The following is a 52,911-nucleotide window of genomic DNA, read 5'->3' as shown; positions in this document are numbered from 1 at the left end:
GTACACTCTACCGAATAAGTAAAAGTTTTATTATCACCTTCATCGAAAAACTTATACTCCGGTAGTCTCCAATCTCGGGACATACACAACTCTTGCAGTGCACATATCGGGTCAGATTTTAAGCGTGCATCTAATTTATTGTCTATTAGTTTTTTTCTGAAAAGACCATACATTTTTAAAAAAAATTATAATAAATTGGTTTCTTATATATATATATATATATATATACTTTTTATCGTTAACAGTATTCTTAAACGTTGTGATTTGGTCCAGTTGTATGATGTTTGTTATGTCGCTATGACCGGTGGATTTGGCGGATATTTTGCAGCAATTTTCTTCTGTAGAAATCGTATCGTTCTTCGTCGCATCTAGACGATTCGATTCTATTTCGAGGTTATTTGAGATAGTCCTTTTAAATGATATTTCATTGATACTAGAATCAAAGATTTTCATTGGGTTTTCGATTGTCGGAGTTTGTTGGACTTCGATAACATCAGATGCTTTTTGGACAACGTTATCAACAACGCCGACGAAATCCAGATTTTCATTGAGTTCAGTTACACATAAATCGGAGAACTTATCACAGCATCTCGTATCCACATTTTCAGCCTTCTCAGATTTAGTTAATTTGCTGATAATATTGTAGCTTTTGTTTCCATAGTCAAACGATGCCATTGGACATTGTTCAAACTCTTCTGCTAATTTTGATACCAAAGAATTTTTTTCATTCAAAAACTCTTTGTTTTTCTTTTTCAATGACTCAACTTCATTGGTCAACTTGTCCAATGTATTTTGATAATGGTGATAAAAATTTGGTTGAACAATTTTCGATGAATTATCTAAAAGAACACGTTTGTGTGTTATTGTTTTACATTACAATGTACATTGACTTACAGATTTCGATATATAATTAACTGAATCTATAATTTTGTTACATACCTCCAAATTCTTTTACTCTATTTTGTAATTGCTCATATTTTCCCCTCAAATTTGACAATTCGTTGTCCTTCAACTGACTTTGCATTTGAAAATTAGCTGCGAAAAAATATTACGCTGTTATAGTATATTAGAAATAGATATTACTTCTGTAGTGTTCAAAGCTTGTAACAATCAGATACTTTTCATTTCGCTAATTGTTGATAATAATTGGTTAATAGTCTTCTTCTGAACCTCGATTTGCAATATAAGCTGAGCCATAATTTTATTATCATTTGGAATCATTGCATCCGGTTTCATCAATTGCAATTCTTCTACGTTGTTCATACATATATTATCTTCTTCTACACAGGTAACAGACCGAACGCTATTATTACTCATCATGAAAAACAATAATCTGTAAATTATAAAGTATATTAATTATTTATATAAGTACAGTTGCTTTACGATTATTATAATAATAAGAAATCGAACTGGTTATGTATTATATTATGGTATGAAATTGTAAAGCAAGACACTGGGTTTTAAATGCTAAACGAAATTCAATATAGATAATAAAAAACTAATATTGTTTACTAAACAACATTTATAAATTTATAAATTAGGCATTGTTATATCCAAATTGAACGTATTTCATTTGAACCAGCTAAAAATTAATTTTAATTTTATATTTGCCAAGTCACTTCCCTTGTTGGTGATTTTGCCGATGATAAGGCAATAATAACCAGCAATATTGACCCAATCACTGCCTCCCTCAACATCCAAGAACATCTCTCCCTCCTCGAACAATGGTATAAGGAATGGAGAGTAAAAATGAATGAATCTAAATCCATACATTGCACCTTCACTCTTAGGAAAAAAAAATGTCCACCTATCATCCTTAATGAACAAATTCTACCTGTCGCACCATGCATTCGCTACCTAGGCATCACCATCGATCAACGTTTCACCTGGGCTCCACATATACGTAACAAGCTCTTAACCCTAAACGATCGTTTTCGTCTTCTCCGTTCTCTTCTTACTTCTCATCATATAAAATTATCCACTAAATTATTAATATATAAACTCTACTTAAAACCAATTTGGACGTACGGAATCCAATTATGGGGCTCCGCAAAACCTACAAATGTCAACCGTATCCAGCGTTTCCAGTCCAAAGTCCTCCGCGCTATAACCAAAGCACCCTTCTACGTATCAAATCATACATTACATAACGACCTAACCATCTCTCCTGTCAACGATGTAGATAAGACCTTCTACAGACGTTTTAATTTCAACCTACAAAACCATAAAAATCCTTTAATCAAAGAATTTGCGTCTATAAATATACCCGGCAACCCACAAAAAAGGTTGAAAAGGCGGTGGTGTAGGGACCTATTAGTCTAGATCAATCTAACTTCTTTTGTTCTTCTCTCTATATCTACCTTTGCTATTTCCACTTATCTTTCCTTATGATATTTTCTAACATTGTTAAACACTTTTTTTTTTTTTTTTTTCCTCATATTTAACTGTAAAAGTGCCTTCACTGGAAGGTATCTTTAATCCGTCCTTCACGCCATAGTTATGTATTTCATCAATTTCACTTATTGTTCAAATTTATGTAACAGATTGTGGAAATATAAATAAAGTAATAAAAAAAAAATATTTGCCAAGTACAAAACTCCACGAAATATTCCGACACTACCTACTTCTTATATTTTACAATTAGTAATTATTAAAAAGTGAAATTTTTTCAACCGACTTTTTGACCACAAATAAAGATACTCATTTTTTCATATTTTAATAGTTTTCATATTATCATTATTCATTAAATATTATAAAAATGCTTTTTCATATCGAAACTATTCATTTTGCTTAACTTTTAATCGAAAATCAAATGTTTTTATAATTACCATAACTTTTTTTAAAATTGTGAAATGTTTATAAAATATAAATGCTGTTATTCATATTCTTTTTAATCTAATAGAAATTTTCGTGAAAAGGTACTTACTTGATGTCACCAATTTCGCAACATGATTTCGATTGAATTTTTTCGTAATTATTTCATAGCTCTCTCAGTTACTTGGGAAACGGTTGAAAATTTAATAAAATAAATATCTTCCCATAAAAATATTAGATACATACCAGTTATCATATGCCTCCCATGATTGTGATGATTGGAGCAAATTTCTACACGAGATGTGTCGAGGTGAAATTATGCAGTGTTAGTTGAAACGATGTAATTTTCTAATAATTATTACTTGCTTATGAAGTCTATGTGTAAAGAAAATAAAAAAGTACACAATCGATGGGGATGGTCGACGCTTTAAAAGATTCTGACTAATGCAGACTTGGTGTTATAAATAATTATAGTCAAGTCATCGATTACGGGAAAAATACATGACAGTATGTATAATAATAATATGATGGGTAGAGAAAAAAAATGATGTCGGCATTCGTATTGTATATAAAAACTGATGCCGAGTGTGATCAGTTCTCATGAAATAAGAGGCACCGCATAAAATAAAATAAAACTATTTATAATAATATGAAAATGAATATAATTATTGAATTACAATTATTCTATGAAATTGTCAGTAGAATAACTATAGCACGTGGCATATATAGCACGATTTTAAGTAAAGCTAGGTTTACACGCTACGATGGATCGTAATTATATGATTGACAGTTTATTACCATTTTTATTCAAATTGATTCTAATTCGTTCAAATCGATCGAAAAGCGAGTACTGTTTACAAGCTATGAAGTCTTCTCCTATATTCCCTGTTGATTGCGGTTCACTCAGACTACTGATGTGCCGTGGGTAAATACCCGACTGGTAAGTAAATATATTTTTTTTTATTGTCAAACATAGTTATTTTTATTAAATAAATTTAATTTTAAAATTTGAAGTGTTTTAGTTAGTTTTTAAATTCTTAGATTTATTTGTTTTACCATTAAAAGTGTTATCGGTTTCAAAGTGAATAAAATTAACAAAAACTTCATAAATATAATTTACATATGTACTCTAATCATCAGTCTTGGAAAAACATGAAAAAGTCAAAAAACAATCATTAAAAAGTATTGTGATATCTATGGATTGGTTTTAGTATTAGAAATAAATTTATCCAATTTATTGGGTAAATACCCAGTAAATACCGAGTAATTCATGGGTGGCATGACTATTTTTATTCAATAGTCTGAAAACGGTTGAATTCTTTTCCCGAGAACGGTGGGACCCCTATCAAAAGTTAATACCGAGATAAATATTAAGGTCTCATCTAAAAATTCTTTGAAATTTTTTTTTTTTTTTAAATTCCTTGAACTGATTATTGAATGCGATGTTTTACAAAAATATTTTTCTGGTCTTGAAAATCAAAATTAACTTAATTGGGATAAACGAAAAAGTAATACGTTAATTTCAAGTTAATTTGCAAGGAAATAAGTTAAATTAATTAGTAAATTTAACTTAAATTTTAACTTATTAACTCCTAGGCTTGAAAACAAGATATACCTACAAAGTACTACAGGCTGGTATCTTAATTACTTACAAACGTGAGTCGGTAATTACCGTCGATTATTACGGATTGTCTCTATTGAGCATACATTATTGTATGCAACTGCATGCATATGCATTTTGCAATCAATATCAATTTTAAAATAATATCAAAATACACAAAACTGTGTACAATATTTATATTATTGAAAATATTTTACTTACCACGTGCATGGCTCACCTCTATACAACTACCCAACATATCAATATTCATGAAGAATTAAAATTTTAAAATATTGTATTATTATTGTAAATAGTCTTAAATTTTTAATTTACCTATGGCTTATGTTACTTAATCATTAGCCGATAACGGTTGGATAATGTTGGTTTTATTGGCTAGTGTTAAGATTATCCATTTGTTTTTGGAGGCTGAAGTCCGTAATTTTGACATTAGCCAAAAGCATTGTCTAAGCTTAAGATTAACCGGCTAATTTTAATATTAGCCGTCCTTCGGACCTTTTCCGTAACATATATATGTAGTACGAACTCATGTGCAAGACTTCTAACGAAATCGATATTAAATACGAATAGTTTACCAATATACAGTACTATTTATAATCAACGATATTCGATATAATAGGTATATTAGGTAAATACATTAATCGAAAAATCGAACATAGTCATGCAGTAACGTGTGTACATTGCAACGATCTTTTGTTATTAATGTTACAGTCACTGTGTATCAATTATTTTTATTTAAATTATTGTAAGTCGTTAGTATTATTACTTTTATTGTTCTTTTTAAAATGCCTAAAAGGAAATATACGTTCACTGTACCTTTGCAGATTAACTAAGGCAGTAATAGAAAGAAATTTTCAATCGCACATATTTTATGGACGGACGAAAAAAATCGGTTTCTCGTACCAACTGTCAAAGCAATAATAATTCTTAAAAATAATTTTAAAAAATATTCCTATAATGATTTTTATGATTTTTTGTTAACACAACCAAAACTATTAAATGCAATCAGTTCATCAAAAAAATATAATGTCAAAGGATGTAATGAAGAAAATTATGAACAATCGACTTTAATTCAATAAAAATAAAGAATATTTTAAGTAGTTTTTTCAATCTCACAAAAAAAAAGAATGCAAATCAATGTCTTATTAAAATATTAAAAATTATTTTTATTGCATATAATATAGAAGTTAAAAAAATGTGGTTTTTTTTTTCTAGAGAACATATTTGTCCCGTTTTTTTTTCATAAATATGGTCACCCTACTCTAACCCATTATGAATACAAATGATTTACATAATAGTTATTGGTTTTTAGTTATTTGCAAGAGCATCCATTGGTGGGGAAGGGAGGGACATATCCCCTGGATTTTATATTTATACATAAAATATCATAATTATTAATTTATATTAAATGTATTTTGTTAACTTATCTTATCCTTCATGAATAAAACTTTACCATAAGAAGATAAATTCTGGGAATCAGATACCAATTATAAACATATTGATAATGAAATTTACCAATCAGTCGTGTACCTATGTCCATAATTTTTTTTAGATTAAAAAAAAACGCCATTCGTTATTTAAAATAATTAATAATTATCATTGATGTATAAATGTTGTTTTATTATCATCTAATATAATTTTCTTTTTTTTTTAATAAGAAAAAAAATGGGTTTTATCTAAATTTTTTGAAGTGTTTATAATTTAAATATAATAAGATTTTTTTTTCAGTTCAGGTTAAACATTTTTTTTTTTAATTAAATAATAAATACATTTTTCTGAAATAACAAATATTTTATTCATTTTCAGTTTCTCCCCTAATCAAATTTTTTTTAAAAATAAAAATTTACAGAATATTAAATTTTATAAATGTACCTACTTAATTTCTTTTTTTTAATAATTTGTGGTTTTATTTGATATATGCTATGGCGTATAATCATTGAAGTCAAGTATTTATAAAACCACAAAAATAACCGCATTAACCTTGAAACAAATATAATATTTTTAAATAATAGGTGATTAATTTAATAAAGTACCGAGGTACTTAAATTTTTAACAGAATTTTTGTTATAAATAAATATTTGTTTTCCATTTTACTTGCTCATTTTATTATATAGTTTATTAATTATTATCATTATGTATTCATGTACTAGAATAAAATCATCAATATTAAAATTTAAAGTATGAAGGAATAATCTGGAATTCATATATTTTTTTCACTAATGTAAGTTTTAATCAAACTTCAAGCATACTATGAACACAAAATATTGAAAAGTTCTATGACTATGAGCGAATATTTTCAGTATTTTTATATAGGGCTGTTGGGTAACTAGTATGATAGATTATAGGAAAATATATTGGAAACATAATCTGTAGTTTCAGATTAATAATAAAGTATATTCAAAATGTAATAATTAATTTTTTTACATAATTTTATACAAAATGTTATATTACGTTGATCTTTAATGCTTAACACAGCAATAAAGATCCGCGTATTCCTTTTGGACGGATAACTGATAAAAATTTGCACGCTTTATTATAACCCGAAATGGGAAAACGTTGACAAAAATATAAATATATGCATACTTATATAATAAATAAAAAACCAAAAGCAATTTTAAACAGCAATAATAATTTTAGTGTGGTCAAAACATAATTGTCTTATTAGGTAAAAGTTGGTTATTACTTACACTTACCCTATGATTCGTAACAATATATAAAAAATGCGGTTAAACATATGTATTATTATAATCTTAAAATTAATAATCATAACCAAAACCTAATCAGAAGGAAATAGTCCATGCTGTTATCAAACAAAAAATTGAATTAAGAATAGGTCCTTAGATAGTATACTATAATTATTCTTATATAATTCTTAATAGTAAAATTATTTATTTATTAAGAGTATTTTTTTATTTTTTTTTTTTTTTTTACTACTTAATATAGGTACTTACACAATATTACGTAAAGCGTTATATTTAAGAATAGAAAAATTATAATAATAATGGATTTACTTTTGTTCCTATAAAACACGAAATTTATACTTACGGTATTATTTTTTATAAAATTATAAGTTATTCATAAAAATAATCGTATAGGCACACCGACGTACCGCAATAAAAATTAGGTGGTATTCAATACAAACAAATCACATGTTGGTACATCGATTAACAATACAAACATTTAAGCTACAAGTGTAGTGTGTGTCGTTACGTATGCTAGTTTATAACGTATCCAATACATGAATCAATTAAAATGTACACACGTACCTCGTGTACACAAAGAAAATAAAAAGGATAACGATAGTTTTAACAATAATAATAATAATAAATAAGAATGTGTGTTTTGCTCGTACAACCGTTAGAGTGAAGCGTAAACTTTAACCGTAACATAATCATAAATGTTATAAAGTAAAATCAAATCAATAATACATAATTCGAGATTATAGACGTGTTGAATATTTATAGGTGGTAGGCGATTCGGAATTGTTAGAGGTACGACGCGCACGGGTAACGGACAGTGGACCGCGGGTAATGTGGTATCGCGGTGCACGCGACGCGATGCCGTCTAGTTCCGGAACGCGTTGGAAGCGAGTTTGGCCACGGTCGCCAGGATCGCGGTCCGGAACAACGTGCTCCCGACGTGCGAAGTAGCGCCGTTGCACAAGTCTTGGTCGCACGTGCTGCAGTGCTCGATGCGTATGTTGGCCGGGGTGTTTATGGCGCACGGGCCGTCGTCGCTGCGGCTGTCCGACGCCCACGCACACGATCGGATTATCATCAGCTCTCCGTTCACTGTGTACACAAACAAAACAATACATTATAGAGGTGACAGTAACAATGCCCAGTTGGCCGGATCAAGTCCTTCGCGCGGGCCTATGTAAGTCGAACGGGTCCAGTTGACCTCGAGGAGTAACAAAAAAGTACACACAGTACTCTATCCATAAACCGCAAATTAGAAAGCAAAAAGAAAAAAAAAAAATGTAATTTTTCATTATTTTATTTACGAATACAAATCATATTTAACGCGTAACCGTGCCAAATACTATTCCAGGGGTTAGGGGTTCAAATTTATCTCCACCGGAATTCTAAGAAAATTTATATTTTTATACCAGCACGTCTTAATAATCGGTGGTTTTGTCTACCACACAAAAAAAAAAAAAGGTTACCTAGTCACCATTGGGCGTGGAGACTTAAACCCAATTAAAATGTGGCTGATCTCAATAATATAAGTACAATTGTATAGGCAATCACGAGTAAATATTTATTAAAAAATAAGAAGAAGAAACAGTATAATTACATCACTACACGAAAATAATGCTGTCTTGTTTCAAGAGCGGTGCATGAAATCGTTGCCAATTGAATATATTGTCGATAAAAATTCGAATTCATCTCCCAGCAGCCAGGTATAAATTCCTAGTTAAAAGAATTTTTAGTGCGCCAGACACCGCTCGTTTACGTAATTAAATACATTTAGATACTCAATTATTATTGAAAACTATGAATTTAATCGCGTCTGTCTGCCGAATATTTATTTTAAAAATACTTTTTCTAATTGTTCATTGTTTACAATATATATAATATATATACATATATAATGAATTTCAAACAGTTCTTCTGAAGTATTCACGTAACAACAAACATATAAAAATATTGAATTTCATATGTTCTACAGAACCCGACCCGTTAAAATCATTTAGCGTATCTTAAAAAAACAAATCATTACTACCCATTACTAGCATTGAAGATACGTATAATATTAAACCGGTTTTCACTTCTATTTATAATTATTTCGGCAGATTTTAAAATTAAAATAAATAAAGAACATAAGAAATATTTAATTGATAATATTTTTTTGCTGAGGAAATAAAAAATTGAAAATTGTATGATTAGGATTAATTGGATAATTTTTGTATCAATTTCTCGTCCCTCGATAGTTGATAATTTAATATATTCATGAGGCACCTTCCAAAAGGTAAAAATGTTTTAATTATTTGAGCGAATGTTCCATATATCAATAGTTGAATTAGAACTAGGGTGGTTTCATTGAATTACGAATAATATAATGCGTACATCGCAATTCATTAGTTTAGAATTAAACCCACATAAAATGTTATCCACTGTGAGTGACTATCCACCGTAAGTGGTATATGCAATTAGTGTTAAAAGTGTGTGTTGATCCTTGTATTGGATTTGATTATATCACATATAACATTATTTATTGATATATTTTAGCTGACGTTTGGTTTGCGAGATTTAGGTATATATGCTGAAAATAACGGAATTATATGACGAACGGGATGTATTAACCCTCGTAGAACATAGTATATACGAGGCACTGGATTGACATGCAATATAAATTATCATATAGTAGTGTATCGATAAAATTAATTATTATAGAATCAATATACACGTATTCGATAAAATCGTACACGTTCATAATCGTTTTGTAATGATATTTCGCATGTTGTTTTCAATAAAATGATATAATTTTATTTTAATAATATAGTGGTAGATATTTTTTATTTCTTTTTTAATGTATTCGTAACACGAAGTACTGTTCCATATTATATTATACATTACAAATCAGACAAGGATATAGTCAAATTATAAAACATGAGTATTTTTCATTGTAAATTGATCGTACAGTAAAATCAATATTATAAGTTTAGGGTTTGAAATTTATCAATTATGGTATTATATTGTATGAATTATTAGGAATTAATATTTTAACACCATTTAATATATTTTATTTTAATTGTAAAATCTATATTTGAGACAGGGATAGAAAAGTAAATCGACTGCATTATTTTACGACCTTTTAATAATTCTGGAAACATGCAACTTTTGGCAGCTATTATTTGTGATTCTTTAGCTATTTTTTTAGCTGATGTAATCATCTTCAGTGTTTTTAACTCAGTACTTACTGTTCGCAAATACTCGGGAAACAATTTTAGTACATTATTTAATTTAAATATAGTATAAAAGAAACCATAATAATATTGATTAATATTAGTGTTACATTGGAGCTATCATGTTTCTCGTGAAAAATATTTTATTTTACATTATTCAAGTTTACTGAAATATATGGTTGTATACAAATCTTGGTTTATTAAATAGATATTTGACTAAAGAATTTAGCGTAGTTTATAATTTATTAATACGTATTTGATAAGCAAAACCCAAGAAAGCAAAGACATATGAAATAGTAAATTGTATTAAAGCATAATATACCCTATGTTTATATTCAAAACATTTTTAATAGTTTTATATATATATAAAAAATTACTCCTATTTTAATTGTTAATTTTTCGATATGTATATTTCTCTTTATATGATCATCAATGTGCAAACCTAAATATTTCATTGTATTAGTTTTCAAAATAGTAGGACAATTAAATTAAGAATTTATTATATTTTGTTTACAAGAGTCAGCAGGTAGAAAATATTTTTTAATATATAAATAATTATTAATATTTTTAATTTTAAATTGCAAAAATTTTGATTTATCGTTATTAATTTTAAGTGAATTATTATCAAACCAATTTTTAATTTTACTAAGATCAGTGATTATGATGTTTTGAGTATTATTTTTACAGTCACTATTAAATAAAATGACAGTGTCATCACCAAAATAAAATATTTTCCTCGATCAATAGTTTAATTTAAAAATCCATCTAAATAAAAAATAAAAATTAAGGGACCTTAAATTATTCCCTGAGGTATAGAATAATTGATAGATAATTCATTATTAAGTATATTATTGACTTTTACTCGTTGATACTACTAATGTATGATTTAAATAAGTTTACTTTAGTAACTCTTACACCAAAATATTCTAGTTTTTTAATAATATTTTTTGATTAACTGAATCATATGCTGTTTTTAAGTCCAAAAAACACTTATTAATTGATTTTAGAATAATAAAGTGAATAATATATAATTTTGATGGTTACTGTCAATATTTAAATATTATTTACGCGTTAAGGATATTGTAAATGTTTTTAATTTAAATAGAGTACCTACACTGAGCAGAGGCATATACAAGGGGTCGATGTGTGGGTCAGATCCTCTCATAGGCCTTTTTAAAATTGTATAAAATAGTGTTCTTAATGTAAGGAAATTATAAGAAAACAAAAAAAATATTGCAAGGATTCATTGTAAATTATTATTTTGACACATTCAATATATATATATATATATTATTATTTATTATTTAAATGTGCAAGTACTTAGGTTTAGGAATTTTCCTTCCATAATAATTTGTTTGCAACTGATCCCCCCTCAACATACAAAAGTTATGTATACGCCATTGTCACTGAGAAATACAATTATTACGTAGGTAAATATATTAATCATTTTCTTCGAGATTAATTTATCACAACACTGCGTATTACAACTGTTTTAATTTTATTGTTAACAACGAAACAATGAATTATGGCAATGAGATTTTTTTTTTTTTGAAACAACAACTTCAACAAGCAGCGGCATGGAACGATAAACTATTGGTAATACACGCGTGTTCAAATTTGGTCGTGTCACACTAGTCTTTACGTAGTAAAAAACAGTACTTTATGTCCATCTAATTCAAACGAGAAAATTGAAACCGCAAACACAAGGACATCAATATAAAAGACATAGTTGATTGATTACTAATGTACATGGCACAAAGTCTTCTGGTGATATTATGAACTATAATAAATAATACTAGTTTTATAAATAATTTCGTTGAAAACTGTATCCCTAACTATTTAGATTTAATTAATTAATATTTTATAATATTTAGCAAATAGTATAAATATTAATCAATTAAATATTTTATTTATTTGATGGGGTTAGGTTAGGTTAGGTAAACACTATATGTACTTCTGAAAATAACAGATAACGATCACAGAAACATTAAATACAGCTGTAATAGTTCAGTAAGAGACACCTTGTAATAGTTTAATATTTAAATGTTAATGTTAATACTATGTTTAGTATATTCGATAATTATTAATTTGCGGTTTACAATTAACAGTTAATAAAGTTTCATATAAAAAAAATCTTTTTGATTAGAGTTTGGAACATTTTTGATTAATTACAATTGATAAGATTTATTGTTTACTTTTACATGTACAACCGACAATTTTTTATCCCAATATGATAAAAATATGGTTCTATATAATCTATATAATTGGATACATGCGTTAAATTTCGAGATTATAACAGATAATAAAAATAAGATCAATGTGTTATTAAATATATGGACTAATTTTGGAGAAAGCCAAGCAATAATAAACCTTGAAGGAAATAATTTCTAAATTATAATTTCTTTTTATATATAAAATGTAGAAACCAAGAATTTAAGTAAATATCATTTAGACAATTTTAATTTATGATTGTAAAGTAAATTCTTTGTAAGAATAATTTTAATATTAATAACATTAATAACTATGTAACTATTAATTATGAATATTTACACGTATAAATGTAATTAATATATATGTATTATTATTTAATTAAGTCATATGAGTATTATTATTGCTCAATTCTCTTAAATAGGTTTTATACAATTATAACACTACGAAGTTACCATAATATTAGCATTTGATTGTTCGAAATCTATCTAGCAAATATTTATTGAACTACCTACAACAAAATAAAGCGTTACGTTGTATTGTACACAATCCCAGGCAACTCCAAGAGCAGTCACCCCCTTCATAACCTCTTTTCCTTCGAATTGTTGTTATTAATTATTTATATCATATTAGGAAAATACGTATATGTGAATACATGTATGAAGTTTGCCCTTTCCTATAAAAGGGTCTAGGGAGGCCACTGCCCAGGAGGCACCTAAAACGAATATAATTTCGTGACATATTAGTTGATTAACTTGCACCGGGGTATGATGAAAGCGCGGAGTATGTCACGAAGTTCAATAATTGAATGGTTCCTATTTTCAAGCCTCCAGTCTTTATGCGAAATAGAAAACAATAATGACTTTTATCTTTTTTTTATTTATCTATATCTCGTATCACTAACTTATTCGTCATTATCATCACTTATAATTATTGTACACATATTTGTACAGTAATTGAGATTAAAAATATAAGTAATATAATTTTTTACTAATCGTACTTTCGATATGATACAACTGCAAACTTATATAAATATAACATCAAAATAATTAACGCTTACATAACTCTACCACAGTTATAGGATGCTTCCGATGCAATAATGGGTACCATTTCATTTGCGAGAAGGTTGATAAATTATCATCGTGAACAACTTACGTAGGGTATACTAAGAATATCTTATTTCATATTGCCAGATTATAGTTCAAGGATTCAGACAAGATACCCGTGAGTCCTTAAAAGTCTTCTTCCGAGTTCTAGAAATACATATATAATTGACTTCTTTATAGGTTTCAAAAATAAACAAACTCTAAGATTAGACATTGGTTTTCGACTAACTTACCAACGTAGCGTACAGAAGTTAATAGTTTTTAACGTAATCGGTTATCATAACCGATAGCGTGTATAACTCGGAACTCATTATACAACATACAAGTGGTCTTTTAAACGGGTTTCAACTAAACCGCGTTAAAATCAAAAAGCGTACGCATAATATTTTAGCGTGCAAGTGACCGCAAAACACAAGCGATAATTGTTTTGTGGTGTGTACACATAACTTGTGGTTAAAAATTGTCATCTACACACACACACTGTGTGTGATATACGTGTTGATAAATCGTATCAACACGAAGCGCAACGTCCCGTCACTGATAGCGTCGGTCGTGAATGCTGTTACGCGTTACATTTGTGTAAATATTGTATTTATAACCAATGCCAATAGGACAAGATATGGTTTTTGCGATTGTCGATTCGTCCATACGGCAGCAGCGCGTTATGCGCGTTTGTACGGCGAACGAAAATGCACGTTGCCCACGACGCGAATGGTGGTGGTGGCGGTGGGGCAGTGGCGTATTTGATGGGGGGGATGGGGAGATCCCCCCCCCCCCGAGAATTTTTAGACCAGGACAATTTTATATAACTAATGGGTATAGGGTATTTAAGTATTTCATTAAAAAACAAAAATTCCGAAAAATTATGTTGATGATAACAAATAATTGGTAAAAATCACGGTTATCTAGATAACCGTGGTAAAAATGTACATACATTTTTACATTTTTACCATGACGACATATTATGTACCACAAACTTTGTGGTACATATGTTGTCATGTAGATCACTGGCAAACTAGATCCCCGTGGGTCATTAGTCCCCGGTAACCAAGTTGACAGGGTATCAAACATACATCATACTATAACTATATCAATAGATGATGTTATAAATAGATTTGCTAATAGAAAAAATAGAAATATAGATTTTGTTTTATAAATATGTTGCTTTTTTTTATAATATTTGTTTAACTTATTACTTTATAGGTTATACAGGTGCAATGTAAAATTTATTATGTCTTATGGTAAGTTTGTGTGAGTAGCTGGGTAAACTCTTTTTAAATTCGTCCCCCCCCCCCGACATGAACTCTCAAATACGTCACTGTGGTGGTGGTGGGGGGGTTGGGTTGTGAACTCACGTTTCGAGGTGGGGGAGGGGGTGACGAGAGGAGAGAAGACATAAAACGATCGGTTTTCGAGATCATCGTCTGGAAGCGGACGGGAACGGTTTACCGGGTAGGTACAACGTTCGGAAAAAAAAAAAAACGGAACGATGACGACGGTTGCACGCGCGACCAATGCTAACCCGAAGTGGTCTCGCGTGAATTACCGGGTCCGGCGGAGCCCAGTGAACGATGGCGGTCGTGTGAATCGCCCGCGTGCGCGTACAAGGTATAAACAATAACAACGGCAATAGCGCACGCCGAACAGACTTTGCCGTTGAACTGTGTTTACGTTACGCGTTGTACGGTACGGCGACTAACCGCCTCGGTCGTAGGCGCGAAATCGCTCCGGTTTGACGTGGCGGCGGCGGCGGCGGCGGCTAACCGTGAAATCGCGACAAACTCGATGCCCCCGTAAATCCCGAGACAAATCGATTTTCCGTCGGCTGCAGCAACACCGGTAATAATAATAATAATAATAATAATAATAATAGTAAAAATAATAACAACAAACGGTATAACAACGATTTACACAGAGTGAGAAGCGCGCGAGAGAGAAAAAGAGAGCGAACTACTTGGACGACAAACCAGCCGATATTACAGTGAAACGGTCGGCGTGAAAATTACATTTAAGTATGATATGACTGACTGATGTTCGGGGAAAATCGCGACGGTTTTTGTGCCGGGTGGTGGGATCGAAGGAATTAATAAAAATTCGGTCTCGGAGAAAGCTGCGTAATCGTACTCTCGGAAAACGGATGCTGTCACCACCGCATAGACTCCGCCAAATGGACCGAAATGATTTTCGCGAACCGCGTAACGTATAGCAGTTACATAATTCTTACTTATGAATCGATTGTTGGTGAAATTCGACAACATTTCAGGGGATACAATCGTTATTTGTACAATTTTATTTGATAAGATAATAAGATCACTTGTATTATAGTTATGTATGTACTTGTGCTCTTTCGGAATAAAACGCACAATATTTATACTATATTGAATTGTTCTAAAATATCAAGTTAAAATTTTATGTCATGTTTAATAGTCGCGTTTTGTTAATATCATTTATTTTCGTCGTTAAAAATCACATACATTGTACATAATATGTATATTATTACGAACGAACATGTTTATTAACGCGAACCACTTGTTCTGAAATCGTTCATTTTAGAAAAAAGAAAGACCCTCGTGGAATACATGCTTTCGAATAAGATGTAAAATACATCACTTGTAATGTCACGTGTTTACCATTGACTTGTTTTCCTTCGAAATCAGTTAAGGGGATCGCAAGCCATGATCTTCTTTCTCTTTCTATCACACGCGGAGTATAGGGATTCAGACGTTTTCTATTTCCAACGTACCGATTGATCTATTGATGCGATAAGGATTTTGAAAACTGATTTAAATTCGTCATAGTCTTCTTGAGATCGACTCCCTTACTTTTTTGATTTTGTCTCCCAAAATTTCACAAAATAGGATTAAACAAATCGGAAACATAAAAATTAATTTTTTGGTACCTGTTAAGAACAAAATTAAAAAAATGAGAGAAAGTCGGTCTACAGAAGACTTTACGACAAATTCGAATCAGTTTTAAAATCATAGATCGATCGGTAGGTTGGAAATAGAAAACCGTCTAAATCTTTATATTGCGCGTGTGATTGAAAAAGAAAGAAAATCATGGCTTGCAATCCCCTTAAGTGTGTGTGTGTGTGTGTATGTAGAATGACTACAGGACGAAACGATTTCTTATAAGTAATACCAACCATGCGGTAATTACAACCGGTAAGTGCTCTTCAGTGGTGTATCTATTATGTGGGAGGAATTCATACATCCTTCCTTGTTATCATTACACATTACACTTAATTTTACGTATAAATCACCTTGGTAAATCCTCCTTTTAAATATCTAAATATTCTCTTTAGATTTTAGAAAAACGATTTCGAGCGAAAAAATCCCTCGAGTATACATCACAGATCACGGATATGTAATGTAATACGTGTAATACGTACGCATATATTATATTACTAACTTATATTCTATCGAGAAACGATTTCCACGAAAACAGTTCTACATCCATTCGAAAAGAAAAATTATAACAGTCACAATATTATTACACCGAATATACAGAACAGCACAGTTTTTTTGACGAAAACGCTATATAGAATCATATAGATCGTGTGACATGATTTATGAATAAAATAAAGCAAAATATTGTCCCCGAAATAAGAGCATAGTCGTATTACACAAATATATTGTCTAACTGTCGAGTGAATATTTTCTGTAGATTTTTCTGTGAGATGGTAATATTTTTATTTCTGATATTGGGAAAAAATCCCCCACCCACCACTCCCCTGCTCCGTTTGTACGTATGATCATTAATGTATACACATTATGTTTGTAGTTATATGGAATATTATTTACAATATATTTAGACAGTCATTGCCGATGATTTATTATTTTTATTATTCAAATTAAATATGTTAAACCGGCGGAAACGTCCGATTTTACGCACAACGATTGTGGACTGGTTCGCCTGGTTCGGAAAAAAATATTTGATATCTAACAAAAGTATATATTTGTGCTATATAGTTTGAATCTAGTCCGTTTTGAAATTATGCTGCAACGAATCGAGTTGTTTCATTTATTGTTTTCAGCTATAGATGAATTATTCTATAATATTCGCATTAATTACTCTGTAAAATATGCATTATAATACTTTTGTGCTATCCGTTGGTAATAACTAGGGCTCGGAAATTATTGTACTAATAAGCATTAAAATTGATTGCATCATTACAGTAAAAAATATCCAAAATTGCGTTTGAAAATTGCAATAACCTTATTATTTACCAAAATAACTGTTAAAAAAAATTGAACAAATATTTTTTTATTAAGACTATCATATTAAAAATGTGAGTTATTTTATAAAATATTTCAAAATAAATATTCTTGTTAATACTGGAATAATGGTTTCAGTCTGGTCTTACAATAGCCTACAAACAAAATTATCAACATTTAAAAACGTTTTATATTATTTTTTAATACACATTTGTGTACCTATCTTAAAAATTATTGCACTGCGCAATAAATGATTTCTTTAAGTTCTCAAACTCGAAAGATCTCTGATTTGAGGACAACAAGTTGTGCATTTCGTGCATCGTCCAATCAAATTAAATTTCCACTGTTGCCATCACAATCGACAAAGCTTGAAATAACCATAAATTATTATTTATTATTATTATATTATTCTGATATATATATATTAATATCTGACATGGCTCCAATCGTTATATTATTTCTTATGTAAAAAAAAAATTAAATCATGTGAATAATATTTAAATGTACCTAAAATTTTATTATTATCAAGGAAAATCAAAAAAATTACCTATATGCATTGCGTTTAATATGTCTTATTTTTTATATTTATAAAATTTAATATAATTTACAGTTTATTTTTGTATATTATACTGAAAAAAAGATTCAATAACATGAAGAATTAAAAATGTGAACATTAGAAATGTAGTCAAATAGTTTCGCAGTGGCGTGGTGTAGGTATTATTTTGGAGCGATTGCGTCTTCAACATTTGGTGGTTGGTCGGTGGGCACTACCATACTGGGTTTAATAATAATATATTTAATATTGTAACTTGTAAGACTATATCATCTTAGTACAAACAACTAACTAATAAAGTACAAAAAATATAGGCATTTTTTGATGATATAAAATGTTATGTTTTGGTTAATTATATAAACCTATCAATGGTGGTACCTTATATACATTTTTGTTCTCACCAAAAATTTGTTCATAACATAAGATGATTTTATTATTTCATTGATCTCTTCTGATTAAATGTACGGTATTATGATTTAATGCATGGACCGAAATAACAGTTTTAAAAATCAGTTAATAGTGTCATCAATATAGCAAGACGTAATCATACCTTTCTGCCGTAAGTATTGATATACATTGTACATTAATAATAATAAAGGTTGAAACAGTATATTTGTATTATTATTAATAATAATATTTATTTCATTTGGTTGCAATTATACAGTATAAATTGTTAAATATGTAAATGAAATAGGTAGATAATCAGATTATAAACTATGTACGTTTTCATTGTGAACCTACAAATCTGTAGTTCTACGGTTATATCAATATTGGAAAATGGATGATAATATTTATTTTGTTATGTTAAATCTCAATAATTGATATCGTTAAACAGCCAACTACTAACTAACTTTATTAGTACGATTGAATATGGATGGATACTTCTGAGGATGTTCATTCGGTTCAAATGTGATCTCTGATTTTAAAATAAAATACTACTACACACCTACCAATTGATTTTTTTTTGTTCTCCTAATTGCACCATTACCAACATCATTAATATAAAGTATATATAGATAATTTACAATTTCCTGTAAACGCACCCACAGTTTTTGTTCATTCAGTTGATTTCTAAAATTTGACATTTTCATCTAATAAAATAATTAAGTTACACAACTTTTCATAATCTATTGGTAAAAATTAATTAAAATGTAAATATCAATTAAAAAATTCCGGGCGGGCTAACAAATTTGAATTTCCGGCGTTTCGTTGTTCCTTACAAGACCCTTAAAGACTGTCTAAAAGGTTAATAACAATTAAGCAGGCAATTAAATGCAGTCTATTGTGTCTTAATTCAATCATCAAAAAACATGAGGTTCCATAATGAAGATAAAATAACACCCCAATAATGTATACAGCTCTCTCAGTATGTATCTATTAATTTAAAATAATACAAATGTCGGTGTCATTAAGAGGATAACACCCGAGAAATAAAATTTAAAAAAAATTAATTAATTAAATATATTTGTAAATAGGACTTGGAAATATTATGAATTATATTTATTTATTATCATATAAATAACTAGAATTATCTTCAAAAACTAAAAGAAAATTCTTTAAAAATTACATGATACAATTTTGAAAATATTATTTTCTACATATGTTAAGCTATTCAAGTATACTAAAATATTCTTAATAATGTTTCTCAATCAGACTTATACTGAAATATTCTTAATTAATATTACATGCAAAATAATTGTATTAATAGAGTATACAGGCTGTGAAACGCAAAGCTTGTTTTTACCCCTATTGAGCAGTATACAATATAACAGATAGAAATATTTTTTTTTGAAATCTGGGCTCTTATAGTAATTGTAAATTATAAAAATGTTTATTTATAATTATTTGTACACCATATTACTGGATGTTTTAAAAATAATAAACATTTGTTAGACTACGATTTTCACCATATTAAATGTATTATATCAACTGAAAAAGTTATGGAATGATTTTTCAGATTCATATAGCATATAAGTTATAGCAAATATATATATATATATATATATATTAGGATGACACGAAAAAAGGGATTAATATTGTTGATAAATGATCATCTATTCGTTATATAAGTTAAATTTACTTGAAAATTGAGAATGTAATCTAAGTGCCGTTTTATTTTATTATTTTTTTAAATTAGTTATGACTTTTTTTCTGAAATATTTCTACATTTTTTTATTTCAACATCGAGAATTTAATTATAAGATTGTTATGACATTTTAAACAATACATGAAAGTGTATTAAATATTTTGTTTAAAAGTTTACTGTGCAAAATCAAAACAATAATGGTATGTAACGTCTTGGAGTTGGATCGAATTACTCTGGAGTTCTAAAATCTTAATGTGTAATTTTATTTACTGAAGTAATCTGACTATTTTATTTTTAACGCATATTTTTTTTTTGTTAATAAACGAAATCATATGGTTTAATTATTTAGAAACAATTTTTTTAAAAGTTATTGGAATAAATACCTCTTTGTTTCTGTTTCTTACACACAGGTTGCAAGAATGCCGAGTGAGGTGCTCTACTGCAATCTTCAATTGCACTCTTGGTCATATTCATCGGGTCGTTGCAACGTTGGTCGGTGTCCGTAGAACATACCCAACAGTTAATGGCTTCGCCTGTGCAAATTAAAACCAAATTAACAAACGAATTTACGACTAAACTGTATGAATTTAAAATGTACGAAATTGTTAATATATCTTACAGTAATTGGGTAGCAAAATGAAATATCCGAACGCGATGACGATCGTTGTGTATATTTGACAACGGATCATGATGGTAAAACAAATTAACAGTAATAACAACGAGAAAAAAATTAGATAGTATTTCGAAAAAAAATTTGCAGTTTGCTGTGTACAATTATGGAGAACAAACGCGAAGCACTGCGACTGTTCGTTCGGCGGGATAGTAAACAACTATAGTGACCATCGTGAACGTGGTGCAAAGCTTCTTGCTCCCCCACCTCTTGTTATAACTCTCCACTGTCGTCCCTCTTGTTGCTGATAATTATATGTATAATGTTATGCATATTATATATATATATATATATACATAAAAATGACCTTTATTTCATACCGCAGTACTGAACGCAGTTCCATCGGGTACATTGAGTGTTATTCAACACGCGTATGTTGTACACACGTACCATACATAACACACGATACCGATCTTCAGACGTACGTTTAAGTTCAACCGTTAGGTACATATGACGGAGGGCTATATTTTCATTTTGTAAAAATCTCGAACAATGACGAACAACGCTACAAAACGAATGGCTATTTTGTTAAATTGTACATATTTAAAGAGAGAAATTAACAGTACTCGGTGAAAACAATTTAAAAAAATACATATTTTTGAAACGTCAAACCGTCTGAAACTGTTGATGATATTTTGTCGGTTTCCTTTATTCAACAACAGTGATCATTAATTATTATATTGAGTATAACGAAGCGTTTTTTTTTAAATAGTAAATTATAAATTTCGTTATGAATAGACCTATACAATAAAGATACATATTTGATTTTTTGACAATCATGGATTTTAAATTTCTTATACTTAGGGAATTGTATTGTTAATTATTTATTAATATATAGGCGACTCATGTGTTTTTAAATGGGTTGTTTATTATTTTAAAATATAATTCTTTAAACTTTATTGGAATTTAATTTAGTTATCTAAAATTAATTGTTTCATTTATCAACTATTTGAAATTGCTCCTCTAAATACAATGTTTTGGAAAATACAAAAAAGTGTATACTAATATTATATTAATTAAATCGGTTACACTCAGTTGAATAATAAGCAGTAAGCATAATTGATATCATAAGAATAGTGCGGTAATTAGAAGTTGGCGAAATGGGAGCAGTTAAATAAGGAGGCATATTTGAGTTCAATTAAAACTGTATTTTTGTATAAAATAAGTCCAAAAATAAAATTCGCTGAGGTTGCCACAGAAGATAGTTAGGGTACTACATAAATAAATATTACAGAAACAGAGTGAAGACTTATAGTGGAGTATTATCTATACGATAATATTATTATTAGTTTGATAAATATCTTATAATAAGCATAATTAATTTTGGTTGTATTACAATTGTGTTACATGTGAACGCATTACATTCATTAGTTATATAATCAATGATTGAAGTAATCACTAATCAGTTTCTTCTAACATAAATACTATTGTTTTTTCTTTATTCTCAACCGTCTGTCGAAAACACGTCGACACTAAATTTCGATAAATAGCTCTTTAACCGACTGTTAAAATACGGTTTATCTTTTGGCATTTTAACGTTAAGTAGCTTCTGCTTACAGTGAAAGGTAATTAAAAGGAGGTAGCAGACGGCAGCAGCAAACCCTATTATCGACCATTGGCGAGTTTTACAGCAAAACTAACGGCTAATGGCAATGGAAGAAATTTATGACGGCAGCTTGAAGTTACTTCAAGTACTGGCTTATCAACTGCGATGTGGAATGAGAAGGAACTCACCATATTATAATTCCTAGTAAAGCAATATGGATCAAGAAAAATATACAATTGTAAAACTAGCCCCTTTAGGGTTGATACCAAAAAAAAGAAAAAAAAGTAGAATGTTAAAATAGTTTATAAAGACGAATAGTTGACAAGAATTACGAATAAACGCACATACACATACGGCAGAACTAAGAATAAATGACTAAAATATTAAATTATTGACGAACAACGATTGACAAAAGCCAGTGTCATAACATTTTTAGCATCGTTTTTGGAATTGTTAACATTTTATCGGAAATTGTATGATGTACGTATAGACCAGCCATTCTCATATTAGAGGTCTCCAACAATTTTTTTAGGGTCACCAATATATAAAATAATTGGTAAGGTGTTTTTGTAAATAACAAATTTTGTATAAATAATATCATGATAGTTATTGTTAAGAATTACAATTGATTAAAGTTTAGGATTGCCAATAAAAACGTTATATTAATCATATTAATATATCACTACTTTTTAATATTATCATAATAAAAGGGTCGATCAAAATCTTATTGACATTATAGGAAGTCGTGGCTTCAAAAACATTTAGAACTACTGATGAAAATTTCTTGTTTTTAAATTTTTGTTTAAAATTTTTTTTCTAAATCATTACATGCACTTTGCTTTCCTCCTAACTGTCTATCACTTTCTCTTCCTGCCAAGCTCTTTGTCCTCATCATCTAACTCCTTTGTCTCCAGTTTACGTTTCAATCTCCAGACGTTTTCCAAGACATGACTAGCCGCAACGACGGTGTAATTGACTATACTTAAAGTAAATAACTAACCTGAAAGCAGTTATAGTATATTATGTGCATCGCATTGCAATTTTATTATGAACGAGTTTTTATATATTTTAATAAACGAATTTATTCAATCGAAAAATGTCGAAAACTCTACAACTGACGATGAGCTGTTAATCGAAGAAGTCTTATAGATATTTGAAGTATTCATATTTTCTTCTTCTTTCTCCTCTTCCATATGTACATGTATGATTATTTTATTATTATTTATAATTATTTGTTTTATTTTTAGTAATCTGTAACAAAAAAAAAAAAAAAAAAAATACGCTTTTGCACATCGAAGTATTGAGCTGAACTAAACTAAACTGTAAATAAATGCCAGATGCAGTATTCAGCCCTATTGTATGAAACCAACATACACGTAACGATCAATCGTAACGTAAAATCGTTGAGGCCAGCCGCAACTTGGAAACCGTTTCTTAACTCAAGGGTAGCTCTCTAACCTCTCTCCAGGCGTCTACACTCTCTGAGCTAAGAACTTCACTGGTCGCTGACGTACTGAAATGCCTATGTAATAGAGATATGAGAGTATTGGTCGAATTTTATGATATAGACCAGGGGTGGCCAACATGTCGTTTGTGACAGAGTTCGAGTCGATCTCGACTTGCTTTCATTTTTTTCGAGTTTTTACAGAAAACAGTTGAATATTTATTTATTTTCTGAAAATTTATATGTCTCTGTTAAACCCACAAATATAAAAATTAAAATAATAAAAATTAATGAATAGTATATATAGTTGGCTCCCCTGATATAGACTACGTGTTTACTGTTTATAAATAAAATTAATCTAAACGGCGATCATCGAGACGTATTTCTAGGAAAAACATGCGTCTGCAAGTCAACAATCATGTGATCAAAATTAATAATTATTTTTAATTCACCAATATTTTATATAAAATGAAATAAAAACGTCAGCGGAAAAGTAATGATAAAATTATTATTTATTTGAAATATGCATCTAAAAATATGAAATAAAAGAAATATCCCATTAAAAAAATAAACTCAGAATATGCATTTATATGCAAAATATAATTTCAAGACTTTGTGAAGGCATGAAACGTGTTTGTTTCATAAGTTGCTATTTTTGTTATTGTGCAAAATAAATATGCAAATTCTTTAAGTTTTCTGTACTAGTCATAACTAATAGTTGTGAGTCACATTTTGATAAGTGTTCGTTAATGTAATGAAATCATTAGTTAACGTTTTTACCTTTTAATATTTTTATATTGAACTTAACCCTGAATAATTTTTAATAGTACCAATTTAACATATATTTTAATTTAAATAAACACTAAATTTTAGTATTTTAGTAAAAATATATTATTTTTAGAATATCTTTCCAATTTTCTGTAACTTACTCATTTTCTGAACTGTCACTTTTTTATTTACATTTTTTTTTAAGAATCTATTATTTTCTCAAACGTTATATGAATATGAGTTTTTTTCTTGTTTTTATTGTATTTGTACCGTTGAACTTACACTTCAGTAAATCATTTCCACATGTAAACGGTTTTTTATACCAGAATGATTTGTGTATATTCTAAATAATAAAATATTTAAATAATTGAAAATATTTTTTTTTTATATATATATAAATATTTGAAAAAAATGTTTTTTGGTTGCAAGTACATATAATATTATCTATAATATGAAGATTTTATAACAATTTTTGGATACGAAATTTATATTATAAAATATAAGGAGAGGATTCAATTTCATACTAATGTTAAAAATATATTTTATTTTGTATGTAGGTATTATAATGTTACTACATCTTCTTTACACAGTGTATAACATTGGTATTATTTAAAAATTAAAATAATGTTTTGAAATTTAAATTTCTAGTTTTCAAGAAAATCTTGTAGTAAAAATTGATTCACAAGATAAAATCTACATTCAATTTTGTAATTTACAGGATATCACAATAAAAAATAAACAAAACTGACACTATTTTAATTATTAAGAATAATAGGAGATGATTTATCAACGATATTTCAATATTTTTAGTTTTAGATCTATTGGGACTTATGGGATTTACTTTGATATGATAGATTAATTTATTACTATAATAACATTGAATTCATATTCATGTACAACTTAAACAGAATTTCAACACTCAAATATAAGTGTAAATATATCATTTGTACAAACATTCGAGTTGATAGAAAATTTGTTTTGAATGAATAGTTTATTGAAAACAAATTTTTAAAAATGTATAAAAAAAAATAAATATAGAATTTTATAATAATCTTAACAAATATTATAAATTAAAAAATGTGTTGTTTGTTTATGTTGAATTGGATACGTAGAAAAAAAAAACATGGTAAAAATTAAATTATATTCACGTTGCTTCAATGTTTAATTTTTAATTTTTCATGTATATAATTTAGATAATCCACTTTTACTCGAATAATAAACTGAATCGAAGGAATTAATAAAAATAATTATATTAACTTTATTACATGTTATATCCGGGTATACGATAGTTTAGATTTATACCATAGTAATTTTAAGAACAATTCATCTGAGAAACACTTGTTCGTCGAATATGTGTATAGGGAATACGGGCTATTACTCGTATATATAACCTTAATAACTATTGACCCGGCCCAATTGAACTCAATCGTGAGTAAGCTGCCGGATCCTAGAGGTGCATCTTATGAACGATAAAGCCTGTTTAATTTCAATTAGCATAACTTTAATTATGACGAGGGAGTGCGCATTTATAAGGAAACTAATATAAATTAACAGTTTTCTTATACTTAATGATATGGAGATGTTATGTGTACCTAGAAAATTATTAGTATTTATAAGAAATAAATAGGAACATTTATAATTTGCTGTAATGTGCAAAAAAGACAAATGAAAAAAAAAAAAAAAATTATAATTTAAATTTGGTTCATTCGGATGTTTAGTTATTAGTAAGTTTAAATTGTTGTATAAATAATATTTGTATTTTTTACATATTGTAGGGGTACAATAGGTACAGTAGGTTAGCGTTTCGGCTGCGACACGATTGAGCATAAAACACCTTTTTTGCGACACGATTGAGCATAAATTGTCGGCGTATCAAAGGAAATTGAAATACAAAAGAAAACCAACACGATTGAGCATAAAAAACTCTGCAACGTTGCCATTTTCAATTTTGAACTGTATCGTATAAAAACATTTATTTAAATAATTATAATAAATCAAAATATAACATGACAAAAAAATATCATGTTTTCATAGTCAATATTTAATATGCATGAAAATACTTATGATAGTAGTATAAATAGCTGTCACAGTATATAGATATTTTTGTTAATAATAAAATAATAATAATAGTTATGACTTATGACTTATCAAAATAATAAAATCAAAATATTTATAAATAGTTGTCACATTCATATTATAATACAGTATAATATACCTAGCTAGATTTTTTGATAATAATAAATTAAATTGATACACCTTGGTATCTGCTTCCAATTTGACTTAAATAAATTAATAAAGATTCCGTATTCTTACGATTTAAAAACTGGCTGTAGGCTTGAATATTCAATTCATTTTTTTTTATTTCTTTTGCGGATTGTAATTTTCCAGGCTTGTGTCGAATTGAATTGATCTTAGTCGATGTTTCCGCTTGTGTTTCGATCAATACCCTAACGACTGTATGAACATGGGGGTGAGGTGAATAAAACTGTGAATTGTACGTGCGATGAAAGCTTTCAGCTGCATTGGTCGTTCTAAAAAAAATTAAATAAAACAATACAAATTAGTAAAAAAAGTTTTTATAATAAGTTTTAAAAAATATTGTTAAAAACCTTGGGTTTAGCGAAGGAGTTTCCGCCCAAATATTTGGAGGAAACTGGCAGTGATCTTCAATATAGTTGTGTATAATGTAATCAGAAAATATGAAACCGTCATCATTTGGACAAATTGATATTAACTCGTGAAATGCATCAACTACTTCTTCTGGGGAAATAAACGCCAAACCAAAAAACATTTTCAACCATTTCCCTAGTTCATTACTGTTGTCCATGTATGCTATTCTGAGTGAAGGTTCGCCAACAATCTACAAACAAATTATTATATTTTAGTAAAAAAGCACTATATTATATAACTGTTTCTTACTTTTTTCCACCATGATTGTCCTAAATGAAATCTACATCCAATTATTTTAATATTTCCAAACACGTCTGTAATTGCCTGATGAGCTCCAATTTCAAAATCAACATGAAATGTGTTAATTTGCAAACTTTTTTCGCATAATTTCAAACATAAATTATTTAAAAATTGCCACATTTTAATATAAGTAGACCTAGTTTTATTTGGTAAAAAAAAGTAAACAAGTGGTAAGTAGTATCCATTTTTATATCCATGTATTGTGTACAATTGAATAAAATATTTTGGAGCATAATTAAATGTGCCATCGCCAAAATACTCAGTACAATTATTTGTCATAAATTGTAGATTTTGTTCTGTAGTTAAACATACAAAATTATCATCAGTCGGCATGTAAATGAATTGTTGACCCTTATATTTAAAACATTCTTCATTTTTTAAGTCACTTAATTGATGAATTGTTTCATCCAAAGAAGTTGGTAATTTAGGATAGGTCTGCTTCCGTTTATCATACATTGCTTTCCGTACATTTCTTACATTTTGATTGTTTAAATTTGATGTTGGAGAAGAATTTAAAAGTTCGGTGCGAATAATTTTAAGTGGCCGTGTGTAAATTGATTCTTCAGCTTTTCTTTTGCAATTTTCTCTTAAAACTTGCGTTTCTATTTTCTCAATAGAATTTTTATCGTGATTATGTTGTCCAGCAGTTTCAATCACTTTACGTTTATCGAAACCCGAGAACATTATTGCCGAACATTTATTATTAGTACACCTCCATCTCAAAAGATTGTCTTTTTTTCGCTCTCCAATTAATTTATACTTGTATAAATTAACTAGGGCCAATTCTTTGCCTCTTTCCGATAAAATAATTGTTATATCCATATTTTAAAAAAAATAGAAAAACGCACTAAGTATACACGCACTATACACTACACAGGTGATCGAACACTGATATTATTTCTATAATAATTTTGGATTTGTATCTTAATTATCTTATATTTTCCCCCGATGCTAAATGTTTAAAACGTCGTTTTGCTCCGGAACTAATTTATTAATCGATAACATTGTCGATAAAATTTATAAAGCCGATAAAGCTCACGGCTCGCGTCAGATATCATAATAATTGGTGTAATAATACGAGAAAATAATAAATTACAAAATTTTGGCAACGTGAATGTGGCAACGTCGCATAAAATATTCTATGCTCAATCGTGTTGCTAAAAAGGTCTATGCTCAATCGTTTTATGCTCAATCGTGCTTTACCGAGCGTTTCATACCTTCTATGGAATATATAAGAAAAACATTTTTTTTTTATGTATATACGTACTTTGATGTTTGAGAATATTTCAACATCTGACTATAAAGTATAAAGAATATTTCCAATATTTTATCAAATAATATTGCTATTTTCATTTAGTTTTTGAATATAAATAGGGACTGGAATCGTTTGAGTTTAGCGTTACCGGTTCTCAAAAAATAAAATAACTGTTCCAGTTCGGTTCTGGTTCTTTGTTAAAAAAAAATAAAGATACTGGTTCCATATAATTTCGGTACTGATTCCTGTTAATATATACCTATTTTTTTTTTTTTTTTGTAGTAAATCACTACACGAAAGTGGAACTGTTTTCACATTGCTTAACCCCTATACAACATCGTTTATTGAGTAAAATAAAAATCATATACAATGCATACAAATTTAATAAGTCCATGGGGAGCCGGGAACTACCTTCCTCAGCGGGTGCTGGTGTGTATGCATAGAACACGGGCCCAAGAGAGCAAACAAGTACATACAACTTACATGGTGATTCACAAAACATGCCACGTATTATCCCATTTACAAACATAGAATTAAAATTTAGTATATATGCCCAACGACGTGGTAATATTTTTTAGAACTGAACTAGGTCCACCGCCCTAAACATCTCATTCCTATTAGAGCCTATTCGCAGACCTGCCTACACCAGACGTCCTAGACATCCCGGAATAATCGCCTCTTGAGGGCTGGCCTCAGCCCGCTACTTTCGACACCCATAGTGAAACATCACCGACCATTGGCTTCTGCGGCTTGCCGCACTCTTTCCTCTTTCTCCTTGAGAGTCAGGATCTTCACAGCCATCTTGTAGAAGATCTTAAAGGTCTCCTCTGTTTCTCTTGATGGTCCGCCGGGAGGTCTTCGAAGACTGGCCCGCACATGATTTCCGGGATGTTTTCGGCTGCAGGAGAACGGCCTAGGTGGGTTCGGAACTCCTCATGCAGGCCATTCCAGTTCGGACACCGGAACAAAGTGTGCTCGGCGGTGTCCAAACTGCACGGGCAATGCATGTTGATTTTGATTTTATAAATCTTATATTCATGTGTACTTTGTTCATTGATGTAAACTGTATAAGTATTATAACAGCAGTATAAAAATATATATGTATTTTATTTTTATAAACGAAATGTAAATATTTATTTTTAAGCCCCCTCCCCCATTGAAAAATTCTGCATACATTACTGTATAAATTATAATAATAATAAATTATCAGGTTAGGTAATTAGTATTCAGTCACTATATAGTGAAAAATTTGTTCAATAAAATATCTATATATTTTACAACGATTTCATGATATCGCATCACTTATAGGCAAGATAGCGTACAACTCAACAATAATGATTAATAAATTAGTAGTAAGATAATAATTAAGATAATATAATTTATAATTTTAATTTATCTATAGTTTTTTTTAAAACTAGAAATGAAATAAATGAAAAATAAAAAATATTTGTTTATTTAAAAAAAAAACTAGAAAAAGATAACAAATGTTGTTTTTATTCAAATTATATTAATATTTTTTAATTTATTGAGTTATTTGAAAATATATAAAAGCATAACACAAAAATTATTGACTATTCTCGTTGTAAAATGTCAGTTCATTTAAAATAAGTTAAAAAGAGACATTGCTTGTATACAAGTACTATATAAATAGTTCTGTTCTTTAATTGGTTCATTGTTTCAGTCGTTTTTCTTCTCCTTGTCCTGTTTGGTTGACGGACGTGATGACTTGGATGTGACTGGTGATCCATGACAAATATTTTTTATTTATTATTGTCATGTTTTCACACATCTCTAGAAGCCTAGTTTTCTGAACACCGGATGTGAGTCATGATATTTTAATGAAAAAAAAAAACCATTTGATCTTTGGTGTGCTTGCATTTTAGTTAATGATTTTAGAATATCTAATAGTTATCATGATAAATTTAGCACAATTGATTTTTTTAATGAGTATTTTAGCAGCATCATAATTATAAAAATAGAGGAATTGGTTAAGATTGAAAAATCTAAAACCTTTTATATAACTCTCTTATGCTTACCGTAATATATATATATATATATATATAGGTATTTAACGTTTAAGATTTTAATTTAACATTTTTAATAAAGTTTTGATACTGTAGTTAGTACATAATACAAAACTAATTAAAGTATAGGCTTAAGTTATTATTTATTATCGTTAAAGTATTAATAAACAGTTAATATTTCTTAGATCGAAACTAATTAGTCAGCAAAATGATGAATGGTTTATAAAAAGTGGGAGTGTGAAATACACAATTGATTAGCAATAAAAACGACCCACTCATTTTAAAATGTGACAAATTCAGTATTTACTATTATTTATTACATTTATACTTTTAAATTGGATCATTTGTATTTAAATTTTAACCAATATACATTATGCTGATATTTAATAATATTTGAACATATATTCATATAAATATAAAGTATACCATTATTTTACCTATTTAAATTAAATAACTTAAGACGAAAATTATATACAATAAGATGTTTATAGTTCGACAACGAAGCAAAGTATAGAAATAGAGTATTTGTATAACGTAAATTAAATTTAAAAAAAATTACATATGTAATAATATATTTAGTATTTTAATCTATGCTGTAATATTAATAAAATACTTTTCCCTCAGTAAGCCTTGGTAACCTCCCCTAGTGGCCTTTTTTTCTTCAAATTGTTGTTATTTATTATTTATATCACACTAAGAAAATGCATAAATGTGAAAACATGTATAAAATTTGCCCTCTCCCACCACTACAAAAGGATTTAGGGACGCCACTGATTGAAGAAGATCTGTGAAATATTTTAAGCACGTCTAAGTTCTATATCATCATGAAGGTACTTATAATTAATATATTATAAAGCTGATATGTATTTCTTAATATGCTTGACCATCTCGTTTAATATTTATCATTTTTATGAATAAAGTACTTACATTTTTTTAACAAGAGTAATTAAAAAAAATATTATTACATTTTGTCAATTAAAACTAATACAATTTTATAATTTTTAATTTTAAAAACTGTTCATCAAGAAAACAATTAAATATAAAAACCACAAACTTCAAATTCGATATGACTCATACAGTAATTGTTCTTATAAGCTCATTTTTTATTGTTTAAGAATAGCACAGTCATGGTTAAAAATCCTTGACCACAGCCACATTAATTTGTACTCTGTCCTTCCGTTGTTGACCACTGTATCACGTGTTTGGTTCAATTTATATCCTACGAAGAATAATTCTACTTGTATATATATTTTTCATAATCAAAAGCATTTTCGTTATCAATGGAATTGTTAAACAATGAGAATTGTTCAGAATATTTTGTGAAATTAAATAAAGTTTGAATATTTATTTTAATCCTCTAGAATTAAATATTATTCCGTCTTAAAGGAAATACTCTTACGCTATCGTTGTAAAAACATGTACTATGTATTTTAAGAATAGTTAATCTCACCAACTTAATTACTAATTTAATTAATTATTAAACTTAAACTATTTATTTATACATACAAGCTATTTAATTATATTAAGTATATGATATAATTATGATGAACATTTATCGAACAAATATGTATATGAAGGTTTAATCGAAAAGTTAGTTTGAAAATGAAATGCATGTATTCTGGTGTTTATATGATTTCTAAGTGTTATTCATTTGTGGTGGATTTCAAATATGTACATATTTTCTCTTTTTAATTATAAAACTCCTCAATTACTCATGATGTTATATTTTATTAATTGCGTTACTGGTCATAAGTTCGTTGAGCCATTGAATTAATAAAGATGATATTATTAAATTTGTTATCTATTATTATTTATCATTGTTTATGTCAACTACTTTACTTCAGTAGTGTCTAGTTGGTTATTTTATTTGTTTGTGCTCAACAGGCCTTTTGCACGCTTCTACCAAGTCTTTCCATCTTCACGATCTCTTGCCATTTTCATCGTTATTTCCTCATCTATTTCTTTAATGTTTTTAACTATTATATCTATCCATCGTTTACGGGGTCACTTGGTCATTTTTTGTTGATTTACTTAGTTAAAACATTATGAATAAGGCTTTCGTCAGCTCGCCCACTCCAGGCGTTTTGCCTTGAAATATTTTCCAATATTTGATTTGTTGTACATCTTTTCTATGTCCACGTTTTTCCTTCTTTTTATAAGTAAGTATATGCGTCCTCTTTAATTTAAGTCGCCAAAATTCCGGATGGACGTTTAATGGCATTGGTCACTAAAATACAATATTGAATATACAATACTTATTATAATATTACAATATTACATGAAATTTATTTTCTTCATTTATTTGAACAAGTGGAAAAAATTTCGGAGAAATAATATTTAGGTATAACGATAAGTAAAAATGGTAGATAATGTACACCATGGGTTAATTTAATTGACGCTGTGTCTAATTATAGATGATCCTCGAGCGGTTATTACCTATAACTCTAAAATTAAAGTGATAATGATATCGATTATTATTTAGAATAAATATAAATAGAATAGAATAACTATAAATAGTATAAATATTAAATTATGATAGAGGATAGACACTATCTTATAATATAGACAATATACATCTTATGTGCAATGTACGAATTTGTTACTGTCTACGTTGACCAACAACTATCAAGGTTTATAATTGTTTCTTTTTAGTTTTGTTAAGTTTGAGTTAAGTTTTTTAAACATTACCTACTATGTACTTCAATTTATTTTATTTTGAGCAGGCATATGTATAGAATTATTTTTCTTTGGGGGAAATTTGTTTTTACTCCCTATGAAAATAAAACTTTTATGAACATATATGTGTAATAAAACAGGCTTAGACCTTATGGGTTTCCTAAGGTTGGTAAGATTTAAAATTAGGAAGGGGAACGCTCCTCAATTTTTGATTAATATCGTTCCCCCACAACATTTTCCCCACTTTAACCACTGTTCTTCTCATTGATATTAATTCTCAGGTATTTAAAATTATCTACCTGCTCAAAACAATATAGTCCCACTTTAAAGTTAGATGTGTTTACCACTTTTCTGGACATTATTAGGTATTTGGTTTTGTCTTCATTTATACTGAGACTCATCATTTTACTAGAATTAATTAAACTTTCTGTGGTTCTTATTATTTCGCTTTTGTTATCTCGTAGAATTATAATGTCGTCTGCGTAAGCTAGTATGACCATTTTTCCATTTAATTTCATTTCATGACATGTTTCCGTGTCTCTGTTGTTGTTTGAACTTTTAATGCATAGAAGCATCGTTAGTATTATCAAAGTGATTGAGAAGTGGTAATCAAAAGAGAAGAAATTTATCTCGAGAGTGACCTTCAAAGATAGTTAGACATGTTTAAGAAGGATTTGGAAAAAAATAAAAATGAAAGACTAGAAAAATGGGAGAAAATAGTGATATTATTAAAAATTCTTGTAGTTATGGAATCCAAAAATAATTTTTATGTACAATGTAAGTAAGTAATTTAGAACTTATTAGAACCTTGGATATTTAAAAAAAAAATGGAAATCATTAATTTATCTGTAATAATTTCAATATTTTTTCACATGCTTCGCCAAAATACCATATTTAATTATAAATTATAATACATTTGACGGAAAACTATACAAATTTAATTGTAACTTAATATCTCAATAAAATTGTAGACAACAACAAAGTCACTAATATAGTTGAATAAAATTATTCTTATTTAATTAATTTGATAACGGAACCAATTATACAGTTATCATGTAGGTAAATTAAAAATTAAATAATAACCTTTATTTTTTTTATTGTTTACAGATACATGTAGGTACTATAAATTAAGTATGCATTGATAATTGAAAAAAAATATAGGTAACAGTATTGATTTAATTTAACTTATAATAATAAAAAAAAACTTTCATATGCAAGGAAATAATTTTTTTGGTTTACATGAAACATAATATTCTGTTTTTAGAAACTTTAAAATATTATAGTATGCTTATTTTAATATTCATAATAAAAATAATAGTATTGTAAAAATTAACATTGAAACTTTTATAACATTAAATATCTTGCAGCCAATAGCAAAAAAGCAGGCCATAGAACTTTCCAAAATATGATTTTGTGAAGAAAAAAGAACATCATAATTATATTTAAATATATGTAAATGTATTCTTTAGAACTATATAACATAAAAAATGATAAAGAAAATAAAGAAAATATTTCCATTTGTAGTTGAATAGGGCAATAACAAAATATCAGGTACACTTATTGACTTAATGATAATACAAATAGCTAGTAAAATATTTTTAGGTTTTTTAATGTATTCTGTAAAATAGACACGTAGCCACTGTGGTCAATATTATTGCAATCGTGGAAGACTCCAACGCTCGAGAACCATTGCATCCGTCATCATCACATGTGCCGCAGTATTTCAGGGTTTTCAACTCATCGTCGAGCCTCTGCATTCCCTTACACAAATCTGCTTTAATATAAACACATCCTCGGGCCACTCGTACAATGTCTTCTCCATCTATAATACCATCAACAGAAATGTGTCATAAATTCGTTATTAATTAACAGTTAATATGATAATTGTAATGAAATATTTATTTTTACTTATACAACACCGAATGAGTGATAATATAGAGTACAATTACAAATTATATATAAGAATAGTAAAATGGATATGTAGACTTTAGCATTAAAATCTCAAAGCAATTATTAAGTAGACGTTTATAAAATATATTTTTAATTCTTAATTATATTAAAATAAAGTCCATTAAAATATATTTTATTTTATTAAAATCACCATATTTTATTTTAAATACAATAACGATGGAATTCTATAATAAGTTAAGTAGAATCATAGACATTTCTAATTTGTAAATATATTATTATTAAACTTAATTATTCCAAATCCTTGAAGATTAAGATTATTTGTTATCCAATTAGAAACAATAATACATACGTTTGAGTACTACTTTAGTACATCCAACTGAATCATCACTAATGGTAGGTAAATTGAAATTGTTGTTTTGATTCATATTGAATCCCACTTGATTTGCGAAATTTTGTAGTGCATTACTTGCTGTGTTTATAGTATTTCCTAGTTCGCGGTTGAATTCGTTAATTGCTCGAGTGTTACATTCAACTAATAGATAATCATCCTTCATAAATGGATCACCACAATTTTTACTCCACCAACCACAAGTGTAGCATTTTAAACCATCGCCTGATTGGAAAAAAAAAATTAAAATTATAAAGTACAAGTAATACTAAATGAAAATAATATGAAGTATTACCATAATAGCTTGTTTATCTTAATAAGTATTTTGGTATCATAACGAGTCTTTACATAATTAATAATTATTAAAACTAATTTATCGTTTGATTAATGATTATTATCTATAAAAATGTGTTTGAACTTTGTCTTTAGTACCTATATGATTAAAAAGGCGGTATATTGGTTTGATTAAAGGTAATAAATTTAAGGAATCTTTTTTTCTGGTTCGACAGACCTAGGTTTATTATAAGTCTGAAGAAATATTTATAATATTATTTATTATGTATTAGTTGGTTCATTTCCAACTCCTATTTTAGCTATTATTTTATGAATGACTAATTTTGTGAATAGCGCTCTAGTTTCGAGTATTCTTGAATTTAATAATACTTTAAATTTTATTATACCTCAACCAAATAATTTTCACCTAATTAATTTTTTATTTATCCTCATCTGAATTTATCTTAACTCGAGTACTAGATAAAAGTGCTGACATTTTAAATATTTAATTTCAAATACTTTTAACGATATTTTATTTTTCAAAAAATAATAATAGTCAACGTGTTAGGCAATTTTACAGTCTTATAATTATAATTATATTATAATTTTTGTTTTTTCTACTATAGAATGATCCGAGTTATACTTGAAATGAGTATTGATGAGTAAGAAATTTCTAATCAATTATTTGAAGTGTTGGATGTTTCTGAATGGCGAACAGAAACATTGTGGTCAGAATTATGTTGCGATTTTGACTTACATATGTGTTAAAATATGATTAAATAATTTGTCCTTCCAAATATGTAGTAGTTATATTATTTATCGCTAAATAATCTTTGATAATAGAGCTACTGATATAATTTTTGACATAATAAAATACAGAATTTAATCAACACATACAACATCTCAATATCACATTTTTGTACACTTTGGTCTCTCACTCAAGTTTAACTATCAAAAATATATTTTCAAGTGGATAAAAATCTGACGCTGTCTACTGATCGTGTTTAGACATATAATAGCTTATTTTTTATGCTAACAGATAGCGTTCACCATTAGTCACTTATACTTTGAAATAATAGAATTATTGTATTAATCCTTGTATGATTTTTCTGTACTGTATAATTAAAACATTTACTATATTATTTTACTACATTTTTTTGTTATTAATTATGATTATTATTTTTATGTTAATTGGTAATTACATTTTTTTTTTTTAGGATAGTAGTAGTTGAGGGGAAGTAGTAAAAATGGCAAAAGGCCTTCATGGCCTGTAAACAAAAAAAAAAAAAAATTGTAGTAATTTACATAGATATTATATAATTAGAACTCCTACTCACATCACAGTTATGGAATTTAGTGAGTAGACCAATACAATTTGTATATATTAAAAAGAAAATTGTTAATCGTTCTGTTATTGGTGAATATATTTTACACTATAGTTATTATTATTAAATAAATTAATATAACATAAAAAGTAATAAATCCTGTGAGATCCGAATATAACATATACAAATTATATCTCTGCACTTTAAAAATGATTTTAAGTGAAAATTATATTACTGCTGATTATAAATAGCATTATATTTAAAATTTGAAACATTGTAAAATTTAAAGGTTAAATGTCAAACATAGAACTATAATAGGTAAATATCATTGTATAATTTGAGCCATTTAAAGAATTGTTTACGTTGTATTATTTAAGTTTACGAATAATGACTAATTATTACTTTTTTTTGTATATTAACATATAAGTACATAATTATAGCATTTCAAGGTTTCCAACTATAAATACAAAAAATACGATATACATATATGTAGTAATCGTTGTACGAATAATACTACAATACACCTGAAGTAGGAACGTAATTTATTCGACAATGGATATGATATTATACAATTTGACAAAGCTAAAACTTGTATTATGGATCTTACTCGAGTTTTGCAATTTAGAGAAATTGTTTCTACAGTTCTATGGGCTCGTTTTAAAATGTAAATAATACTCAACAGTCCCTTCCCCTAGTTTTGACATGTTACATTTTATGTGCAACAAGCATTAATAATTTTTTTACATAAATGTACGGATATATAGACAGGATTGATATACATAATGTTATATTAATATCTTACAAAATTGTTTTAATTACAACTATTGTAAATTAATCATTATCAGTTATCACTGTCATACTAATTCTTATTGTCTTAATATTAAGTACGTTCATAGTTTTAAATATGTACACAAAAATCCAATTCATTTTATTATTTTTATTATTTTCTATTATTTACAATTATTTGCCACAAAATATTTAACACATATTATATTATTATATTATTCATATTTGACTAAATACCCATCATACAAATTATAGAGTTATTGAATTATTATTCGTAGAACCAAAGATTGCATTAACCTTTTAAATGTGATCTGTGTTAGTAGTGGTAAAATTTCCATATAGCCCGATATTCAGATTACACATGTAATTATATATAGTACTTATAGTATATGTTAAAATCACATAAAAATTGATCAATGATCTCTACAATTAATAACACTAATAAAATAATTTACAATTACATAAATCTCACGAAAAACAGAATTTTCTTAATTGTTATTTTAAACGAACAAAAGCTAACTGTAAATGTAAATATCAAGTAATAATAAGTACTTATATGATTTACATAAATGTTTTTTTTTTTGCTTATGCTTATATAGCCATAAGTCGGTATATAAATACAATGGTGCATATTATGTTTACATAAGTAAAAACACAATTGGTTGTTCGTTAGTTCAAAAAAGTAAACACAAGAGTTCCTTGACAAACCTAAATTTCAGGTGTTATAAAAATTAATAATTCAGTTTAAAAAAGTACTGGAAATTAAATTTAAAATAATAGAAATTGTGTTTTAAGAATTTTTAATTTATTTTTCCAGGATCATGTCATAACAAATGAAAATTATTGATTTATTATTTTTAACATTTTTATTAAACAAAAATATTATTGTTTTTAATATAAAAATATAAATGATTTTTATATCAGGATTCTGTATTATATTTCCGTTATAACGTTCATGTTCACGTTCAAGATTTGTGGAAAAATGAACGTGTTGATTTTGTCGTTCATTTAAATTTTTTAATCTTATATTTATATATCATCTACCTGCATCCTGTATAAATGGGACCTTTACAAAATGTATTAGGTATAATTTATGTTTAAAATTTATCCTTAAACATATTATAATCAATATATATTATTTATATATATATATTTTTTTTTAAATGGTAATAAATTTGAATGCCCCAAAAGCATTTATATTCACTAAAAGTATGAACATCGTTCATGTTCTAGTTAAAAAAAGGGATTGACGTTCGCGTATCGTTCACAAAATATGAACGTGAACTTGCATTCATAAACGACATTCTTTCCAAACACTGATTATATTTACATATTATATTGATTATTAGTATAGTAATTTCAATTTAGAGTTTAGATTTTTAATGAAATATTTAAAAAACAAAAAAATTTATATAATGCTTTGACTTGATGTCAAAACCGCGTCTTGATAATCGATTTGGCGTTAGAAATCTGATTTTTTTTCAAATATTATATATGAATATTCTGATACATTTTCATCCCTGTGTTTTTCTATGCTATGTAAAATGCGATGAATGAGAAAGAGAGAAGTATTAGTGACAGGTCAGTAAATATAATCTTTACAATTTAATTCTCACATTTCGCGAACTAACTATTTTAATGAAATATAAAATCAAATATATACAACTAATATCTATATGTATGTATATATTTTTAAAATTAATAAGAATGAATAATTATTCTTCAATAGTAAATTATAATATTGAAATCCCTGAGCTCTTAACGGAAAAGAAAGAAATGTACCATAATTTTTAACATTTATTTATGATACAACTAATAACTTTAAACTGTACTATAAGGATAGGTGTGTACACGGGATATGCAGATTGTACGCTTGCATATTCTGTGGGTAGACGTTTGTTTTAGGGGGCAGTTGAACAAAGTTAGATATTATAATAATATTGATATCAGAAATTAAACTCATTAATTTATTAATATTTTTTATTATTTAAATTTTATGAAAGTAAAAAAAATCTTAATTTTTAGTTAAATCTTAATATTAAAATAACAATTATATTTTTTAAATGTAATATGCTATTTGTTGTTGTTTATTTTGTGCAAGAACATAAATATCAGGCTGAATAAATAATTATAAAAATAAATTGCTATGATTACAAACCTAATTTCATCGATATTTATAAAATTAGATAATATCAAATAAATTAAACCAAATAATATTGAATGTAAATAATAATAAAAATAATTATACCAAAACATTTCTTCGCGTACCACGGGTTGGGAACTCCTGATCTAGATGCATTAATGTTGATATTCATTGAATTACTAAAGAAATTGACCAAAGCCATATATAAAAAAAATTTACGGGTGGGGGGAGTTTAGTAAAAAACACGAAAATTGTAATTTTATTGAATTTAGATTTTGACTTTTGTTATTTGGTTAAAAACAAGACAGAAAAAGATAATAAAGATAATAAAGATAATCTTCTTTTATTAAAATATAATAAAATCAAATATAAACAAAATTACTTTGACATCTTGCCATCTTACACTATACAAATATGAAATATAAAATTAAGAAATAAAAATAAAAAATGCACAAATAAAAATCATATTATTTTAAACTATTAATATGTTCCTATCTTCTTGAAGAGCAAACGGGTTTAACATTTTATCGGGATTAACCGTAACATCTCTATGAACACTTAATAAAGCTAGCCCAGTTTGTTTTCTTGTCCTGTAGAATTGTATAAAAACGTCTTGACGTGTTTTAATTTGAAAAAGTTCGTTCGGGAGTTGTTATAGAACCCGGTACTGTAGTTAGTACTTTTAATAAAAAATAAATATTTGAAAAAAGTTTAGGATTACAATAATTTAATAATTCTACAGCTGAATGAAGACGATCTACATCTCGGAAAGCAATCTATTTTCTTTTCATAATTTTAGTTCTGAAGGTAATGTGTCAACATTTATAAAATCTAAATATAAACTAAAATCTGATTCTAAAATTGGAGATTTCAAACACATCTTTGGTAATAATAAATACAAAGACGATAAAATCGTCTGGTGTTTGGAAAACCGTTCGTTAAGTTGACTCAATGGAAATTTAATTAATTATAATCATAGGCACCGATTTCACGAGGGCAACGGGAGGAATCGCATCCTTACTTAAGTTATAACGTTGGTCAAACGTAAAAATTTTATTTTGTTTTTCTGTGTAAAAATTATTTAATTATTATAATAGAATTTAAAGCTTATATAATATTATGAAAATATAATTTTGACATTTTCACCTGAATGTAAATATAATCAAATATATAATGAAATCATTGATCATTTACTTTCTAGCTTACAGCTATGATTTAACTTTGAAGTTCAATCACTTTTAAATAATGTGAAAAAGATTCTTTTTGATGTTCAGAAGATTAAAAAATTAAACAAGAAGTACTATGATACAGAACCGGTTGAATGATTTGGTAGTTCTAAATTGTCACAAAACAGTTTTAGAATTTTATGAAAGATAGGAAATATGTTTATCAACAAGTGCTCGTCAAGAAAAAAAAAATTTTGTATTGAATTGAATATAATTTTAGACAATATTTTTATAAATAAAATTTAATGGTATAAATGTAGTTAAAAAAGATTATATTTTCATAAACAATTTTTTTTTTTTTTTTAGTTTTAACTGAAGCCAATAAAGTGAATTGGAATAATGGAATAATATTCATCATGTATAGTAGTTTAAGTTTTTTATGTACCCCCATGCTAAAATCTAAAAGTCGGCGCCTATCAATATAATACGATATTTATACTTAAATAAAGTAAGTTATATTGACATTTACAAGTTTAATATCACAATAATAATAAATATTATTTTATAATGATAACTTTAATTTGTTTTTATTACATACCATGCAATTAGTTTAAACTGTATTTTAATTTTAAACTAATTGCATGGTATATAATTATTAATGTATGTATATTATACTATATCATTTTGGTGTTATTTTTTGCTGAGCCTAAGAAAAAAAAGTCATTGACTTATATGGGAAATGTTGTTCATTCGGGGGATTATGATCAATATTTAGATCATTGAACTGTAAAAAATTTAACAAATACCTTTATTACCTACTCATTCACGCATCTTCACTAACTTTTGATCATTACCGTTCGTTATAAATATTTTTAAAACTTCTGCATATCCGCATATACTCCGGTGCTGCATATTTTTTTGTCTGCAAGGGAAACGCTTATAGTGTAAACTAATGATAGGTACAATATATTTATACCGTTGTATACCATAACATCTGCCAAACCGGTCTAGCTAATGATATCAAACAAATTCTCGTTTTTATTTTTTTTTTGACAATATGTTCTCTATTTAATATTTTAGACTCAATAATTTTTTAACATGTGTCATTGTGTTATATATTTATATAATATGGACATTGTTTTATTTGCATATTGTTTTATGGGTACATCATCTCCACGCCGATTAAGTAGCAATAACGCCATAAAATGTAGTTCCCGGAAATATCAACGAAGCAAAAAACAAAATGTTATAAGCTATAAAGGCTTCGAGAATACCGTAATAATTAGCGGAACAAACAATAACAAAATTAATAATAATCAACCACGGGATTTTTATAACCTTCTGTGAGACCTTGTCGATACTGTCATGGATTCAATTACAGTATTAGAATGCATAAGATTATGAATATAGGTGTATTTTTCCTAAGGAGATATGGTTCACTGATGAATTTTTTCAACCATCGAATGAATATAATGCTCTTATGTTTTTTATTTGGATATTAATGAATGCTTAAATTGAGGTTTCAGTAATTTATAATTAGTGTATTATGTTACAAGTAATAAATTATATGTGATAGAGTAACCTAATCATTTTTTTTCAAACATGCCAAAATTCGGTATCTAAATATTATCAATGTTATATAACGTTATGGAAAACTACAATGAGCAATTGTAAAATTTAACACAAAATATGTTAAGAAATTGATAAATTTAAGCGTTTGTGTAGGATTTATTAGTTAGAATATTTTCAATTAATGAGAAAATAAAGATCGATCGAGGACAATAATGTTTATAATATTTTTTACTCATGGTGTATTATGTAGTAAGATTAAAATCAGTGAAAGTCACTGTTGATATTATTGTAACGAAAATGAAACTTGCCAATCTAGTAAAAATATATTATTATTATCTTTACCGTTAAAGGTAACACTTTAATTGAGAAAAAACTGATTCAATCAATGATAGAAAGAACAATACTTTTATACATATTAATAAAATATTTATTTATTAGCTATAGTAAATTAAAATCAAGGGAGTAAATGTCAACTGGATTGTTTTTCAGTGGGGCTACGTCTCAACCAAAACAAACTAATAAAATACAAATGGTTATCTTAAATCCTTTTAGTACATATTTTACAGATTATAATTTTTCTAATAAAAAAAACACAAGTAATCATCCGATTAAAAAAAAAAAAAAACTAAAAAGAGGATCTACTACAATATACCTAATTCGACATGGGCGCGTATTATATATATTTATTCAATGATAACTCTCATAAAGCTAACTGTACAGATAAAAAAATACATAATATCAAAGAAATAGGATAGTAAGAAAAAGTAAGAGAAAAAAAAAAACTATATTTATGTAAGAAAACGAACATATATTTGTTATTTTTAAAATCGAAGTCTTTAGATAAATAGGTAGAATGAATAAATAAAGTTGTTACTTACATGATCCAAAGAAGGCAATTAGACACATCAACGATATTGATGTAATTAACTTCATATTAAATGTTTGTTTTTTACACGGAAGAACTAAAAATAATCGTATACGTGAAAATAAAATAATTAATGTGCTACAGGACGAATGGGCTAGTGTCTGCAGACTGCAATGGTTCTAACTGACGCTCACGCACCTCTCTAAAAATTATTCTGCGTACACCTACCACTAACCGACCTTGGACTAGCCAACGTGCGTTTTCACATAGTTTTATTGTTATTGTATTTATTATTGTTTTTTTCTTCTGTATTTTAAAATACTTTGGTGTTATTAAATTTTTTATTTTAATGTAATTGATTTTAATACACGTACTATTACACTAATCATTTAAAACGCGATGTACATAAAGTGCAAATTTAGTCTTTGTTTGAAAGTAATGAATAATTAGTTTACTTATAAACTGTTAAAGTAAATTTTTTTAAATAATATGCTGAAATAAATACAGCTCAATATGATGGCGTATTAAATACAAAAAAGAAAAACGCAATTTATTTATTTATGAAATAACAATATATCATTTGAATGGATACTATAATGAGGATATTTAATGTAGTGCAATTATATATTCTTTTTACGCAAGTTGCAAAGATCTAAAAAATAAATTATTACGTAATATTAATTTTATTTTATTTTATGAGTTAAATATAAAAAGTAATTAGTTATAGTATATTATAATATAAGTTAAGAGCATTATCACATATTTTATTGTAAATAATACTGTTGTTAATGCAATAAAATATGTATATTTTATTATTGTTCCATAAAAAATTTTAAGTTATTAACAGTAATACCAATATGCCTAAAAATTTATATTTATGTACACATAATATAATTAAATTCCAATTTAACAAAAATATATCCGTTATAAGTTTTAATGAAAACTTAAAATTAATAGTAAGAAATATTAACTGTTTTCGATTATAAATATTACGATTACTTTGAAATCCAAAATCTGTACCTACATATTTATTGTATTACAAATGTTAGTACAATAAATAAATGCTCTTCTGTTTTTATATTATTACCAATTATAATTATTATATAGGTTTATGATAGAGAATTCTATTTTTTACACTAGAATCGTAGGTATTTCATTTATTTAGAAAATACAATTTAATAAAATAGGTAAATATATGGTACCTAATTATATTCGTTTTAACATTTCATACTACAATTTAATTCCTCATTAAAATAAATGTTTCGCCGTTAATATCAGGAAATTTACTTATTTTAACATCTCAAAAATAATTGCATTCGTAAACAAATGATAATTGTTTGTCTCTCTAGAGTAATATTTTCGTTTTTACAAAATAAGTATAGTCAATGACGCTATCATCATGATAGCAAATGATAAGTATGTCCTTTTTGATGAATTACAATAGTCTGTTGAACAAGTGCATACATCTTGCTTACCACCAAATCCAGATCTATGATAGCATTTATTATTGTAATTTGAAGCATCCCAACCACATGACCTAATGATTCGGTTTCGGTCCGATGGCACTGTAACAATAATAATGGATAGTAATGCACATAATAATAAAATAATAATTATTTTAAGTACATTTTTTCTTTCAAATGTATAAATTTATACTCTACTTATATATTGTAAGTAAAAAATCCATGTATGCATTTTTTATAAGCGCCTGTGTTTTTAATTTATCTTTACCAATGTTTTTAGTTAGAAGATATAGTCAATAATCATTATTGTACCTATTGTATGCATAAAATATATCGAATCTATTCATTCCATATTAATAGGATTTATATTTTTTGATACTTTAGAGACGTAATTTATATAATTATTTTTTGTAGAATAAATTAAATTAGTAGTTATTTATATAATATGTACAAATAAAAGTGGATTTCTAACAAGATAAATTTCAACCTCATCATTAATACAAAATATCTTTAATTTATCAATTGATTATATTGATTGACTCTCAATGACAATAAAAATTTAATAATTATATTACCTACAAATAGTTAAATCACTTAGTTATAAAGTTAAAATTAAATTACAAAGAGATGAACGCCTGAAAACTTACATAGAGGCTTAGTAATAAAACCAATATTATATTATGTAGCATCACGAACTGTCTGAGCGTCGTAACAGTGCCACAATGAAGTTTACCTAAGTGTCAGTGCACTCGATCTAGACTCCCCCTTTTATAATTTGAACAACGTCATACCCATACAGATGTTTTGGAATTCCATAGTATGATGAAGCATTTAAGTTGTATTTAAAAATGATAAATAATAATCGTTTTTCAATAAAATGTAATATTATGCAGTTGCAGAAATATAAGCTATTTTCTACTATGATACATTTTAATGTCCTTGCAGTAATAAGTTGTTAAGGTGGAAAATAAACATTTTTTATGAGTTAAAATTATTACATATTTAATTAAGTATTTATGTATATAATCGTATACATATATACTTGATTTATATGTCTATATGGCGTTTGATCATAATTATCGATTATATAATAACATTTAATCATACTTTATAATAATCTAAAAAAGGTCTATAAAGTACAGATAAATATATTTTATTACATATATTATTAATTCGTGTAATAATGTATATTTAATATACAGGTTAAAAACAATATGTACATATACATTATTATTATGTATTGTATGGAATTAAATGTACATAAATATGCTTAACTAATTAGGTTACTAAATTATTCAATCATAAAGAGAATTAACGAATAACGAAAACTTAATTTGGAACAAATCGTATAGTACAACTAAACATCTAGTATTTCAAAGTAAATGTGTATTGTAAAGCCACTCGGTTTTTTATGTTTAAAATTAGTTAAAAATTGATTGTAATTTAAAGCAGAAACATTTTTAATTTCATGAAATTGATTGGTTTTTATTGAGATATTTTATTCTCATACATTTTAATAATGTTTCAAATAGTATGCATTTATAACCGAAGTAAAAAAAAATCTATTCTCTAATAAAATTACACGAAAAAACTATTTATTGTTTATTAAGATTTATATTTCTGTAATATAATGGCAAAAATGTCAAATTATTGATATTATTATTATTTTTATGTAAATTCTAGACTTTAGACTATTGACTCATTTGAAACAACTAGGTTATTTTGATTTAAAATATTCTATTAATAATTTTACTACAATACATAATACGCTTTAAGTTCATAATATATATATATATATATATAATATATTAATTAATAATAAATAACTTTCTATTTTTATATTTAAAAATAAATTAAAATAAAATAGTATCAAATAATTATTTATATTACCTATTAAAATGTTAAGCTTTTAAAAATTGGTTAAATTGTTACAAATGTAGTAAATGTCAAATGTTATTTGGCGTCTATTAACCCTATTTCTATTACATCGTGTTGATGGATTTTTTAATTCTTTCACTAGGTATGTACATTTAAGCGGGTTATCCCCTTCATGAAATAAGTTTTGATTTACTAGCTTGTCAATTTACTTACATCCGTTGACCTCCGGCTCGATTGTTTGTATAATCTTTCTACAAAGAGTATAATTTTTGCGACTTTCCTCGGAAATACCTAAGTTTAACTTTGAACAATCAGTTTTGAAATGATCAGGAAGTTTTTCTTGAGCACAGTCCGTATCATTATGACTATTGCACACATAACATTTTATGTCATTATCAGCCTTCACTAGAAAAAAAATGAAAATTCTAATGGTTACAGCATCAATCTGTTGAGTTTTCATCATACTTATGCCTTAATTACATATTTTAGAACTTTGAATTCTTTTTTTAAATGAAATTACGTTCATAATTTATTTTTATGAGTAAATATATTATAAAAAATTGTATAAAAACAATACACCCCTATTTTAGATCGTTTTATTAAACTTAAAAAAAATTGAATGAAGTACAATAAAAAGGAACTACCTTATAACTACTTTATAATTTTTAGTTTTAATTTATTACCAAATGTCTAGTTTTAATACAAACACGTTTTAGAAGTGTGACGGATTAGAAATGGCGTGAACCGTGCAATTTAAAATCTTCTCAAAGTCAACTCTCTTAATTAGTTATCGCTTTTCCTTAAAAAATTCCTGTCTGTAAGATTAGTTTTACTTAAAGTTGGTCAATGGATAATTTTGTTTTCACATTCTATTTTATTTTATTAACAGTACGGGCCATCAGTTCAAGACATGAAAACGAGTGACAGTTGATAGCATAAAAGTGATGATAATAACATACATATGTACAATATATACATATAAATAAATATAAAAATGTATGAAAGTTATAATTTTTAAGTGATTACGTGTATTTTTCAACGGTCAGAAGAACGTGCGAACCGTAAATCCTTCTCTTCGGTACAATCACAATTCATGTATACCGATTTTAAATTGATAGAGAAAACAGTGTTGTGAGTCCTTTTAAAATGTTTGAAAAATAAGATAGAACGTGTTTACAATAATTGCGCCAGATATAATAAATATTGTTCGGATCGCGCGAGTCATATCCATTGTACTTCGATTCGAACGGTTTTCTCCTCCGCCGGGTCAGCTAGCGTAACGTACAACTTGTACGATACGCAAATGTTAGTATAATAAATCCGAGTACGCTGCTTACCGGTATTTGTGTTGAAAACGATCGCGAAGGCGATCAACGTTACCACGGCGTACGATGCGACGGACATGATGGCGACGGCGTTGGACGGTCGAGCACAACACACGGCCCGGGACAAGTTAATCTATGGGCCGCGCGCAAAGGCCGGCGTGTATTTGTTGTTGTGAATCGTATTCAGATATAGTGTTTTGGCGATTCGTATAAGCAACACATCCGGAAACCCAATTAGGCCAATTAGCCGCCGGTTATCGCTGTACCCCACCTAGCGACGACTTATCAATAAATATATGCATATTATATATACATACGTTTTGTGCCATCGTGATGATTACGTTTATCCTGTGGCATCCTGTGATTCTGGTTAGGTCACTCCCTCCAGGGACGCACGTAATACACAGGCGTTTACCCTAGAAAAAATACTTCAAAGTAATTCAATCACCGCTGTATATTATGAATGTAATTAGTTCATAATATGGTACCTGTTTGTCTGCTACAACATATACGAACATCATGTAGTGTTAATTCAATTATATATAAATATATAGGCAATAACGCTGTTTATCGATTTTGTTTATCACATATGACCCGTGAAGAAATATATAAAAATCGAATTACGTTCCATACATATACACTACCGATTATGTTATGTGTAATGTATGAATCAATATATTTAAATAATATAAATTAACCTTTGAAATGTACCTAATGTGTACAATAGAAGAAATAGCAACGAACATGTGTTGGTGTAAATTTATATGTATATAAATTACTTAACGATAAATTGTACATACGTTCAGAAACGATCATAATGAACACGTTTGGTAAAAAACATAAAAAATAAAAAGCAATTTATATTTTACACGGGGAGTAGAAAAATTAATTGTCAATTGTTCTTGGATATTTTAAATATTTGTTATGAAACACGATAGCTTTTTTAAAATAGGTATCTACTCGTTATTTCTCGTATTTTAAGCTATAACTAAATAGTTGCATAACAGTTAAATATAATTTAGTGATTCCAAATATATATAAAATACATATTAATTAATACTTGTAATGTTATACAAAACGACAACTGAGTAAATCTAATTTTCAGATATTCCATTTTCGATATAAAAATATATGCAATTAATAAATTAATAAAAATATGTAATTAATTACGCTTCGTGAATTTTCATAACTAAAGCGAAGGCTAGTCAAAAATAAGACAACTTTTAATAATTTTATATTTCGTCCATTCACGAAAATACCTTCAAATACTTAGATGATAAGTATATAATAATATTATGTGTCTTTCCATTTAAGATTTTCGTTGCTAACTGGTTACTGATTTGGTAATTTAGAAATAACATTATTTGTATACATAACGATATTTTTAATATTGCTTATATAAAGTTATATTAAGCATAAATGCACTTATATAGCTTTTTATTTTATCATAGTTAAATTAATCAAATATCATTAATTAATCGAATATCAAATAAAATCATTAAAAATAGCACTATTTATTAAAAAGATTTATGTCGTAAATATTGGTTTTATAATTAAACCCTAAGCAAATGAAGATAACATTTTATTCAAATGAACATCAACTGGTGTTTTATGAATAGAAGTTGACACTTGATGTATTTACTCGCTTAAGTATTATTTCGTATTTTAAAATGCTTTTGAAACTTAATGAAATAAAATAAAGCATAATTTTTAAATTAGAAATTTTTCTAGGCGCTAAATTAGGTTCATTTAGATATTTTACTTAACTCCTTAGTTAATATTTATAATGTATGCATTTGATGTTTGCGTTTGTTACTTCTATTGCATTTTTCATTTTCCTTAAACGTTCACATATATTATTACTGTATAAGTATATTTTACATTGAATATTATATACTCTTAGATGTATACAAATTGTATGGCACAAATAGGCGATGGAGATGAAGATTAATATTTAGAACAGGGAGATATATACAATAGTCACTTGATAATTTGAAAAACTTCATAAATCGAACTAAACACTTAGTCCCATGAGAAAACTTCTATAACGAGAAAAAAGACATGTATTTCGGTTTCCTCAATTATCGAGGCTCGATAATTCGAAATGGTAGTCGGTGCTACAATTCGAATTTTTTTTTGCCAGAATCTTTATATTTCGAATTTCTTTAAACCCGATTTATAAATATCATGTACATATACAACCTATTTGACGTACTCACAATTAAACTAATAACGATGGCGATAAAATGTAATGGTAGTTTTTTTACTACCTAACGTATCTAATCTAGACTTGAATCGTGTAATTTTACCAAAATAAACATCTGAAATGGGTAAATAGTTGAAATCGAATAAAACTTAGTCAGTTTGAACATGGAGCTCATAAAGTATAAGACTAATAACACTTAATGTTTGTAGATCAGCGACAAAAGAAAGATGTTGCTCTACATATTTATTTAATGTGTACTTAACATGTAATAATGTGTTTAATAAATCGATGTAAATTAATAAATGTCAAAATAAATGTAACATTTTCATCTCTCTTTTATTCGAACTATTTATTTTTCCCCCTTATATTTAAAACATTCGATGAATTAAAGAGAAGACGGGGAAAAGATGTTCCAGGTTGGCCAAGAATAAAAATGGACACTACCATTGGTAGAATTTACCACGATTCACCCAAATCAAAGTGAATGCTTCCATTTAAGATTGTTACTAAATTATGTACAAGGTCCTACTTCATTTGAAAACTTGAAGGCCTTTGATGGAGTCATTCACGCGACTTTTAAAGCTACCTGTTTTGCTCTTGGGCTTTTAGAAAATGACGAGCAATGGAAAAATGCTCTGGTGGAGGCAACTCTTTCAGAAAGTCCTTCAAAATTAAGAGAATTATTCGCAATAATCATAGTTTTCTGCCAACCGTCTGAACCTCAATCTTTGTGGGAACAGTTCAGAAATTATTTTTGTGAAGATATTCTTCATACAGAGCGCACTCGATTAGATGACTAGTAATTAATTTATTCAGATGAAATATTTAATAGAGGTTTGATTGAAATAGAAGATAAAGTTGTTTGTCTGTCTGAAAAATATTTAACTGAATTTGGAATGAACTCACCTGTTCGAAATGAAAATGCATCTGATCCTTTTGAATTCTCAATTTTGCGTTCTTACGATAATAACCGATTACAAGAATTTGTAGAAATCAATTTACCAAAATTAGTAAATGATCAAAAATATGCTTTTAATGTTATTACAGAAAGCGTAATGAATCATCAAGGAAGAGTTTTTTTTTTTTAGATGCTCCGGGTGATACAGGAAAAACATTCCTAATTAATATGTTGTTGGCTCAAATTAGATCCTCAGGTAAAATTGCATTAGCAGTAGCTTCATCTGGTATAGCAGCAACTCTCCTTAGTGGCGGCAGAACTGCTAACCTAACCTAACCATGCCAAAATAATTACTAAAAACCTCCATATCCCATACACAATGCACCATTCCCACCTACACAGTTTGTAGCTAATCCACAGCCAAAATCTGAAGCGAAACTAGTTGAAGTAAAAGAAGATGATGAGAAAAAATGGTTAGAAGCACAGAAAGATGAAAAAAATTAGTGAATAATACTATTATTCATAATATATTGGCAACTAGATCTTCTGATAATACGCATTCATCACAAGAAAGTGAAGAAGGATTAATAAATTATTTACATCCAGTATTTGAAAAAATATCAGATAGAAATAGTGTAGGTCCACTGCCAGATGACACAGACCGAATGTGGAATTTTTTGTCAAGAGAAGTAGATAAAAAAGTTCGATAAAAATTTCAAAAGATGATAAGAGAAATGCAAGCTATACCTGAAGATGAGTTTAGCAGAGAGCCAAATTTATATGTAAATTTTTTTTTTATTACTCAGACAAATTTCTTAATAATAAAAAAAATAAAAACATATTTGAAGG

At 27.5% G+C, this 52,911-nt stretch overlaps 5 protein-coding genes and 1 pseudogene across 5 annotated transcripts in view; all 6 read right to left on the bottom strand.

Moving 5' to 3' along the window:
- LOC112687569 overlaps positions 1-4,551 on the bottom strand; it is a 4,612-nt gene extending 61 nt beyond the window's left edge. The window contains exons 1-5 of the mRNA XM_025560321.1: positions 4,487-4,551; positions 1,119-1,333; positions 940-1,035; positions 230-839; positions 7-156 (exon numbers count right to left, since the gene is read on the bottom strand). Of these exons, the coding sequence (XP_025416106.1) occupies positions 7-156; positions 230-839; positions 940-1,035; positions 1,119-1,333; positions 4,487-4,551 (1,136 nt within the window). The remainder of the gene's footprint in view (positions 1-6; positions 157-229; positions 840-939; positions 1,036-1,118; positions 1,334-4,486) is intronic.
- Positions 4,552-7,364: 2,813 nt separating this feature from the next.
- Positions 7,365-21,356, bottom strand: LOC112687563. The gene is made up of 3 exons (XM_025560311.1): positions 21,130-21,356; positions 20,894-21,043; positions 7,365-8,223 (listed from the first exon to the last, which is right to left on the bottom strand). Exons 1-3 carry the CDS (start codon positions 21,197-21,199, stop codon positions 7,997-7,999), a joined length of 447 nt encoding a protein of 148 aa, XP_025416096.1. The 5' UTR covers positions 21,200-21,356; the 3' UTR covers positions 7,365-7,996.
- A 5,767-nt stretch (positions 21,357-27,123) lies between these two features.
- LOC112687568 lies at positions 27,124-28,592 on the bottom strand. The gene is made up of 4 exons (XM_025560320.1): positions 28,221-28,592; positions 27,858-28,019; positions 27,548-27,798; positions 27,124-27,469 (listed from the first exon to the last, which is right to left on the bottom strand). The coding sequence occupies exons 1-4, from the start codon at positions 28,590-28,592 to the stop codon at positions 27,181-27,183; spliced, it is 1,074 nt and encodes a 357-aa protein (XP_025416105.1). The 3' UTR covers positions 27,124-27,180.
- A 1,297-nt stretch (positions 28,593-29,889) lies between these two features.
- On the bottom strand, positions 29,890-30,170 carry LOC112687567 (annotated as a pseudogene).
- A 5,047-nt stretch (positions 30,171-35,217) lies between these two features.
- LOC112687564 lies at positions 35,218-44,611 on the bottom strand. The gene is made up of 3 exons (XM_025560312.1): positions 44,306-44,611; positions 36,124-36,387; positions 35,218-35,685 (listed from the first exon to the last, which is right to left on the bottom strand). Exons 1-3 carry the CDS (start codon positions 44,358-44,360, stop codon positions 35,471-35,473), a joined length of 534 nt encoding a protein of 177 aa, XP_025416097.1. The 5' UTR covers positions 44,361-44,611; the 3' UTR covers positions 35,218-35,470.
- Positions 44,612-45,466: 855 nt separating this feature from the next.
- On the bottom strand, positions 45,467-49,164 carry LOC112687558. The gene is made up of 3 exons (XM_025560304.1): positions 48,971-49,164; positions 47,847-48,038; positions 45,467-45,857 (listed from the first exon to the last, which is right to left on the bottom strand). Exons 1-3 carry the CDS (start codon positions 49,035-49,037, stop codon positions 45,658-45,660), a joined length of 459 nt encoding a protein of 152 aa, XP_025416089.1. The 5' UTR covers positions 49,038-49,164; the 3' UTR covers positions 45,467-45,657.
- Positions 49,165-52,911: the final 3,747 nt, after the last annotated feature.

The sequence above is a fragment of the Sipha flava genome, unplaced genomic scaffold (assembly GCF_003268045.1).
Source record: "Sipha flava isolate LNK unplaced genomic scaffold, YSA_version1 35_pilon_pilon, whole genome shotgun sequence".
NCBI lineage: Eukaryota > Metazoa > Arthropoda > Insecta > Hemiptera > Aphididae > Sipha > Sipha flava.
This window is presented reverse-complemented; position numbering and strand designations above follow the sequence as displayed.

What these genes read in the sequence shown, in the direction of transcription:
- LOC112687568 (XM_025560320.1), bottom strand. Translation starts at nt 28,592, where the DNA reads ATGTTCTCGGGTTTCGATAAACGTAAAGTGATTGAAACTGCTGGACAA. An exon ending in TGCCGACTGATGATAATTTT is followed by an intron (nt 28,020 to 28,220) that starts GTATGTTTAACT and finishes AAAATGTGGCAA; the next exon opens with TTTTTAAATAATTTATGTTT. An exon ending in GACAATCATGGTGGAAAAAA is followed by an intron (nt 27,799 to 27,857) that starts GTAAGAAACAGT and finishes ATTTGTTTGTAG; the next exon opens with ATTGTTGGCGAACCTTCACT.
- LOC112687564 (XM_025560312.1), bottom strand. Translation starts at nt 44,360, where the DNA reads ATGAAGTTAATTACATCAATATCGTTGATGTGTCTAATTGCCTTCTTT. An exon ending in AATTGCCTTCTTTGGATCAT is followed by an intron (nt 36,388 to 44,305) that starts GTAAGTAACAAC and finishes TTTTCCAATCAG; the next exon opens with GCGATGGTTTAAAATGCTAC. An exon ending in TACTAAAGTAGTACTCAAAC is followed by an intron (nt 35,686 to 36,123) that starts GTATGTATTATT and finishes ATGGTATTATAG; the next exon opens with ATGGAGAAGACATTGTACGA.
- LOC112687563 (XM_025560311.1), bottom strand. Translation starts at nt 21,199, where the DNA reads ATGATCCGTTGTCAAATATACACAACGATCGTCATCGCGTTCGGATAT. An exon ending in CATTTTGCTACCCAATTACT is followed by an intron (nt 21,044 to 21,129) that starts GTAAGATATATT and finishes TAATTTGCACAG; the next exon opens with GCGAAGCCATTAACTGTTGG. An exon ending in TAAGAAACAGAAACAAAGAG is followed by an intron (nt 8,224 to 20,893) that starts GTATTTATTCCA and finishes TTGTGTACACAG; the next exon opens with TGAACGGAGAGCTGATGATA.
- LOC112687558 (XM_025560304.1), bottom strand. Translation starts at nt 49,037, where the DNA reads ATGTCCGTCGCATCGTACGCCGTGGTAACGTTGATCGCCTTCGCGATC. An exon ending in CGTTTTCAACACAAATACCG is followed by an intron (nt 48,039 to 48,970) that starts GTAAGCAGCGTA and finishes TTTTTTTTCTAG; the next exon opens with TGAAGGCTGATAATGACATA. An exon ending in CGAGCCGGAGGTCAACGGAT is followed by an intron (nt 45,858 to 47,846) that starts GTAAGTAAATTG and finishes TTATTGTTACAG; the next exon opens with TGCCATCGGACCGAAACCGA.